The sequence below is a fragment of the Artibeus jamaicensis genome, unplaced genomic scaffold, assembly GCF_021234435.1.
Source record: "Artibeus jamaicensis isolate MK-2021 breed Jamaican fruit bat unplaced genomic scaffold, CSHL_Jam_final scaffold_537, whole genome shotgun sequence".
Taxonomy (NCBI): domain Eukaryota; kingdom Metazoa; phylum Chordata; class Mammalia; order Chiroptera; family Phyllostomidae; genus Artibeus; species Artibeus jamaicensis.
Window position 1 is genome coordinate 23,240,531 of NW_026522047.1, and position 60,948 is coordinate 23,301,478.

Consider the following 60,948-nt stretch of genomic DNA (forward strand, 5'->3'; position numbering starts at 1 on the left):
CAGATTTTCATATAAAACAACACACTCACTTAAACATATAATATAGACACTTGAAGTCACTGAGGCCGCCCGATGGCATTAACCTGACCCTCTACACGAACTCATTCTTTGTGCAGACCCAGAATAAAGCTGCGTGGTCCCTCTGTGTGTTCAGATTTAGAATTTTTAGAAAAGTACTGCTGAGAGATTGTTGTTTTTCAATGGTTTTTTCTGAATTTAGGTCTGCTAGAATCAGCAAACTGTAGACCTATACTAGTGATTTGCAACCTTTTTCATCTCATGGCACATATAAAATAATTACTAAAATTCTACAGCCCACCAAAGAATATATTTTTGCCAATCTGACAAAAAAATGTGTATAATTTTGATTCATTATACCATATGGCTATTGTTGTGTTGGCTATTGTCATTTTTTAAATTTGACCATCTCAGGGAAAAGAGGTCAATGTCCCTGACTAGTCGGGTATTGCAAGTTTGAAAAATTATGTTGGCACCCTGGTAGAAAATCACGGGTCTATACTGTGCATGCAAACCCAAGCTACAGAAATATAACTCAACCATTATCCACAACTCTTTAAGTATATATGTATGTATGTAACAAAACAGAGCAGTTGCCACATTTAAGGACTTCATAATAGGTATCTACTATTCTGTTAGCTTTAGTCTGTTAAAGTATTGGGTTTCCATTGAAGACATAATGTAGAAAGAAATCTGTGTTTAGAAAAATTTGAAAGCTACTTGTTTAGAACACATTAAGTTTGAAATTTTGGTGGACCACAGATGGCGGTAACATAGAAAACTGGGAATGTGGGACTAAACTAATCAGCTGATAATTTTGCGACTGGTGGTAGATATGAAAATAACTCAGACAGTAGAAACTATGGGGAAAAATGAGGTCTCCTAGTGCAGAGAGTGTCTTAGGGGATTTCCAAGGCTCTGGAGTGTGAGAAAGAGCAGGATCCAAAGCTGAAAGAGAGGGGAAAACGGGTTGGAAGGAGACCCGTTCTTAAACACATTAATCTCCTAATGCTGATGGGAATTATGACCAAAACAAGCAGCATTCATTTTTTGATTTTACATTCAGTTCTACAGATTTATGATTCAGGATCATTAGAATGGGGCTGGCCTAATCTTTAATATCTAATCTTTAGATTATAGGGTCTTACTCTAAGAAAACAACCAAGAGTGTCTCAGTGGCAACAGAAGGCTGCAAGAAAACTGTCTGGACAACGAGAGTTAAACTCCATCAAAGCTGGTGAAGAGGAAACACGAGCTTTGGTGGTGTGTCCACCACCAAAAACGTCCGATAGGAGTGGAAACCTGCTCAAAGAGAAGTGAATGCATCACATTGCTTCTATGACAAAATGCTGGTCCAAAAGAAAGTGTATAGCATATTTTAAAACTGATGAGAGAGAGGAAGGCAGGGAGGGAGGGAGGGTGGGAGGGAGGGAGAGATCCCCATTAACTGGTAGAGGTTCAAACAAATCCTCATGACATAGGTCAAGTATGTATAGTATCCAGTTTGGAGAGAAATAAGAAATGATTAATAGAGTGGTGTTCTGCTGCATAACAAGTCAAAAACAATAGAACTGAGGGACAGGAAACTGCAGATATGATTGGATAAAACTAAAGAGAATAAATGAAAGAAAAGTCAAAGGGTAGTAGAGCACCTGAGAGATTTTTAACAACGAGTGTTTCTTCTGTAGAGCAGGATGGAAACGAGAAGGTGAACCAGAGGGAAGTAAGAGTGGGTGTTCAGGTCCCACGGTGAGGCATGCAGAAGGGAAGGGGAAATTCAGTGAAGCAAGTCTGTTTTCCTTTTCCATGCTGAGAAATTACTTTGATTTCTTCCCCTGATGTTGGGAACACTTATGCTCCATTAAGGATGCCGGGCAGCTCTTGTTTGTCTTTTTTCACTCTCAATTTTTCTTTGTGATTGGGGGAAGTATTTTATCTTCTACTTTAGTAACCGTATAGAAAACTTGCTATAAAATTCGGGCCTCTTTTCTGTAAAATTCGAAGAAATGATTGAACTGGGCTTCGGACAAAATAAATGCTTCTCTTTCTGTTTATATAATTTTAGGAACTTGTTGCTTTATCCATATTGTATAAAGAGTAAGTTTTCCTGGTACCTAGATTCTATTTAAATGCACATAATGTTTATGTGCAAAGAGAGAAAGAAGGAGTGCTCTTGCATAGAGTGTGTCTGTCTTGGTGTGTTTACGTGCGCGTGGGTATACAATAGGGGCGGGGCTCTGTGATGATAAGAACAGGTTCTTTCATTCAGTAAAACCGAATGTGACACTTTCTAAGGATGGCGCATTTTGCAGTAGCACATATGCGTATAAGCCGCCTCCAGTTAAGCCTTGTCTAAATCAAGCTTTGACTTTGAGACTTTCCAATCTAGAAAATAAATGCAAAGCATTTGCCCCTAAAGAACATACACAAAAATAATCTCATCTTGGAGCTCAAAAATTGATCCAGAATGATGAATACTTCTTTCAAGGATATAACATAAGTCTAAAAGCTCACTCCAAAACCCCTACTAAATTCCTGCTCTCCTGAGCCCACAGGCAGGGTCAGAGTAACTCCAAGTGCTAGAACTTTCTCACTTTAGGCCAGAGAGACTTGCCTAGGGCTGTGATCTGGGACTCTGCTGCTCACTTAGTGTGCTAGCTCTGATAACATCTCTGGGTCTGAACCTCGCAGAAGCTTTATGACCCTGTCTGCCATTTTCAGGCTCCCTCGAAGCCTAGAGTGCTTGCCTCTCACCTCAGCCCGGTGTATGTGTGCCCTGCTTCCTGCTGTCAGACCTCCCGCCACTGTCTGGCAGCTCCTGTCACTCTGTTCCTGTCACTTGGAGAGGCATGCTCCTGTGTCCTTTTGGGCCCGATGATTGCTGCCTGGTCTGAAGCCTTGGTGGATCGCCCTAGCCCAACTGTCACCACAGTTTCAGAGCTGTGGGCCCAGTGCCCAGGGCGCCTCCCACCCAGTTGTGCTGTGCGGTTCTCCCGGGCGCTCCTCCATCCAGCACAGTGTTTGCAGTTGACTCAGTATCTCCTTAATGCTGATGGGAATTATGACCAAAACAAGCAGCATTCATTTTTTGATTTTACATTCAATTCTACAGATTTATGATTCAGGATCATTAGAATAGGACTAGCTTAATCTTTAATATCATAGTAATGAAGGACAAAAATCTGCTAAATAAAATGCTGAAGTGTCAGACAGAGTATTTCATTTTCACCAGAGAATCAACTTTTCAAACACATTGAAGCACTTTTCACCTATTTATGTACAATACGTATTATATGTATTCCTTGGGAATTTCATATTCTCGACAAAGCACTTCCTCTAAGGAATACTTTTTGTAAAAATTCCACTTCATAGATGAATGAAACTGTGTGTCTTTTAAACTGTTTACTTCTTAGGTCTATCTTTCGATGCTCTTCAAAGAGCCTGCTGTTTCTGTTCACGTGGTTAAAATTAGCAAGAGTTTGGAATAGTCAAAACTGTTAGTCATGCTAACAGTTACACATTTGTGAGTTTATAGAAGCACATATAATAGGATAGGAATGAAAGCCTCAATTTGATATAACTGCCAAAGGTAAAGGTTTTTTCTGTGTCATTGAAAACTTGCAATACTTGAGCAGTTAAAACATGTTTGACCTAATTGTGTGGGGCTCAGAGCATGGACATTTCAAAACTCAGCTCTTTCTTTTATATCTTTTATATTCTTTCTGCACGTTATTTCCCAGTTTTGGAGACTTTGTATTAAGTAGGGACATTGGGGATTAAAGGATCCCAAGGAACTGGAAAGTGCATGAACGAGGCAACCTTTGAATCCCTGATCTCACTTATATGTCACGGCACTGAGGCTGGTGAAGGGCCCAGAACTAGTCAGAGGGAGAAAATGCGGGCATGCAGAGCAAGCGTATCTTGAACTCACACCACAGGACAGATGCTTTGCAGATAGAACTGTTCATTGGGTTGGCTACTCAGTATTTTATTGCACAAGGAGGAAGTAGCTTTATAACTGTTCTCACTGCTGCCCTTAGAACTAGCTCAGTTAGTTTTCTCACTTCTGAAGGGTAATCCTGCTGAAATACCAGAGCTTTGGGGCCACTAAGCTCCCATTTTCAAATATTAAATATCTGCTGGATAGTGAGGCTTTAGTCTATCATCAGATTCAAGTGTTCTCCCCTCCTTACTCTTAGAACTTCCAGATTATCTTTCTTTAGCCCGTGAAGTCTTTGCGAGGGCTGGCATGGAAGCGTCTTGCTGCCTGCCATCCTAAATATGTGGGAAATAATATTAATCAAAACATAAGCTAAAATTGTTCTAAGACAGAATTTTGGGTAACTAAATGTGTGTTTTTAAAATGAAAATATTGAAAGGAAATATCCTGAAATGTTAGTGGTAATAAAATTACCTTTGGTATTGGGATTGCAGATAATGTTTTCTATTTCTTATTACTTTTCCATTTTTTATAATACACATGTTGTTTGCTAAATAGAAACAGAGTGTACTCCAAAGAAAATTGTGAGTGCCCCCTAAAAATAAATTCCCCATATTTAATTCCTTCCCAAAGCCTAGTCACAAGTAACCAATCACATTATTGAAACTCCTGCTCCCAATTGCTGGACCACTAATTCCATGTGACCTGACATTAAGCAAGTTAATGTTAAATGAATAAAATGAAGAATTTTTAGATGCCCTTTTCATTGTGATCAGAGCTTAATTTGCTAATTAAGGAAACAAGTAACAACGATAAGAAAGAAAAAGAGTGTAATAGGTCTCACTTGCAAATAAAAGCCCATGTAGTTTTCAAGTTGTTATTCACCAGGATTATTTCCAAAGAAAAAAATTCTACCTGTTTTTTTATTTCCCTATTTTTCAATCAGTAAACTTATTTTCCTTTCACCTAATTCCAAAAGGCTCTTTTCTTCAAAGGAGGAGTCTGCTATGTTTTTGCTCATGAAAACATTATCTCCATGGTGCCCAGGCCCAAGACCTGGAGGTTATGAGACTGGCTGTTTCCTTGGAGGTGACCTATTCTTATCATGGTCTTCTAAAAGGAGATATTAGATTGTGTTTTCTCCAACAGAATATAAATTAGTTTCTCTGGAAATCAAGCTGTCTGAAAATAAACCAGAATTCCTATTTGGTGCCCTGAGCTCAGATCAGTCCAGTTGGATTGGTGATTTTTCATGAAAGTAAGTAACAGTGCATAGTGTGTGTGCACAACACACACATACAGTGTGACACTGTGACTAAAGGCTCACAGCACTGCCACAAAGGTTCTGGTTACAGTTCAAGAGTCAGAAAGTTCCTCTGTAAGGGCTACTACTTCGAGGTTATAATCTATGTTCTTAATGCACTTCATTTTCTAATTCCCCAATTCCTGCTCTTCTGTGGCCCTATATCTCTATACGTGCTATTTTCTGGAACTGGAGGGAGAGGGTAAATGGGGTAAGCGTGCACTGTGGGGTCATACAGATGCTGGTTCTAACCATTTGCTATAACTTATCAATGAAATTATGCTCCTCGAGCCTCCATTTCTTCATCCTGAACATAGGTCAGCAACAGGGATTATCTCATAGAATTCTGAAGCAATACTTGTGAAGGACTTGGTAAGTACTCACCAAGCATTTCAACACTCTCTTTCTCACCCTGTCTTAGTCCATTTGGGCTGCTATAGCAAAAGCACCATAGACCGAGGGCTTGTAAACAACAGAAATTCATTTCTCACAGTTCTGAAGGCAGGGAAGTCTACGATCAAGGTGCTGGCAGATTCAGTGTCTGGGTGTCCAGTAAAAGCCGACTTCTTACTCCGTAGACCTTACTCACATGGCAGAAGGGATGCGGGAGGGCTCTGGAGTGGCTTTCATAAGTGCACTAACCCCACTCACAAGGGCTCCACCCTCATGACCTAATCACCTCCCAAAGGCCTCACTGCCAAATGCCATCCATTTCAGTGTTAAGATTTAACACGTGGATTTGGGGGCATGAAAACATTCAGTCTATAAAACATTTCTCCAGCTCCTGTATTTTTATAAGCACAGAAGCTTTAGATAATAAGAGGTGAGGGCATTGTCTCAGGGATTCAGAGAGGAGGGGATGGTATGGAAGAGCGGGTCCTGTCCTCGTCCAGTGTTGACGGGAAGGTCAGCAGACGGCCCGGCCCCTTGCACAGGTGCTTCCTACTTTCACCCGCCTGCTTTTGAACCTCAGAGGTGGGGACCTTCGCTCAATGAACCAGCTTTTGGCCCAGGCCCAGGCTCAAAAATAGACACTTCCAGACTGGTCAGCTTTTCCACCATCATTTATTAGTCATCTTCTCTCAATTTTATTATTTTATTTAGTGAATCCCCTTCCTTTAAGCTTGATCAGCCTCTCCTGTTAAATTTCTTTCATCTTCTCTCATACATGTTTTCTTCCAGAGTGACTTAATTCAAAAAAAGGCATTTTAGATAAATAAGAAACAGGATCCATTTCACGTTTCTTGCATCCCACTACACACCGACTTTAATAAACACTGAAAACATCTCAACCTGAGCGTGAGAAAAACTCACACATATAAGCTCTGGGGTGAAAGTCCTAAGTTGCTTCCTGGGCCTTCTTACTACCTAGAGCTCGATCTTTCCTTAATTTGACTCCAAATAATTTCTCTGGGGGTGATGATATATTAGTGGGAAAACAGGAATCATTTAAGCTACCTAATGAAGAATCTGAATAAAGATGTTGTAAACAACTTGTGAAGTTCCTCCCAAGAAAAAAAGCAGCATTCATCACAAAGCATGTCATCATTAAGATGATTATGGGGGGGGGAGATTACCAATATTAATATTGCTGTGACAGATTTGTAAGTATTTTTGGTACTGCAACTTACAATATGTTCCCATGGATACCTCTTGCTCATCTCAAAAAAAAACCAACAGTGCTAATAGTGTACTCTTCATATTGTTGTAATTATCTAAATGCTAAATGTTAAATTACAGATAGTTAAGTGATCTGAACTTCAGGAGTTGGAAGTAGACTCAAAATTCAACTAACCCCTAATTATTTACTTCACTAATTACCTAAATAAAATGTATTCTTTACAAATGAACTCACTAATTGGCGGAAATGATTGTCAACAATTTTGTTTTGATTTAGCCATCACTTTTCATGGAAATAGGTTTGTGCTTTTAAACAATGTGAAAAATGAGCAAATGGAAAGATCACTTCATTTTTAAAAGCCCATGACTGCAAACTGCCCCACAGTAGCCATGGACACACATGTTGATACTGAGGCTACATTTGGTTCCAATCCCAACCTGAACTGCAGCTTGTTTAAAGGGCAAATCAAATACATCTCTTGTTTTCTTGCCTTTTTATTTGTTGCTTCTTCATTCCATTGTTCATGATACTGGAAGGCAAGAAAGGAGAGGGACTCCGGTGATTTTTTTAAAGCATTTCTGGCTCAAGTTAAGTGTAGGAAGCCATTGAAAGTACCGTAGAGATCAGAACAAGTGTAAAAGCATGGTGGGCGGGGCACACTGAGGAGGAGATGCTGGGTTATACTTTCCCACGGGCTGTTTGTGGAAGGCAGGCATTGTGTCAGGAGGGGAACTTTCAGAAGGCAGGAGGGTGTAATCAGGTACGAGTGGGGGAGAGAAAAATGAGATGCAGCTGTCAGGCACCAAGTTGCACCTTCCTCCCCACCTCTCTGAGATTCCTACGTTGAAATTCTAACCCTCAGTGCTTCTCGTTGGGCTGTATTCGGAGATGAGATTTTTAAGGAGGTCATTCAGTTAAATGAGGTTACTGGGGCGGGCCCGAATCTGATCCACGGCGTCCATTCCAGCCGAGGCGATTCGGACACAGACATGGAGGAATGACCCTGTGAAGACAGGTAGAAGGCAGCCACCTGTAAACCAAGGAGAGCAGCCTCAGAAGACACCAACACTGCTAACACCTTGATCTTGGGCTTTTAGCATGCAGAACCATGGGGGAATGAAATTCTGTTTCAAGTGTCCAATCTGTGGTGCTTTGTAACGCAGGGCCCAATTAGGTCAGCAAATTGGTACATATTCTGTGATAGTAACTCCTTCCATAACCCTCTCCCTAAAACTGACTCTACACATTTTAGCAAATGTACTAAAGTCATTAAATGTTTGGAAGCTGGTGGAGCAAAGGAATGAAGATGAACCCAGCATGAGAATTGAAATTACATGTATTATTACTTAGTCACAGGATGATTTTAAAAATTCTCAAGGTGGACATTTGAGCTTTTGAGGAGATAAACTGAGACTGTATGTTTCTATCAGAAAGTCAAGTGGGAAAGTCTGCTGAATGCTTTGTGAAACCACAGGCTTGAGATCAATATTTAAATTATGCTTCACTGATGAGCAATTTCTTAAGGATTAGAGTCCTACACACAGGATTTGCCTGAAGAATAGTGCTCTTTTCAAGGAAAAGGTTACATTAACCTGAACTGAGGTACAACTTTTGGAGCAGTGAGAGAGAAGGGGACAGGTACCTAACCAGCCACATCAAAGAAGCAGACCTTTGACCTCAAAGGCAGCTGAGTTGTCCTGGCCTGGTGTTCTCAACCTTATTGAAAGTGACGCTTTGGGGCTTGGTATTTGAAAGCAAGGTGTCTGAATAAAGCATTATTTCTTAAACTCTGGAATAGAATCATGGAAACATTCACTGTTATTAAGCTCAGTTTTTGGCCTGAAATAATATTTTCTTGGCTGTCATCAGCATTAGAAGGTGAGACATCAGAAGAATCAGCCCTTCACACCTCACCTTTCGGTAATGAATGCACAGACTGGATCTTCAATGACGAAATACCCACCCCGAGTCCTAGGCCAGCTCTGTCTTAAACACACTGAAGTGCAGTTGTTTTAAACTGTGTCTGTGGCCCAAACAGTCGTAAGGAGCACAGGCTGCACAATGAAATTCCTTTGACCTGGCGAGAAACTTGGGGGAGGCATATTAAATACTGCTTTACCCTATTTGTCTAAGGCCCTGAGCTCCTTAGCTCATCCAGGACAAGCAATCTGACTTCTAACAGAGACATAAAGTGGAACTGACACTAAAGTCACTAGATCACTGGGCTGTCACTAGGCATACCGAATTGTCAACTGTGGCACCAGGTGTAGTAGGCTCAGGCTGTAAGGTGACTTCATAAACTCTGTCCGGGAAAGCCGTACCAATCTGAGACTGCTTCTTCTCTTAGCTCACACCGCTCGCCAAACTGCCCAAACTAGAGGGATTTCATCCCCCTGCATGGACCTGAGTGTAGCTGGGGCATAGTGCTTGTTTCCTAATTTATTTTTTTGCTGCATAATCTGGGGGTTAAACAGGATGGAAGACTCCAGAATCCAGTGTAGTTGACAAGAGTTGTGGCATGAGGGTTAATGGTTCCTACTTCCGAGATTCATAATTAATTAGTGTTATTCCTGTCCCTTACTATATGCCACGGTCTGTAATAGATGCTGGATGATACTGAGCATCTCTTCCTTGTCTTCCTTTCCTTCACCTTTCAACATTTTTGTCAGTACTTTCTTCCACATTCCTCTGGGGTCTTGCCTTCTCTTAAGCTGGCTATAATAAAATAATCATTTTCATTTATATTCATTTTTTATTCAATAAAAATTAAGATGTGATCAAAGTAAAATACTGGGAAGTCATTGCTTTTCTTAGAATTTTGAAAATACATGTATTACTTACGCATGTTAGGCTCTTGTATTTAATTATTTGACAATTACTTCATTCACATCCCAGGCTCTTTCCTCAGCAGAGGACTGCAGTGCTCTCTTATGCTCTTCCTTCCTTATCACCAAACTCATCACTGAGCGTAGTTCAGTAAGGGTTTCTCAATACATACTTGGATGGATACGCTCAAAATTGATTCTCATGGTCTATGTATAGACAGTTGGATACAGGTAAAAGCAGTGGGGTGTAGGTTGATGCTTATACATGTCCTGATAGAAATTTCCTTGGAGTCAGCGAGGGCTGAATCACGCTTTGGCACATTTGACATCAGAGCTTGATAGCACAAGGTTACCAGAAGAATCTCACTGAAAAGGAGGGAAGGATCCTGTATCTGTAGGCTTCTGGAGAGGAGAAAACCCCTGAAATCAGAGGTGTTTAGGATTCTAAGTTGCCATAAGAAAGACTGATAAACTATCTCAAAAAGGTCACCCATCGGAATAAACACTGCTACATGCAGGATACACTGGTGACAAGATTCAGGATGTGTGACACAGAAGAGGACCTGGGTGGGGAGCTGCTTTCTGAGCTGTGTGTCTGCATCTGGTGTCAGTACGTGGTGCATGGGAGCTGCGGTTTGTGGCCAGTTAGAGTATTTTCAACCCACACTGACTTTGGACTACGTTCTATAACCTCTCTGTCTTGCATGTGCACACTTTCTCCCCCACCCATCTCTCTCTCTCTCTCTCTCTCTCTCTCTCCATCTATCTCTCTATCCCCATCTCTCTCTCATCTCCATCTCTATCAGGATTTGTGCTCTGAAAATCTGTGGCTTGCATTTGGCCTTACTCTAATAGCTAGTCAATTTCTCTGTTCTCTTCCATTTGCCATCTTCTCATAGTTTATGGTAGGTTTTTATAAAAATAGTGACTACAATCTGTTATCCTGTATCTATACCATTTCCTAGTATATTCCCATACTGACTGGGCTTGCCCCTGTGACTTAATTTACTACCGATGGGATGTTAGCAAATTTAAAGGAAGCATGTGTTTAAAGTGCTTGTGCATGGGTTTTAGTGAATTTCTTTAAATTGTTGTTTTGAGTGACTAAGTTTGGGGTGATTTCTTTTTTTTTTTGGGCAGCAAAAGCTAACTGATAGAGAAAGTGATGCCTAGACTTGGGGAGTTTCCATAACAACAAAATGAAACAAAACATGCAACAGGAGCTTTGGAACCATTCGGTGGGCAAAGGCTATCAGACATCTTGTGAAGCCTGGAAATTGGCAATGCAACTGCTGCTGGAGGATGGGAAGACCGTGACACGCGTTATGTAATTTCATGAGATAATTTGTGACTCTCCTGCCTGCAGGAATTTGGAAAACAAAAAATGTGACTTCTTTGGCCAGATAATTTTCAGAAAAACCATTTCAAATAAAATTTTCTTCCCTTATTTGTTTATGATGCTATAGGAAAATAGAGATGAGCTAAAAAAGAACTAATCCATCTGTAAGAAGAATTTATACAGAATATAGAGGAGCCAGGATATGCTGGATTAAGTGTTTCTCACTTGCAGTCTCTCCAACCAGTAGAACAGTCTGAAGATAAATTGAAACCTAAGGGCGTTCTTAAAATCCAGGCATGTCAACAAAACATGATGGACTCTGTGTCAAGATCAAATCAGGGGCTTGACTGTAAGGCCCTTTGTTAGAAATTAGAAAAGGTGACGTCTGGTGGACAGTCTCAGCTAAAACAAAAGGGCTTTGAATGCTCTAAAGAGCATCGCCTCACAGCAGCTCAACAAGCTGCCCAAGTAGTCTCGGAAATAATGCGGGCACGACCTGTGGTAAAAGGTGGATAGAGAGCTCACCTGTTTTTGAAGGGAGTTGTATCAGCAAAAGGGCTGCTACCTGAGCCACGTCAGATGAAAACAAGGCCTCTGGACTCCCAAACTTCTACTGGGAGCAGACTTACAAAGCGACTTAGTTACCCACTTGGGCCATTATTATTATTTTTTTATTTTTAATGAAAAAATGAGGATGCCTTAGAGGGAGGAGCCAAAAGCCCAGAGGGAAGAGCTAAGGGTCCTGGAGAAGAGAGTGCTTGAAAAACAGCTGCTGAAATTCCTGCCCCACTGTTTGTGCCTCCGGGTGGGGTCTTCCCACACAGCCTGGAAGCTTATCCTGTGACCAGCTTAGCGCACAGCACCTTCGCAAACTCCACCCGTGTGCTGGGGCTTGTCTTTCTACTGATCGCGGATTTCTCCTTCCTCTGTGCAAGGCAGTTGTGATGCCCTCGGCACTCGGAGAGGCCAAGGGAGTCCTCAGCCCGATCCAGGTTCTTATCACGGAACGCGAAGGAATTCGAGAACCGAGAACAAGACAGAAACATTTAACAAAGCACAGTGAATTTATGAAAGCAATAGGACATCCTCGAGAAGTGAGAGCAGGTGACCACAAAGTAGGAGACTCCCAATGGGGTCTGGGTGGGAGGTGATTATTAAATGTGGGTGGGGAGGGATGGCGGAGGTGTCAGGAGAGGGAAGGGATAAGGTGGTCTTGACTTCTGACGCTGGTGGGGGGACTGCCCACATAGTCAGTCCTTGTCCCTCCTCTCCAGATTGTGATTTCTTTTTGGTCCTCTCAATTATAGGAAATTCGGGAGGTGGAAGCAGGGGAACGGGTAGTCAGTGAAGGTCATGTCTGCAGTGATGCAGCCAAAACGAAAAGGGGACGGGAGAGCTCCAGGATTTTGCTCCCTGTTTGGAGTTTCCTGCCTCGGTTGTGTCCAGCCTATTTGATGAATGAAGCTTGGACTAGTGTCCCCTGTCACTCTCCAGTCCCCAGGCAACCAGCAGGTCTCTGAGTGAGGCTCTGCTGCACATTCAGTCACAAAGTCAGCCACCCTCCTAAGTAAATACACGGGAGACACTTCTGAAGAGGTTAGCTACAACCAACCAGGCGATCCACCACACTGTGAGCTGATAAATGGTTATTGTTGAACCACTAAATTTTGGGGTGACTCATTATACATAATAAAGTAAGTGATACACACCTTGTCAAAAGCATTTAGGTTATTATATGTCAATCGACTGCTTAAAGGTCTGTATTTATTACTATACTATTGTCACCATGACGTAACAAATTACTGCATAGTCACCTCTTTATCCCTCGTGCCTGGGGTAGTGTCTCAGAGGTGATTAGGAAGGGAAATGTGGTGGCCCTCTGAAAATATGAAACTGATGTGTCACTCCCTAATTAACACTCTACGCTGTCTGAGCGTGTAGAGGAGGTCTTCAATAAACATTGTTTAAATACAAGTTAGGCTTTTAACATGCTTTTCTGTTGACAGATCGATAATTCTCCTTCATCTCTGATTCTCCCAGCACTAACTTATTCAATTAATGAAAAGTTTATTAACACCCGATATATGCCTGGCATTTGATGTGCTAGCATTCTAGCAAGGAAAACAGGATTTAAACAAATGCATGATTCTGTCTCTGTTCTTGTTGGATGCGGAGAAGATTTTGATAGTTTCCAGGCAGGAGGGGGTGTGGGAGAATGAGAGACAAGGTGAGGGGATTAAGAAGTACAAATAGGTAGCTACAGAATAGTCATGAGGATGTCAAGTACAGTATAAGAAATGGAGCAGCCAAAGAACTTACATGCATGACCCATGGATGTGCACAATGGAGGGGGACTGCCTGAGGGAGTGGGGGTACTGGGAGGGGGGCAAAGGGGGAAAATTGGGACAACTGTAATACCATAATCAATAAAAATATAACTTAAAAAATGAATGCAAACACAAATGTAACAATGAATGTGTATACTGAGCACAGCTGCAGTGGGGAGCACATCTCACCCAGGAGGGAGAGGGCTTTGGCAGTGCTAAGGTTGGGCTGTGAAGCTGTGATTGAGGGATAGAAAAAGCGAGAGGCGAAGCAGTCCTGGCAAAAGGAGCAGCGGGAGAGATTTAGAGTGATAGGAAACTGCAAGGCACATGGGGTGGAAGGTACTTTGCATGGTTGGACCATAGAGGGGAGAGGGTCAAGTACAACACTTGCCTAGAGAGAAGAAGCAAGACCAGGTTATGCCCAACTCTGCTGCCCACTCCAAGGGGCCCAGGGATTCCTCCATCAAGGGCTTACTCGGAGGGCGGCATGCAGATATGAGCCACGATAATATGTTTGTGTTGGACCATATCGGTCCAAAGCAGTAGAATGTGGCTGTGATCATACTGTTTTCCATCCATTCCCATCCATTCCCCCAGATGTAAATGCTGGAATACATGGGGAAAGTGTTATGGGTTTCATTTTCTTTCTGAATAAGAAACAAAGACTAAGCTTTTCATGCATGCACATCGATTCATCGTTGTTTTCTTGGCATCTAAGTTCCTTAGGAGAAGGGAAGGTAGTTTTGCTGATGAATTGCCCTTGTCAATTGCTTAATGCCATGGTATGCACCCAGTGACTTCCTAATATAATTAGTTGATGCTCATGAAGTAATGGTCAGCAAATGTATATTTTAAATGCAACATGTTTATCTGCTCACTCTCCAGGCATGGAGGGTGTTTAGACTGCACAGATTTTTACAAGTTCAGGTGGGGATAGAAAATTCTTTCTCAATTTTAAGTTGCATCTAAAGGGCACATAATCCATGAGTCTCTGAAAGGTTATTTCAGAACTCACTCTTGAGGGAATTTATTATGCCTTCTGTTTGTTTAAACACGGTCACCACTTCTTCCACTTTGCATTTCTTTTTCTCCTGGAAAATTCAATCTTGAATGTGCTGAGTTTGATAAATCAATCGTTTAGTAAAACTGAGATGTGGATGAGCCAGCAGAAGGTCTCTTGCTGTGGCCAGGTAAAGAGAGCACTTGCCTGCTCACGTGGGACTGAGGATTTGCTCCACATGGAGAGCTGACTGCAGGCCTCATCTTTAGGAGTGAGAATCCAGAGTCATGAGTAATGTTTTGGAATAGGTGCCCCTGCTAAACAGACCCTTAAATATCACTTTTATCGGGAAAGCTTTTTATTTTTCCCTTCAACTTCATAAAGCCAAGTTCACATGTGCAGAATCACTTTGTCCGACATGTTGTTATAGGTGCCAGATGACAGCACAGAAGTGGTGAATTTTAGGTGGAATGTCACCATCTTGGATTCATTCCTATACTTACTAACTGTCCATGTATCTACTTCCGGTATTCAGGAAACTGGGAGGTGAAAATAGAGAGAAATTGCCAGGTAACCAGGAAGCAAATATCTGTGGGACCGGAGCCGGGGGCCTACCAGTAAAATGGTGAAGTTCTGGTGACAGAAAAACAACAGTGACTGCAGACCGTGGATCGGAGATCCTGGGACTGAAGCTCAGAGGCAGGCTGAAGGAAATGTACTTTCTTTTCTGATTTAGGCAAACATCCGCGCAATATAAGCAGGAAATGTTTCTATGTCTTGTGACTAGTATCCTGAGAATGATACTGGAATAATTAGGTGAAGAAACACATTTATGAAGTCAATGCTGTTGACTTCAATTGGAGTGTTCAGACCCTCTACATCTTTGCTGATTGCTTTCAGCACAGTTCTACCAATTTTTGGCAAGGCCATTAAAATCTATAATCATTGGCTCCGGCTGGTGTAGCTCAGTAGATTGAGCATGGGCCTGAAAACCAAAGGGTCACTGGTTCGATTCCCAGTCAGGGCACATGCCTGGGTCGTGGGCCAGGTCCCCAGTAGGGGACACATGAGAGTCAACCACACATTGACGTTTCTCTCCCTCTGTTTCTCCTTCCCTTCCTCTTTCTTTACATACACACACACATACACACAAAATCTACAATCATTAATATAGATTTGCCATTTCTTTCTTTACTTGCTGTCAGTTTTAGGTTCATGAACTTTGAATTTCTCTTATTAGCTATATACCCATTTATAATTACTTCTTATAAATTAACTCTTCCATGGTTATGAATTATTTATTTTTATCTCTGTTAATCTTTGTTTTGATATTTTGCACTTAACTGACATTACTGTACACACTTGGACCTCCTAAAACTTACTGTTTGCATGATATAACTTTTCCTGTCCATTTATTCTAATATATGTCTTTACACAGAGCAACTATGTGCTAGAGACAAACAAAATAATGGCTTTTTTATACAAAAATATCCTTTTTTGATTTCTCATTTTTGAAGGTTATTTTCACAAGAGTGTACAACCCTGGGGTGATTACTTTTCTTTCAACACTTCAAAGATGGTTGTCCACTCTTTTGGTCCCCATTGTTTTTCATCAAAGTTCTACAGTTACTTGGATAATTCTTTCTGTATATTTAACATGTGATTTTTCTCTGATGGCTTTCAAGATGTTCTCTTTATCATTGATTTTCAGATGTTTATCATGTAACTAGCCATGGTATTCTCTGTATGTATTCTGTTTAACATTTACTGAAATTTTCAGATATGCAAATTCCTATCACTCACCCTAGCAATCTGCAGGTTGGAGTATAGATTACATAGTTATCCTCTGTATGAAGAACAGTTGGAAGGAATAGAGTTTTTAAAGATATGCGAATGAGAATTGCGGAGATTGGGAAAAGAGTGAAGTATCAGGTGGCAGACTGCAAACAATAAGGACCACTACACAGAAGAGGAATTAAACTTCCCTGCGTGAGAGTGGCTAGAACTAACATATAAAACTTATAAGGGGAGGGATTTTGACTTTGAAAAGAGAAGTTTTCATACATTAGTGCTCCTTGAAGATAGAGTAGACATCCCAGATTGAAGCGAGTTCCTCGTCACTAGGAGGTTAGTAAAGGCACATTATGAATCTCAATGAGGATGTTGTAGAGAGAATTCAAACATCAGATGCATGGTGGAATCAAGCAGCTTTTTTTCTTTCCTAAACCTTATAGCCTTGATATTTAGTTTTTGAACCACATGGGGAATCAGAAAAGGGTTTAAGGAAAGGAGAGAAAGTGTTTGTCAGAAATTATACAAAGGTGGTCTCTGGAATAAATATTTGAAACAATTATTTTCATGTTCTCATTTGTTAGGAACCAAAATGTATTATTTGCATTTATTTCCCATACTGCTCCTTTTATTGAATAAGGTAAAAATTTTGCCATATACATTTTGCATAAAATGAACACTCTGAAATGCAGAGAGACTCTTGATTTATGCACTTCAACTGACGTCCTCCAGAAGAAAACACCGCCGGACTGTGTTCGTCACCGGGCATTTGCTATGTACGTACCATCATCACAGCCAGGGAGAGTAACCCAGACTTAAGCGGTTAGTTAGAGGGTAGATTCGGTGGCCAATGCTGTTAGGTATCCAGTTCTTTGGGATTCTTTTTGGCTTTTCTTTCATAGCTGCCACCTGGCCGAACAGCACAAATAACCATGCAAACTGGCTGAGGCAGTTGCGGATTCTAGATATTGTTCTCACAAGATAAGGTCTAAAGGCAAAAAAAGCATAAATGCCTATCTAGTGTTACTTATTGAGATGGAGTAAAACTTTCCTAGGAGCCCCACAGCAGATTTATGCAGCAAGAGACAGCTCAGTGGACACTACCCTGATACACTGGCTTGTTTCTTTTCAGCGTAGCATCGTCCCTTCAGGCAGGAAAGGGGCTAATGAAGCTGTGCCTTCTCTAAGGAGGGCATGGGTATCTGCTTTAGATGTGGTGTGGAGGATAAAGGACAGAGAACAAAGTGCCAGGGGTGTGAGCTTAATGCCACAGAAAACAAAGGATAAGGACGTCCTCCCAGGGAGTGGAGTCAGCTCTACTCAGATACAGTCATTTCTGCCTTAACACGCACATCTCTCAAATCCACTGTGCCATGCGAAATCCTGCAAAAAAAAAAAAAATTCAGGGCTTATGGGAAAAACGGGGCCAGGGCACAGAACTCAAAGTGTGACAGTGACATATTAAAAATAAAAAGATAAGAACCTGATAAAAATGGCAAACCACTTGTACACATAAATGCTCTAATGAATTCAGCAGTTTACTTGGAATGAGACCACAAGTGTGCTTATGTAAGTGTACCTTGGAAGGGTTGCAGCTTGTGAGGTTTTTTGTGTTTTAATTAAGGGAAAAATTATTAGCAGTCAAGATCATAGCTAAGTTTGGGGGTACTAAGAAGACTCTCGGGATTCTAGACAATGTTGTTTGTGGAGACATAGGTGGTGGTTACAGGAGCATGTTCACTCTGTGTTAATTCATTGAGCTTATCCTTATAATTGGGGCCATCTTTTAATGCATCTTTTGCTTGAATTAAAAATTATGTTTTTAAAAAGAGAAGCTTTACCTCCAAAGTTCTCTTTCTCCTACTGAAACATTAGTACACAAATATAAATATACTTGTTTTCTTTCATCTTATACAGGACTCAACTTCCATTGAGTGTCTGTCGTTTGCATAGCTGGAGGCATGAGCTGGGTCTTATTTTCCTCTGGCCCAAGGTATTTAAATTCCAAACATAAAATATGAAAGGGAAGAAAATCCTTACCTTCAATCATCTCCTCCCCATAGTTGAGTTGTAAAAAATAATTTAGAAGAAAAGGATTCAGTGAGAAATAGCATCCTTTTTTCATGGACAAATAGCAAATTCAGAATGGAGAAATTGCTATTCAAAATCTGTGGTAAGAATAGCAAATGTAGTCTTCATGCATCTGTAGAAAAATCAAAACTAAATATTGTTAATTCAGATTTCAATGATCTGCAGTAACAGTGACCATAATAGCTACTATTTTTGAACATTGATCATATATCATGTTCTGTGTAAATTATCTGTAGCTGTATGACACTATTAACATGGACTTAGCAAGTTAAAACAGCACACGTGTGTAATCTCAGTTTCTGAGGGGGCAGAGGCCGGGCATGGTTTGATGAGGGTTTTGGCTTTTGGGTCTTTAAGAGCTATTCAAACAAGTAGCATGTCCCTGCTCATGGTTAAAAATTTAAATTTAGCCTGAAATAATCTTTTGTTGGATTATTTGTACTGTATTCATGAAAAATACAGATTTCCAGTATTTTATTTCTAGGATCAGGCTATAAAAGGGTATATTATAGTGATAGGGTTTTATATATATATATAAACCCAAAGATATAGATAAACCCAAAGATTGAACTGAATTGAATTTTCATTGACCTTATCTTAGTACACTTTTGAGTTATTTTTAATCATATTTATGAAAGGAAAATAAAAGACAGAGAGAGAAGGAGAAAGAGAAAACCTGATCCTATGCATTTCACCCTCATCAGCTGTGGGCCAGCTGGAAGGGGTGTGACTATGCCCACGGCGATTGCTGGCATAGGAAGCTCATTCGTGCACGTTGTCCACTAGGAGCTGTGAAATACAAAACAGGTAACTGGCAGTGAGGTCTTGGAAACTAAATAACACTCAGTTACTGAGGCACAACACTCATCGGTGAACACTTTGCAGCATTTTGCCCAAAGAACCGTTAAGAGGAAGTGAGGACGTTCTATGCTAACACTGGGTCTCCCTGATGGAGAGTATGGGGAACGAATATATTGTCCGGATACAGTGAAGGATTTCTATTTAAATTAGGGAACTATTTTATATATAAATAACATTACAAATATTTATATTATGTAGAGCATTACAAAATATCCCCCTCTGTTTTGTTAATATTCTTTGTTCCGAAGTCTGCTTTGTCTGATACTGGTTTTCATTCAATTTTGAAACTTCCAGATATCATTTTTTCAAATATTTTTGCAGTCCCCCTTGCTTCTCCTTCTGGGGCTCCAATTGCACAAGTGTCAGATGACTCCAGACAGGGCCACAGGTCGCTGTGCCTCTGCAGTCTTGTTGTCGTTACTCCTCCTTCTGGCTGGTTTTGGTTGCCTTCCCTTCAAATTCACTATATTTTTTTTTCCTGCAGAGTCTAATATGCTGGTTATTTCTCCTAGTGAAATTTTTATTTCAGCTACTGTATGTTTCAAATCCAGAAGTTGTCTTTTTCCTATGTTCCATTTTCCTCTTAATTATGGCAATAAAGATGTTTCCATTTACATCCCAGAGAATACTTAAACATACTTAAAACATACTTAACTCCCTTATCTGCCAATTCTATCATATTTGCCATTTCTGTGTTTTGTTTCTATTCATTGATTTTTCTCCTGGGCCACATCTTCCTCCCTCTTTGTCTGTTTTTGCCTGGATGCCAGATATCATGATTTTTACCTTTTGAGGGCCTCATGTTATGGCATGCCTTTGAATGCTGTCGGAATTTGTTCTGGGGAGTAGCCGAGTAAACTGTGGGACAGTTTGATCAATTAAAAACTTGCTTTTCAGCTTTTTAAAGCTTTTATAGCTTGTCTAGAGTATCCTCTATCCTTGGGATCTTTCAGCCCCACTTCTAAGACATGACCATTCTGGAATCCCTGTGGATTGCTCCAGCGAGTCCTCTCACCTCTGGCTGGTTGGACCTCAGATGATTCTCAGCTCCTGCAACGTGCACTCTGGAGAGTTTACACTTCATATTTCTCTGGTAATTGTTCCCTCCAAGGAAGTGGTTCTTTCTCTAATCTCATGAGGTCTCACTCTGCGCACACACAGATTGGTGTTTAAGCAAAAACTCAAGAGAGCCCTCTGCAGATTTCGTAACTCCTTCACTGCTAACTTCCCCTTTTCCTGATATTTTGTCCTATAAATTCTTGATCTCCCCAAACTCTGATTACTGTTCCCTCACCTCACTGAGGCCAATGGGCTATGTGTAAAATTTCTCTCTCTCTCTGCTACACTCATAAAATTTTCTTCGGGAAGAAAGTGGGCAGAACCCTAGCACTCACCTCATTTGTGGACTTGTTACCGGGGACCACAGTTCAGCACTGTTTATTTTCTAATCTGTAAGTACAGTTGTTTCTTATATTTTGCTCAATTTTCTAGTCGTTTACAGGAGGAAGGTAATTCCAAACTCTGTTTCTTCTGCAGAGACGTAGAAATGTTGCTATCAGTAATTTTGAAAGGAACATTTTCTCTCTGGTTTTCTTTTATTCCTTATAAGCCCTACATATGAAATTAGGGGTCTTTTTCTTCCCTTTGAACACAAAGGGTGCTCACATCTACTTGTCATAAAAACATGCTTGAATGCAATTCATTATGCATATGATGATGATTTTCTACATTTTTTCTCATCTTGAAACAATATAATTGCTCAGTGGAGTAGATGAAATTATTTTATTTGGATTTTTTCATCATTGTACTTCTCATGCAGCTGACAAGTTTCATTTTTCACCAATTTGTGTAGGATTCTTTTTATTGTTGTGTAAGAAACAATGAAATCTTTATCCTTTCAGTATGCCAAGGTTGTGGGTTTGGTCCATGGTCAGGACACATACAATAATCAAGAAATAAGTGGAACCATGTCAATGTTTCTCTCTCTACCTCCCACCTTCCCACTCCTCTTTCTCTCTAATATAACTTTTACAAATGTCCTTAAAAAGGAGAAATGTAGAGCATAACAAAAAACAACTATTTCTAGATCCCTCCTTTTATAATGTGATTGAATAAATCTTTTTTATTTTCTATTGTTCTTTTTAAATAATCAAGGGCATGATACAGTCAACTTGGGGCACAGAAAATTATTCCAGATTACCTACAATCTGGGCACACTTCATAGAAGGTAAAATAAGCAAGCAAACAAATGATTTGCTAAACTTTGTTAAAGGCAGTCTAAATGCTCTAAACCATGTTATCCCACTAGAAATAAAATCATGTTCTAAATGCATTAATGTAATATTTGGGAACAAAAAAATTATAAACTCCTAATACCAAACACCTTCTGAATAAGCCCATCAACCTGAGTCAACTCTGCCAAGATTTTAACACACAATAATTCTTTCACATCTCAGGTAATGTAAACTAAAGCATATAAATTTCACTTCTCTCAAAACTTCTTCAGTTTGCTATTTAAATCAAGCTTTGCTCTTCGTTATGTTCTTTCATATTTTGAGTGAATACCACCTTTTATTTTAGGAGAAAACTTTTCTTTCTTTGAAAACAACATAAAACCTCCTATTCATAAACAAGTCTATTTCATACATATATACACTCCCACTGGTGGTTCAATTACCCATAAAAATTATAACATTTAACCAAATTATTTAACTAAGAAGTACATAATTGATAATTATTTATCATGTATAAGCTGTTCATTAGATAAGCAACTCATCCACTAGAGCTATGCATGTCACTTTTATACCTTTGAAAAGTAACAAGAATAACAGTAGACATTCATTACCAGGACACAAAAGTATAGCCACTTTATAATGTACTAAACTAAGAATCAAAATGACATATTAAAAACAATGCTACAGGGAACAAGGTGTCACTATTATTCTTCACTTATAAAATTATTCAGGGGTCAAAGATTATTTATTAACTAGGTTTAATAATCCAACGTTGTAAAGTTAATTAAGAATCTTGGATATCTGATTTTAAGCTGACACATTAGAAAACATTACTGTTGATATAAAAGAATTTGTCAAACTAGTTATTTAATTTAGACTGGTACAATTTTATATTATCCACAATCAAAAAACATTATTAGTTTATTTGATCAGTAAAGTAGTATAAGAAATCTAAGAAGTTCAGATGAACTAATATTTATTAGTCTCAAAACAAACAGAGAACTGCTAATCACATTAAGGATAAGCCATATAGCTGTAATTTTAAATGAAACTTATGTAAGTAATATGTATCTCAGGATTTACCTTGATTTCATGAACTTGGATTCTTAAATAAAAATATTCCTTGGCTATCAGTGAAAAGAAAAGTTTTTCTTAGAAGTCCAGCACATGGAAATATAAAAAGTTCAGCATCTTTATTTTCTACAAACATGGGGGAATTTGAGATTTATATGAGTCTCATTGTTCTCTATAAATCAATTACAACAGGGTTCCTTTAATTAGAGCAACTTCAAAATCTCATGAGTACCTAAGAAAACATAGGAAATATTTTATACTCATACAAAATATAAAGGCTTTTTCAATTTAGATCTGCAGATAAAGAGCTGGCAGCTTCAGTTGTGGGTAAAAGGGAACACGGAGGCACTAAAACTTACTACTCCAGGTGTCAAAAAGATGTCCACTTTTCCAGAATGCACAGAACATTTCCTTAACTGACTTGTGTGCACAAACAGATAAATAATCACAAAAGAATAAAAAAAAAGTGACTTTCCTATCATCACACAATAGAATGGATCCTCACCCTTTGGTGGGGACCATCAGACGGTTAAATCCTAAAACCAGTTTTCTGGCCTCTGAGGCCATTATGGAGAAACAACATTTGCTGTGTGCCAACTGGAAGTAGAATAAAAAGCAGACAAGGGCCAGAAACAAGAACAAAGAAAGAAATCAGTAGAAATAAAACCTGAAGAATCAGAGAGTCAGCAAAGGTAAAGTTGGATTGCCACTTAAAATTTCTTCGGAAGCAAACAAGAGATGCCAGTGAGAGAGGAGGGCAGAGAGAGAGAACAAGAACCTTCTGGGTCAGCGCAGTGTAACTGGCTCCATGAAGTGCATTGGCTGGGGCATCTTGGTTGTACGTCCACAACCACTGAAGCATAATTTTCAAAGAGCAGAAGTAAAATAAAATGTGACACAAGAATATAAACAACGTGTGCCAGATATTTTATTTAAGTTATTAAATCACTACAGAAATAGTGAGGTGGTAAGTTTGGTTCAGAGAGCGTTTGAGGATCTAGTTATCTGTAGCCAATTTGATGAAAGAATATTAACTTAAGATTGCTAATGTATTTACAAAGATGCTCGATGGCCACAGCAAAATAAGGCGCAGCCTCTGGGTTATCTTTCATACTGGAAAAGAGATACTTGCAGCTCTACTGGACAAAAATATACAGGATAATGTGCAACCTCATTAAGTCTGGGAACTTTAATTAGTTGTAAACACTGAGTTGAGCAAAAAAAATTCTCCTAGATAATAAAATAAACCTTCTGTGGGCCTGGTAAGCAATGCCTCTGTGTGTCATTGTAAAGACATACCAGCCACTTTTTTTGTTGTATTTCAAAGTTGTAAATACTTTTTCATAATATACCCCATAGGCACATCAACACCAACAAATTAACACTAAATACACTATTGTTCTTTCAAAACAGAACTCTCATTTTGGTTAATAACATCCTTATCTACTCAATGGCTAAGTTGAATGCTTGATAATCAAGCTCTCCTTTTTCTAACAGCCTCTACATGCAAATAATCACTGCTTATAGATATCCTTTTCCAAAGTTCTTGAGATCTGTACTCTGAGTTTCATCCTTGTCATTTTTTTTTGTGTCTGTACCCTATCAGAATCACATGAAGTGTGTCATAGACAGATACTAAGGTGGTCCCCAATATTCCCTGTACTCTGGCATTTGAACCCTTGGGTAACGCCCTACTCGTGACCTACTCTTGAGTGCAGACATCAATTCGGCTTTCATCCAGTAAAAGAAAGCAAAGGTGATGGGAGGGCTCTTTCATGATTGTGTTACATGTGATCATTCTTTCCCTTTTGTTTGCACGCTCTCTCCCTTGTTGGCTTTGATGGAGGTAGAGAGGCCCACGTGACAAGAGTCTTGTACTTCTCTCCACTAAATCTGTGGATTCTGAGGTAACACATAGCACATTGAAAGCTCTTCACACCTCAGCTCTTTAACCAGAATGTGTCCCTGAGTCAGAAAAATACTGACTTTTCTTAGCAGTTCAGGCATACCTACTTTCTTGGCATTTTAGAGATACCCACTTCCTTAGCAGTGGAGAAGGGTGACTGTGCTTAAAGAGGTGAAGGAGGAAGGAAAGACCTGTTCAGTAGTCTCTATAAAAGAAGTAAGAACGAACTGGCTACAGCGATGATGAATTAGGAAGTAGGCAATTGACAGAGATTAATAAGAAGGGAGAAGGGAGTGTCAAATAGGTTATGCAATGATACGTTAACAAGCTAAAAGGAGGAGTATTTGATACACTACCTTTTCATAGTCCCCCAGTATGTACGAATGTGCAAGATGCATTTATCTACATCTGTTTAGAGGCGCTCTGTGAAATGTTGATGATACAATATGATAAAAATAAACACAGAGCTGCCCTCAGAGTCTCCAAGTATAGTTGGGATGACAGGTTTTCATCAGGTAGTAAACTAATCACAGAAACATGTAAAATTGAAAGTGCTGCAAGTGTTGAAGACAGACACTAGGGGCTAACAGTTTTTCTGACAGGAAAACTTGACCTTCTTAGCACAGTGCAGGACTGTTTGCCTGAAAGAGCGAGTCTCTGACTTCTAACTAGAAAGTTAATTAAGCAAAAGTCCCCTGGAATTTACGTGATAATTTACATCTACAAATAATTTTCTCTATGGGAACAAAAGGTGTTATTCCATTAAATCTGTATGAACATGTATGGAAAGGGAAGAATTGCCCAGCAATTTCTGAAAAACATCAAAATTCTGAAAATTCTGAATAATTCAGGTGAAATTCTTTCTTTCTGTCATTCTCATTTATTCCTTTTAAAATTTTTATTTTATTTTAATTTTTATTGAATATATTGGGTTTACATTGGTTCATAAAATTGTATAGGGTTCAGAAGTACAATTTTATAACACACCATCTGTATATTGTATTGTGCGTTCACCACCCAAAGTCGTCTCCTTCCATCACCATTTATCTCCCCTTTGCCCTCTTCTATGTCCCTTCACCCCCCCTTCCCCTCTGGTAATCACCATACTGTGTCTGTGTTTATGAATTTTTGTCGTTGTTTGTTTGTTTTGCTTAATCTCTTCACCTTTTTCACCCAGGCCCTCCAACCTGCCTCCCCTCTAACAGCGTATTCTATGTTCTGTGCATCTATGAATCTATTTCTATTTATTGGTTTATGAGTGGGATGTCCCCCCAGCTTAGTGCTTGTCAAAAGTAGATACATATTTGAATTATCTGGGAGCTTGATGATTGTAGAATGCATCTCTTACCCCAAAGGATTCTTTGGCGGCAATGTCTTGAATGGAGCCCTAGAACCTGCATTGTTATGAGGGAGCCCAGGTGATGATGTTAATGGAAGGGCCCATAGGACTACAGTTTGACAAACATGGCCCTAGTCTCTGTAACTGTATTTTGCACTCGTATTTTCTCCACTATGCTTACCTCCGTATAATCTTAGTATGTACCCATGTTACAATGTATAATCCTTAAGAGAAGGTGTAGTATTTACATTTCTGTATGCATTTCCTGTTACAGATAAACTTAATTAAACAGCTGGCATCTCCATACATAGAGATTTCATTATCAGACTCCATCGTGCTAAGAAACAGAGAGCAAGATGAATGAGTCCGTCAAAAGCCTTATTGGAGCCATTTTTTATACTGCCACAGAAAAGAAGAAATGAAAAAGGTGTCAGAGGACAGGATTGCCAGAAGATTATGCAATTCTATAATATTTCCTCTTAGTAGTCTCGAGAGAATAACTCTGTGATGATGAAGAAAACGTAGAAGAAATTCCAGGAAATGAAATTTTTATTCAAGTGTTACCTCGATGTTAAATGCTTAAATTGAATGTCTTAGCAATTATTTCCAAGAATTCAACAAAAGAAAGCCTGAATACACCACCCATGCATGATAATATGATTTTCAGAAGTTTAGGAGGTAAAATCCCCAAAGGGAAACAAAAATAAAGTACAGCTCTTTTATAGACTGTCTGGTGCATAACATTTCAGAGTTAGAGCGCCTCTCTCTCAGCTCCACATTTTTACTAAAATTTTTCCCCTTGTAGGCTACTGACACGTCAAGATGAATTACTCCTGAAGCCTTCCTGAGAGTGGGTTATGATGAAAGGTAAGAAAGAAAAAAACACCAAAGAAAAAATTCACATCCTTTACCTTTTAAACTCTTAAGGGTCATGGGGAAAAGAAAGATGGCAAAGAGATTGGACAAATGCTAATATAATTATCTTGAACAGTAGTGGCATAATCATGGCTTCAAAGGGACTGAAATTGAGAGAGATAATAGAATTGTAGTAGGTAGTTAGGCATGAGCCGAGTTGGAAGGATAGGCCCAGTGCAGAGGATCACCAGCAGGGAGAGCTCTCGGAGCCTAACAGCAGGCAAAACTACAAACGCCTGCACGACCACCCCCTTAAGCATTAACCCTTGGAGATGACATCTAGGCTGTAGCTGTGTATCAGCTCCAGGCCCAGAGAAGCAGCAACATCGGAAAAAGCAACACCATGGCTGACATCAGGACCAGCTGCATTGACTACTGACCCCCTGCCCTGATGCTGACCAGTCAGTGGAGACCAGGAGATACATCTGGAAAGCTGATGAATGTGTTATTGGGATTCTCCCCTAAGGCTGCCAGATAAAACCCCTTGGTACAGGGACCCCTGCACAGCTCTCTCCACGGACGCCTGTGCCTTTCCCAACTCCTTATCCCCAGGTGTGTTTTCCTTGTCTCTCTCTTTCTCCTAAGCTCCAAGGGCCCTTCTTTTGCCTCCCTAACTTGTTTCTGAGCCCAGTTCTTTCATGGCTCACTTCTTTTACCTCTGTGGCTTTCTAAATAAAGTTTCTCTTAGAGTTTGAGCCTTGGCTCTGAATTCTTTCTTAGCCAGAACTCAAGTTCCCAGGTGGCTGAACCCACTTCGGGCCTAACTCATCGCTAACACCTGGTGCTGTGTTTCCACAGATTGAATTCAGGGGAATTTGAAATGGCTGGAGTGACTAAAAGTGAATAGGGTTTAGAGAGAAAGATATCTATGTCCTTTTGAGTATATGATTTTAGTTGTGCCTACGTTTAAGTTTTGAGTAGTAGTTTGAATTAGGGAGAAGACAAAAGTAACCCAACAGCATTCCAAAACGGGCAGAGTGCAGGGGTACGGGTGCTTAAAGAAAGAAGAGAGTCTGAGTTGAGACAGGCAAGAGTAGAGCTCAGAGTCACATGTGGGCACTGGAGTCGCAGCCAGAGCTACCTAGTCACAATATAAAATGCCACATGTGATTCTAAGGTGCACCCCCAGTTTAGAAGGGCTCCTCTGAGCTGTAGAGTTTGAGGGAGGAATTATGTGGACAGGACAGTAAATTTTCCACTCATTTTAAGGAGATATGATGAATTATCTGGATAATGAACTTAGTTCTGTGCTTTACTTTGCCAAATCACCTCTGTTAAAGAAATTTTATGTGACATTTTATTTTCATTACTCAAAATAATCAGGTTAATTTACGGAAATTCATGAAAAATGTTGAAGGAACAAAACCACATGTAGTTAGTATGACACAAATATGGTTACCTTGTGGATATACTTTCCTCCAGCCATTTTTATTGTCATGTTTAAAAATACATGGCTATACTATATAAACAGCTTCATATCTTACATTTAAAATGAATATTATTTTCCATGTTATTCTAGTTTGTCTAGTAGTGATTTTGGTGTAATAAAATATTTGAATTATTATTATATTATGTATAGGTATCACATCTCTGGATAAACCAAAGGTTACCTATAAGAATTTAAATACTAACAATTTACTAATCAACACCATAAAGTTTCAATCAAACAAGTTGAACAAGCTCTAGGTATCTACTGTACGTTGTACCTACAGTTAACAATGTACACTTAAAAATTTAAGAGAACAGATCTCATGTTAACTGTTCTTGTCCTGGCCAGTGTAGTTCGAAAGGTTGTGGATTTAGTTCCTGGTCAGGGCCCCTGCCTAGGTTGCAGGTTCACCTCCAGTCTGGGCACAGGCAAGTATGACCCCAGTTGGGACATGTATGGTCCTGGCACAGACCCCAGGTCTGGGCAACCAATTGATGCTTCTCTTGCATTGATGTTGCTCTCATTTCTCTCTCTCCCTTCCTTTCTCTCTTAAAAAAAGCAAATAAAAAATGCCCTTGAGTGTGGACAAAAAAAGTGTTCTTACCACAATAAAATATAATAAATAAATAAATTTATATGATTGATGATTTGTGCATTAAGTGCACCCTCACCACTTTCCTTTATGTGCTTATATGTCTCTTCCTTCTTTCCAGACCAGGAGGCTCTCTGTTGTCCATGCTAGAGTAGGATAAAGCAGACCTCAAAGAACTCTGCAAAATGCAGGCATGCATACCTGTTCATACATACACAGTTTTATTAAGCCCTCTCTCTTTAAGTGAACAAATAGATTTCTAGTAGTGACTGTCCCTGAAGCACACCTTTCTAGGGTAGCCAAATATTAAAGACTAACAGAACTACATTAAATGGTCTCTTTCTACAAGAAGAAAGTGTTACACCCATGCAGGCATGGCCTGAGGGCAGAAATGTCACGGTGCCTTCTAGGCCAAAAGACACACCTAACAGTGCCATTTAGTAAGTAGTTAGGTCCAAACAACTTTATAAGCATTAATGCCCTAGAAGCTTTATAGCCATTTAAAAACACAATACACACAAATTGAAAAAATGTAGTATAATTTCATTCTTAAATAAACACAGTACCACTAGTGGGACATATGTGTGTGCCTTGGGCTCTGCAAAACTTCTCACACCTTGAAATCGGTTTAGAAACTGCCACTCCCATTTCCCATTATCCATTGACTCTTTATATGATAATTGCTTTTTATCACAGCAGCCACTACAAACCCCCTTCCCAAAGCTATGACATCATTGAAAGCCATATAGTGTCATTTATGTTGAAACTGTGGACTAAACTAGGCCGCAGTTTGTGCAGTGTCTAACAAGCATTGACACCGACAGACATCAAGCATGGCTGTGCTTTTCTCTCAAATTTACAATGTCCCATAAGCACTAGTGAATTTGCCGTGGTGACTGTGGGTGCCTCGGTGTGCAGTGCAGGGCTCAGAGTCATCTGAAGATTTTCATTTGTCCTCTGTGTTTCATGGGATGTACCCAACAATTTGTTAAAGGGTTTGTGAGTAATAAAGTGTTTATATGGATTTTATATAATTCTTTTTTACAACAAAGGGTAATAAATATTGAATTAAATTCTACTTGCATTATTCTTCTAATGTTTTGAAATTTTTACTTTAAATGAGCAATTTCAGCAATTCAAAAATGATATATGAAAATGCTATATAAATTGTTGACTTCTCATCTCTCAAGAGACACTAGTAGTAATGTAGTATGAGAGAGAGCTTTGATTTGGCTTGTTCAAAATGAAAACTATTAAAAATTAATTTTGTTTTGAGTGCCTAATTCAAAAAGTATGCATCAAATTATGTCTCTACATGCTATAAGGAAAAACACCTATTAAATAAAATTTAAATTTCCAAAACGTTGTATGTTTCCTCTCTAGCCATGGACATTCTGAGCACATTTCAGATAAACAAATGAAAATTTGCATGGATTAAATTCTGAATTCCACCTTAAAATGTCCCTTCCTTTTTTCTACCTTAAATTTGAACGGTGAATCATTTGCATTAAAATACTTTTAGGTACCCATTTGTATGATCATTGAGAGATGAAAATTTCAGGAAAATGTTGCATTTGTGGCTTACAATCCTGCTTAATTTCTTTGAATATGTAATTAAAAGTTCAAGACAGAAATAAAATTCTTCAAATCCATAGAAGTGAAAATCATAGCAGATGATATTTATGCCCAGTTTGATTCAGCATTCATTCCACTTGCTGTTCTTGAATGAGACACCTGTCTTCATCCCATACCGCACACAAAATTTGAGAAAATCCAGCCTATCAGTTTGTGAAATTCAGTATTTGGTGGCCATTTCTGACCATTCACACATTTTTTGGTCCACTGGTTACAAAAGAACCAAGTTTGTAATGAAGGAAGTAGTTTTACCTTTTCATCAGAACAAGCATGATTAGACTGGCTATTTTTTTTTTAAATTAAGTTTTCTAAAAAGAGAGGCCTCTAAAAAGTTTTAACACTTTCAGGTCCATTCATATAAACTGGCCTCTTTTTTCTATGTCTACTTGATGCAACTTCCATGTATCCAGATCTTAACTTACGTCCCATTGTGCCTTCTCCAAGCTGAAAAGAAAGGTAGGCACAAATCTGATCAGAAATATATGTACAACCGTTTGAGAACCAATATAGCCAAATGGTCATTAGGATAGCTAGGTTCCATAACTTTTACTATAGGGGAGTGTTACTGAAACTTTAAGAAGAATTTATGTAAGTTGGACTTAATAAGCCTAAGGATAAGTAATAACTAAATTTATGGAATACAGGAGTGGAACCATAGAAATGAAGATCACACGGAGGGTTAGCAACAGGGGAGTGGGAGGAGGAGAAGGGGGGAGAAGGTACAGAGAATAAATAGCATAGATGGTAGGTAGGAAATAGACAGGGAGGAGGGCAAGAATAGTATGGGAAATATAGAATCTAAAGAACTTGTGACACATGGACATAAACTAAAGGGGGAACTGGTGGGGGAGGGGCGTGCAGGGTAGAGGGGAATGAAGGGGGGAATAGGACAACTGTAATGGTTTAATCAATAAAATATATTTAAAAAAATAAGATGCAGGCAAAAAAATCATTTGCATCTCTGTTATATTAATGGCAGTGAAGGTATAATTCTTTCCGCTTTGAAAGCTTGATAGCATTTTGTTCCCAGATAAACATTTGTAAAAGCAAAACTAAAAAAAAATGAATATTTGAATAAAATAAGACAAAATCCATATCAAATTTACTAAACCATATGACTACCTGTTAAGCTAATTTGATTATTAATATTTCCTAACTAAGGACTTGTTAGTAGGCTTAGTTTGTTTACTCTAAGTTATTTTATTAGCTTCACAGAGCTTTCCTTGGGTTACTGGGGTTTAGAGAATTCCTCTGCTTGGGCCGGGTCCCATGCTCTTCCGCCTGCCCTCAGATGTCTTCCGCAGGCCTGTATCCAGACTTAGGGAGCGTCTTTCTTTCTTCTGCTGGAATCAGTTCCCACATTCCAGCTGCACCAACCATTTCCTTCTGTCTGTGATTGAAGTCAGGTTGGTCTGCCTTGCAAGTTATTAACCTTTCTCAGGAAATCTTGACATTAATATGAGATAAAAACTAGCTTCTGGCAGAAGGCAACCAGGAGGATGTTCCCCCAAGAATCAAAACATACTTATTCCTTTCAGTGCGTTTTTAAAATAATTAAAATTTAAGTCATTCTCTCAGTTGTGCCACATTTCGAGTGCTCAAAGGCCACCTTACTGGACAGTGCATGCGGCCACAGAAAATTTCTGTCACCACAGAAAGTGCCACTGGTACCATTGTTTCAGAGAATGTCTATTTCTTTGCTTTTTTATTGGTTTTCTCTAACTTTTACAATAGTTATAAATGACTTTTATAATCAGAATAACAATGAGATGATTTACACTTTGAGGGAAGCTTCCTTGCTCTCAAAAATACATTTAGAATGAAAGAAATCTATATCATGATTTATTTTATCTAAAAATATATCATCAATGGTGTACTTCACTGATATATCCAATATAAAAAAAAGTTTATACCCTGATACAAACTTTTTCTTCTTAAACAAAGAACCTGTCTGAATTTTTTCCTTCTAGCTAAAATACTGAATCATTCAATTATTCACCAGGTCCTTTACTTCAGAGTCGCACTGAAAATGTGTATTCAACAAGCAGCAGAAAAGAAAATTACTTATTTGGCCATTAATCTTTTTTAAATTCTCACTCAGGGACATTTTCTCACCGCTTTTTTAGAGATAAAAGGAAAGAAGAAAAAAGGGGAGAAGATAGAGAAACATCAATTGGTTGTCCCCCACACAGGGCCCCTCACTCATGACTGGGGATTGAACCTGCTACCGGGGTATGTGCCCTGACTGGGAATCAAACCCATGACCTTTAGGTCTGTGGGACAATACTCCAACCAACTAAGCCATACCAGCCAGGGGTAACCATTAATGTTTGGCTGTATTCCTATTATATTTATGTGCATGAAACTATGGCATATGGGGTAGGGGAAATGAATGGTAGTAGATGTTTGAGACATTTTAGAAGGTTATTCAAATATCATATACTAACATCAGAGAAGACGCACTAGCCAAGTTGTGTATATTCATCTCTCTTTCTGTCCATTCATCCATCACCTCTCCATTTATGCCCTTATTTATTTTGATCTTCATAGATATGGCCCACTGGGGGGATTGACTTATTAAAAATTAATTGCCTTCATTTAAAATTTGAAAAAGCTTAAGAACATGGATTTTGCTTCTCTGAAAATATCAGATCTGACGATGCGGGATCTGGGGTTGTGCAGGGCAGCAGAGTGGAATCTGAGAAGCAGCTTCCTCCTCCAGAAAAGCGCGCTTTTGTGCTGCGCCAGGTGCGGACGCCCCACCACTCCCTGTGTCGCCCACAGCCTAGCCTGCTGGCCTGTGTGTGTCACTGGCCCCAGCCACATAGGCATCTGAGTTTACTTTGTCCCCTATCTGGAGAGCAGTCAGTAGGCAGCCTGGTGAGGTGTGGAAGTACCCGAGGAACCAAATGATTTGACACAAGAGAAATCGGGCAGAAATATTCCTGCCCTACCTCCATTTGGATTCATCAATATTTCGCCACCTGTTCCACAAATGTCTTTTAGTGTCTTGATAGGCTGTATAGATGGTTCATTGTTACTACGTCACACAGTATAAGCACATTAAAATATATGGACAAAAATATCATGAGTGTGTTGTCAAAACTATTCATGATAATGTGAAACACAATAAAGCAACTTTAATTTCAATGGATTTAATTACTTATCCCATTCTGTTCTTTCTTGGGAGACATTAGTCAAAGAGGTCACTTACTCTTATTAGGGCTGCTGACCAGGATGTCCGTGGACTATTCGAATCTTCTGAGACCCATAGATGTCCATAAGGGAGTGAGGCAAATATTGGTGTGTGATTGCTTGGATACTTTTGAAAGGCTGTTCTAAAGGAGGCAGAAAATGTTTTGTGCAGTCGTGTCAGTGAAATTGCTTTGCAGTTGAGTCCTGCAAAGCATACTCTGCAGGACAGCACCCCTCTGCTTTCCTATGTGTTCTTTCAAACCCTCCTACTTTCTACCATTACGACTCCTTGGAACCTACTTCATTCTTCACTGGAGCAAATATATTAAGAAGCATGGAGCCTGTTGCATGAAACACATGTGTGAGCAGGGAATATTCCAAGGCAAAAGAACATCTACAAAAGTATTTTAAGTGGAGCTGTGTAGGGCATGTTGGGTGTGTCCTGTTCTGTCTACTTTTGTTTCTTGGTAATGGAAAAGCCCAAGCTGCTTTGTTTTATAAGTAATTCCTATGCTCCTATGGGCACAATTCTACATCAACCAAAGATTATTTAGGAATAAACTGTGTTAAGATGTCTTGCAAATGCAGTATTATTGGGGCAGGTAAATAAATGCACCAAGGTTTGAAAACCCAATCTATTTGAGGTCAGGCCTTAACTAATATTTGGAAAGAGTATTTTTAGTAGTTTAATGCCTCCTCCTTTTTGACTGTTTCAGAGAATTTCCAGGCAAACCAGTATGACCATCCTCATTTCAGAAATGAAGAGACTGCCCCAACCCACGTGGCTCAGTTGGTTGCATCATCCTCCTCGAAGCACCAGGTCAGTTAGATTCTGGTCAGAGCACTTGCCTGGCTTGAGGGTCGTCCTGGTCTGAACACATTTGAGAGGCAGCGAATTGATGTTTCTCTCTTACATCGAGTTTCTCTCCCTTTCTTTCTCCCTCCCTTCCTTCCCTTCCTCTAAAATAAATAAATAAATATCTTTAAAAAATAAATGCAGTGACTGATGCATAGAAAGAAAGTAGTGTGTGCAAAAAAAAAAAAAAAACCCAGCAGAGGTCAGTTAAGAAAAAAAAGTCATTTTCCAGTTTGAGGCTTTTGTTTTCCTAACTTGATAGAGTCTGTTGTCCCCACTAAAAATGAACATGGGAAAGAGAGTGGCTGTGAACTTCTAGAAGACATAGCTCTGAATAAGAGTTTGGGGAAGGAATACCCAAGACATAGACCCCATAGCTGTGTGAACTAGCTCCACGATTCTGCCTGCCTTTCTCTGAACCACTAACTCAGCCCGCCAGGCTGCAGGCGGTTAGTTAGCAGAGAGCTTCGCCAGGAGGGGACAGGCGCTTGTTGTGGGAAATGACCAAAGAGCGAAGGATTGCGAAGTCAGCTGCCTGGAGAAAGCGCCATTTGGTTTTATTGGTGGCCTGTAGTTTTCCTCTTCCTATTCCAGCTTTTGCCTGGACCCACCACCCTAACTGCTTTAGAATCTGAAGTCGCTGCGCTACACAACTTGAACTGTCAGCAGACACCTGTTAAAGGCGGTTGCTGATCGTGGGCTACAAGAATCTGAACTCTCTTTCCCTTCCTGTGGGAGCGCAGCCACCGCCCACTTTGAGTCGCATTAGCGCCCTGCGTTCCAGCCTGGGACCCAGGTACCTGGAGTTAACACCCGCGCAATTGTGCCGGAGCTTTGCCCAGGTTCTGCACAGGTCTAGCGTGCCACTTTTGCTCCTACAAGCGAAGAAAAGGAAGAACTTCTGCCTCCCAAGTCTGCCTCCCGCCAGCTGGAGACCTCCTGCCTGCCGCGCCAGGGACCACAGCCCCTCTCCCGCAGCTGGGTCTGTCCTCCAGCCTTCGCCCTTTTCCGGAGGGGATTGGGTGAATACACACCCGCATCCGGGGGTCCATTCTTACCAGGTCATCGCTCACAGAACTGAGGAGCAGAGAGCAAGGCGAGGGGTTCGCGGAAGGGAGAGGGGGTAGACACGCTGCAAACGTTTCTGAAGAGTATCAAATTTGGGAGTTGCCCGGGGGCAGTGACAGTGGCAGTTGGCAGGCGGTAGTAGGGACCCGCGAGGGGCGCGGCGCTGGGTAGGGTCTTGCTGCAAAGACTTCCAAGCCCAGGAGGCAGCGGAGAGGCTGTGGTTGCTTGTCCCTTGCTCCCTCGCCACGGAAACTTCCCATCTACTCCTCTTCCCTGCGGACCGTCGGCCTCCATCTCAGCACCGGTTTCTTTGTCTCCGAGGAGGGGATTCACATCTTCTCCGTCCTTGCCACCGCCTTCTCTGCGGCCTCCCACCCCCACCCGCTCACCCCGGCTGCTCAGTGCAGGGCCGTACCCCCGAAGCGCGCTTGGCCACAGGCGTTGCGCCGGCCCGGCGGCGACCTCCACCGCTAGGGCGACGCTGCGTGTCGGGCTGCCCTGCGCCATCGGAGCAGACGGAACTGGACTTGCCTTCGGGGACCTTCCAGTGCCTTCTCCGGGTCAGCGGCTAGATAATCATCATTCCGACGGACTGCACACGTCTTGCGCGCCTAAGCTAAAACACGAGGGCTGAGTCAGTAAGTGTAAGTCGTAACTATGATTCACCTTCTGGGAACTAAAATACAGCCCACTGCCCCCCCCGTCCCCCCCCACCCCAAAAAAGCGCTCAGGTCCCTGAAGAGGGCATGGGGGAGGGGAGGTCCTCAGGAATGTAGCAACTTTCCCTCCTTATTTAGGTCAAAGGTGAGGGTTGGGAGCGATACCATCCCCATTTTCTACTTTTGCTAGAATGTTGCTTTTCTACTGAAGATGCTTGCCTATGTTCTTGACCTTTCCTTCCAGAACAGCAAGTAGTTACAATTCCTACCTCTGCTCTTAAAAATCACACCTCTGTCTAAAGGGGAAGGACATGCTGTATTCTTCCAGGCTCTTCGCAGATAAACACGTTTATTTAAGCGTCCACTGGTTTTCCACCAGAAGGGTTCACCCACTGGTTGGAGCATATATGGTGGATGAAAAGGAGTCAAAAGTAAAAGCCTTAAGACTTCTTTTGGCAATAGGGACACACTGTTTAAACTCAGTAACAGGAAACAGACAATGCTGTTTTCAAAGAAAACCCACAAACTCAGATATACTGAAGAGAGACATTCAAACCCTTTGGTAAATATTTTCAACTTCCTGCTTATTAGGCAAATAGCCATCTCTTGTATGTAGCATTCTTGGATGTCCAATCCTCTCTCTCCCAGAACAAAGGAGTGTAAGGTGAGTAGCATGATTTTGGGGGGTTTTCTTTGGGAAAAAGTCCTGGAAGGTTGTGTGGTTGATGAGATGTTAAGTTTTACTAAAGCCAATCTGTGACGATAAGAGCACCTACTGTGGTGAAAAGTCCTGCAAATTTAAACATATAGTTAAAGCATCAACTGCTGTCCCTCTGAAACTACTTAAAGTTCTTTGAATCCAAACAACTCGAAGTCATTTTCCTGTTCTACAAAGAAATATTTCTGTAACAGAATCTCTAAAGAGTCACTTATTCAAGAAAACTTTACCATGTATAGTTTTCCTTAAATGTCTTGAACAACGTGAGTGCCTCCTTTGCTTTATTTCAAGGGCTTTCCCCTTCTCAACTTCTCCTTTAGGTTCTGTGCTCTTGAGTTTATAATGTGGCAACTCCCCCTATATACTCTCTTTTCCCCTTCCAGTTTTCCAGAAGTGTAGTTATGAAATATGGAGTCTGGGTGAGCTCTGACCTGGCTGAAGTCCAGAAGTGTGCTTGAGAACAGCTGTTAGCACCCATATGCTAATAGCTTGTAGATCAATAACTATTTCTGCAGAGGCTTTCAATAAAGGGGCTTTGAAATGAAGAAAATGGGGCTGAAAAGAAGAAAAAGTTAATACGGAAAATGTAGTCCTAATAGTCTTCTATCTCAGGCTGTCTCTCAATTAGGTTTGCTGCAAACCTCTAACTCAGACCTCTTGGAGTCTTGTTAATGCTATTAAGGAATTGTTAGGGCTGACTAATTATGCTCTGTAAAGTCTCTCTCTTAGTTTAAGGGAAATGGCACAGCCTATCAAATATACACCCCAAGAACTGAAGAGATAGTTTCCATTTTCTCTAATTACTAAAGAGAGGAAGCAAATACAAAAGAGGATCTGGGCTTCTTGGAATACTCTATTTCAATTTTATAGAGACAGACCTTGAGTATGTTAGTAAATGAAATACATGAGTACATGGAGATCTCTGTAATAAAGGATCCTATTAAGGTGTGTTTGTGGTGTGTGCACACAGGAAGCCCTTGAGACAGAAAGTTGCCTTATGGATATACTGACTATTTTCAATGTTCTAATCAGAGATTGATTTAAGAGGGATCTTGGGACAACTTTTTTGTAGAAGTGGTTACCTGACTAAGACCAAGAAAATAATGACAAGAATGGCATATCAGAACAAGAAATTCTGTACAGGCAATTATATTCGGTAAAGAAGAGAATTCATTGGCATTTTGCTGATCTCAAGTATTCAGCAAAATTCTGTTTTCCTTTAGCTTCATATTTGTTTTGCCAAATTACTGAGTACCTTTAATTTGCTGATGGTGTGCTAAGGATTAAACAATGGGTGGAAAAGATCCAGTTTCTGCCCTCACAGAGGTTGCTGCATGGCTTGTTGGAAAGAATGCAACTGCAATGTGGCATGTGAAGCTTCAGCACTAGACGTGAGCACAGGTTGTTGGGGGAACTGGGAGGCTTCCCCCCTCAGGGCAGGGATGGCAGAGAGGCAACAGAAAGGCTGATTGATGTATTGCTGGAATTGGGATTAGTTTAGTAGACAGAAGCACAAGTATATATTGGAACATCAGGAGAAATGAAGCTGAGGAGTAGGCAGGAGTGAGTTCAAGAAAAACTTTCAACATCGTACAATGGAGTTGGAATTTCTTCATAGGTCTGTGTTGTCAGCCTGTGCAGGCACAGCCTTTCCTGAAAGAGCACACCCATGAGAGCAGCAGATCCTGCAAAACAGAAGCTGCTCAAGAATGTAAAAGAGAAGGAATTACTTGCAGAGAATTGGCTATACAGGCAATGAAAGCCAAATGGGGGATGTTGAGGTCACCCAGGGATTAGCAAGAGCAAGGAGACATTGCTGCTCCCAGCTAGAAGGACACAAAGAGGAGACAGTGTGACTGAAGCCTGGGGACCAGGGCTATCCACTGGAAACAGAACCACTATGGGCCAGCCCTGTGGGAACCAAAACTGAATGGGCCGCTGACGCTCTGCTCAGAGGACAGAAGGAAGGGGAAGAATACATTGGCTTCTTCCTTCCCCCTGTCCTGTAATTAATTGCCTCCCAGGGCTTCCCACTGGCCAGATCCCACCAGCATTCTGATGAATCAGGAGCCTGCAAGAGCCAGTCCTCCAGGGGAAGGGTGAGCAATCAGCTGGAGGCATGAAGTCCCAGCCAGGCATGGTCTGTAGGCTGAACAAATATGACTCACCAATGTAGGTAGATGACATTATGATTAATAAAAAAAACAAAGTCATTTAAAGGAGGTTCTTAATTAATGGCAGAGGCCTTTTGTCATTCATTACGATTATATTCAACAGGTGCTACCATTGTGAGGTTGGGTTCTGAGTGTTTTTAGAGACTTGAAAAGGAAACTATGTGTTAAAAACTGACATATGATAGTATTTTAAGCAATCTGGGGACATTGGGGAAATAATATGATCACATTTAGATATCATAAAATCCATTTTCATGTCAGAACAGGCTCTGTCCAGTAAAATGTAACAGCTTTGGAGTAGAGTCCCTCTCTTGTTGCCTTGTCCCCCAGCACAAATTCTAGTTCTTGACATAAGTTTTTAAATGCTTGCTGGATGCAAGGATGGACTGTGCCTGGCATTTAGAAGATGCTCAATTATTTTTATTCAATGAATGAATAAAGAAGGAAGAAAAGAAAAGAAAGAGATAAATTAGAAGGCTATTAGAATAATATGTTAAGAGATCAAGGGCAAACTAACGTGGTAGAAAGAATAAGAGGACCACTGGGAGAATATGTCAGAGATCAGTCTGAGGATTTTGTTAAATACGTGGAGTAAAGGAGATGAAAAAGCCTAGAATGGTTACCTGCTCTTGAAGTGACCTTGGCCTGATGAAAGGAGACAGCACTGACTGAAGTAGGGCATGTGGAAGGAAGAGTCTGGGGTTGGGGACGAAAAGGGTTCAAACTTTAGTATTTAGGGGTTAGAAAGAGATGTAGTTCAGATTTGGACATATTTTTTGCATGGTTCCTGTGTAGGATACTGCTGTATGTCAGGTAGAAAGTTTATTTTAGATAATACAAAAAAAAAGCAACTGTTTTTGCACAGGGCACTTAACACTCTTCCCTACACCAGGAACAATGGCTGGAAACAGAATCTGCTGCCAAATTCAGGCACCAGGCAGAAGGTTTCAATATTTATCTTCTCCTGTGCAATTTGCTCATATATCTATACATTTAGAACAGTCAAGATATTGAAGGAAATTTTCTTTTTCTAACTTAAAATTAATTTAATAACTTATAGAAGTTATAAAATTAATAAAGTTTCTAATATTCATTTCTCATAGCATGGGTTGAGTCAGGTGGGTGGCATTCACATAGGAATTACATTTATACTGCAAGTATTATGTTTCACCATTATAATATACATGTCAAGGACTGGATTTAATTCATCCATATTTAGACTTAGACATAGAACCGACACATTAAGGGGCCCTTTTTGTAAAATATTATTCTGTGTACAATTTGAAGCATCAGAGGACAGGTATTTTGAGCCCCAACCAAAATTAAACCAATCCTTTTGTGATATTATTTTGTCTCGCCCTTGCTTTTTCCTTGTTTTATAGGTGTTCTTTCTTTCTTTCTTTCTTTCTTTCTTTCTTTCTTTTCTTTTTTCTTCCTCTATTTCCTTTTTTTTCTTCCTTTCTTTTTAATTGTAGATTCTTGTGCTAGATGCTGAAAATGGGCCCACTAGGTGCAGAGGCCGATGGGAACCAGACAGTGGAAGAAATGAACATGGAGCAGTATGGCCCAGAGCAGACCACCCCCAGAGGAGAGACGGCCCCTGACTCTGAGCCCGAGCTTATAGATAGCACCAAGCTGATTGAGGTACAGATTATCCTCATATTGGCCTATTGCTCCATCATCTTGCTTGGGGTGATTGGCAACTCCTTGGTGATCCATGTGGTGATCAAATTCAAGAGCATGCACACAGTAACCAACTTTTTCATTGCCAATCTGGCTGTGGCGGATCTTCTGGTGAACACCCTGTGCTTGCCATTCACTCTTACTTACACTTTAATGGGAGAGTGGAAAATGGGTCCTGTCCTCTGCCACCTGGTACCTTATGCCCAGGCCTTGGCAGTACAAGTGTCTACAATCACCTTGACAGTAATTGCCCTGAACCGACATCGTTGCATCGTCTATCACCTGGAAAGCAAGATCTCCAAGCGAATCAGCTTCCTCATTATTGGCTTGGCCTGGGGCATCAGCGCCCTGCTAGCAAGCCCCCTGGCCATCTTCCGCGAGTATTCGCTGATTGAGATTATTCCTGACTTTGCGATTGTGGCCTGTACTGAGAAGTGGCCTGGTGAGGGGAAGAGCGTGTATGGCACCGTCTACAGTCTGTCCTCCTTATTAATCCTGTACGTTTTGCCTCTGGGCATCATATCTTTTTCCTATACTCGTATCTGGAGTAAACTCAAGAACCACGTCAGCCCTGGAACTGCTAATGATCACTACCATCAGCGAAGGCAAAAAACCACCAAGATGCTGGTATGTGTGGTGGTGGTGTTTGCGGTCAGCTGGCTGCCTCTCCATGCTTTCCAGCTTGCTGTTGACATTGACAACCAAGTCCTGAACCTGAGGGAGTACAAACTCCTCTTCACCGTGTTCCACATCATTGCCATGTGCTCCACCTTTGCCAACCCCCTTCTCTATGGCTGGATGAACAGCAACTACAGGAAAGCTTTCCTCTCTGCCTTCCGCTGTGAGCAGAGGTTGGACACCATTCACTCTGAGGTGCCTGTGACTTTCCAGGCCAAAAAGAACCTGGAAGTCAAAAAGCATCATGGCTCTTTTACAGGGGCAACCAACGTCTAAGGAAACTCTGGTGTGAAAATGGCTGGGTGAATTTTGACCAGAGCTACAAATCTGGTTGCAGAGAGCTTCCAGGTGCATCCTGATTTCCTATTTGAAGGAAGAAAATGAGCATCTGAGTGGAAGTACCTGTGGTGTCATTCATGGGAACCTCCTCAGCAGAGGCGAGGTAGAAGCGCTAATATTTGAAGATAGGACAACAAAACAGTCGTGCACAGTTTCTTGGCTGGTAGGTTGGATTATGAGTGAAAAGAGAGAGCAATGCTTATGACTGTTGCCCATAGTAAAGGAAACCTGAACAAGGAATTAGAGTAACATCATCACTAAGAGGTGATGGCTAAATAATTTGGCTTTCAGATCACATCGGGGAGTAGCATGGCGATGATATATGATTCACTGCTCCCCCTCATCTGATGAAACAGCAGATTTTTAGGGAGCCACAGGTTCTTCTTTATTATACTTTGGTTTTTTATGAATCTTTCTATAAATTAAAAATCCACCAGGAAATACTGCAGGTAAATGTTACCATCCATTTGCATGACTTCAAGTAAATAAACTGAAATTTGCCATACAATTAGTATTTTGGCAAACGATGGGGGAAATCCTTCATAGTCAGCTGATCATTCTTTTTTTAAAAAAGATTTTTATTAATTATTTTTTAGAGAAGGGAATGAGAGAGAGAGAGAGAGAGAAACATCAGTGTGTGGCTGCCTCTTGCACACCCCTACTAGGGACCTGGCCTGCAACCCAGGCATGTGCCCTGACTGGGAATTGAACTGGCGACCCTTTGGTTCACAGGCCAGCTCTCAGTCCACTGAATCATACCAGCCAGGGCTCAGCTGATTGTCCTTAAAACCAAGTGCATGTTTAGTGAAAAGTTGCTTCAACTCAGAATCAAAGGTTGAAATTCTCAGAAAATGTCAACCATCATTAACTTCTCATTTCAAGTTGTCCCAGCTTTCTATAGATACTACTTCAATAACAAATAAGCATACAATGTAATCTATTGTAGTCATTTAATTAATTAATATTAATTATTGTCACTTTGAGCAAGTACTATTCCTATGTTGGAACTGAGTTTGTCTTTACTAGAAATTAAACCTATTAGAAAATAATTTTGTGGCCTTTTGAACATTTTGTGGTTATTTGTAAATGATTTTTACCCAGGTACATAGCTCTAATGTGTTTACAGAACACTGCAGTGTTATTTTTTTTAATTCATCCTTAGTTGGCTCATTCATGACCAAGAAAACAGCATGATTTCATCAAAATAGAACCCATCTGGTAAAAAAAAATCTTCAAAACATTGGATTCATTCCACTTTGCAAATATTCTGTTTGGATCAACATAAATTATGCTCGTCTTAAAGTTATTAGCTAAATTATTTGGATAACATGAATATATACATAATAAAATTATACACAGTGGGACACAGATACTATAGTATTTTTCATTTAATGATTTTAGGAATATAATTTTTATTTTAATAGTGCCCAACCAAAGATGCCTAAAATCCTATTATGTTCATGACAAATAATCAACATGTTAAGATAATTGTACTTCTTTGGATGCTGTTAAAGAAATTTTATTGCAGTCATATTTTGTAAACACAGTCCAAATAAAATACAAATATTTACATATTTGTAAATATGTAAATACATATTTTTGTAAATTTTAAATAAGTCCCATGTGAGTATTACATTTAATTACAAGCATTAACTTTGTGAACTGGAGAGTTTTATTTTATGGGTATATTTAACATTTGTACTATGGCTCTCACTGAGTTACTTCTATGCTAGAAATGAAAGATTGGTCTTGAAGAGGACTGCACTTTGAAATACAGAAAAAGAATAAAAACAATAGAATTTAGATCATGTGGAAGACTGATTAAGAAATAAACAAAAAATGCTGTATATCTGTAATATATCATATAATTAAAGATTTCATTTTTCTGTTGCTCTTGACATAAATGTCTAAGGAGAAGGTTTTTGTTCTTTAAATAGCAGTTGCTTTGAATAAGATACCAATAGAAAATTGTGGTTAAAAGTTTTTTGAGAATTCTTACACTATAGGAAATGTGTATGCTGCTGTATTACTTGTTTTAGTAGTAAATTATTGGAATTTAATTAATGATCCAATTAATATATGATCTAATTCACTCTGTTAACTCAATAAAATATCTTTTGCATAGTACATTCATCTGTTGAAATAAAAAGAATTTGGGAAACTAGAGAAATTGAGTGATATTTTGTATCACTTCCTGTTCAAGCCAAGATAGTAAACCTTTCACACAATTAAAAATGGGAAACTCATGGTGACTCCTCATCAGTTAATTCATCTCTCTTTCCATTCCACACATGAACCTGCACCAGAGGGTCCACTGACAATGCCTGAGTCTTTTTTTTTTTCAGACCAGAACTTTCACCTGAATTTGGATTTCTATAAGCAGTCTTGACATGAGCATGCCGGTGTCTCACCAGCAGAGCAAAGCCAGCATGTATAAGATATCACCTGTCACTGTGATGCACGCCCATCCCCACCTCCATTTGGTTTTCCTGTATTTCCTGCCCCAATCACGACGCTGCTCTCTACTCAGTTCCCCAAAGCCTTACACTTTGGCATTACCCTCGACTCTTCTGTCCCTTTATTACACATACCCAATTAATTCCCACATTTTGTTCTGAATCCCTAGATGTTTCTTGAGTCAATTCACTGTTCTTTGTCCTTGTGGTCCCTTCAGTAGTTCAGTAGTTCAGGCTGTGATTATCTTCCCAGACCTTTATAATCTCTCATCTGGTTTAATGTAGTAACTTCCTAATTGGTCTCTATGTCATCATGTTCCCATCCAATCCAACTTTTGCCCACCAGCCAGGATGATTTTTCAAAAACTCAAATTTCATGCAAAGGACATTGTGCTGCTTTATTGCCATCTGACAATTCTGGAAATCTTGAGAACTGCCTGAATAATAATTTCTGGTTTCAACCTCAACCTCTCCTCTCGATACCTCTCTGGGTTCTTCAGAATTGCAGTGATGCAGGTCGACTCTCTCTCTTTTTCTTTTTCTATTATGAAGGTCATTGTGTTAAGATATTCTTTAAAACTGCCCCATTAGCACAGGTGATCCAAGGAGTCAAGAATAAGTAGAGAACATTTTCCTCTGTGATAGGTTGATTGGAATGGAGGAGAGAAAAATTATATTACGCCTTCAACCACAATCTGAAAACCACAGAAGCATATAAATTCTGGTTATCTTCTTAAGAATAGCAAAGGAAGTGATGCCTGGGGAGAAAATAGTCTTTACTTTTTTTCAGGTTGATAAGAGATGAAATATCAATATGTATGGCAGCACAAAACAGGTTACTTTTCCTGAACAAAACAGAGAAGGTGAAGAAACGACACAAAGATTAATGAAGAATGCAAATGTCTTCACACTTATGTCTCATGACATTAAAGGTAGGAATTTCATTAAACAAAGGGTCACTAAACCCTTTGATCCATGAGGATTTGATCCAAAGGACACCTATCTGTTAGGCCATTGACCTTTTTCTGTCCTGGTGCACTGGTCAGATGGCCACAAACTTCACAAGTGCCCCTGGTATGGAAGAGGTTGCAGGAAAGACAGCTGGCGGGTTATGACCATTCACATGCAGTCTGTAACCCCAGTACTTTTCTGGGAGTTCATGAATGTGGAATGAAATGGAAGTGAATGAAAATGACTAACCCTGAATCTACTGTCCTTCATAAACAACTTGATGCCAAGTTTCAACACTTCGACAAATTCCTTGCAAAGCACCACATAGTTCATCACAACACAGGCATGTGTCATCACATTAGAATTTAAATGCACTGCATTGTCTTTGTGAGATATAAAAGGAAACATTACAGGTGGATATTTTTAATTTAATGTTTGCCCTCCTCATAGGAAAGCAACATGCATTGTCAAAAAGAATAAGACAGTACATGTGTGTGTACACACATATTTAATTACCAACAAAGTGCTCTGTGATGTAGACTATTATCCAAAATGGCCTGATTTGTGAATTGCTGAATGAAGTAAATAATACCTTTAAATTTACTCAGTTGAATTGTCTTCTTTAACAATAGCTTCTAAAATTTGATTTGGATTACACCACCCACTGTCTTGTGGACAGAGTCTCTCTGCTGCTGTTGTTGTTTGAAGCTTGTTTGCCTGTTGGTGGTAGGTGTTCTCTGTTTGGATTAGGCCTCAGCCTCAGGCAGGAACCATGCCCTATGCATCAAGGTGTGGCCTTCTCAGTCCTTCAGTCCTTCTGGGCTTTTCCTGAGTGTGTGGTGGGCTCAGCATGCATTACTGCTCCTTCTTAGGAGTTTGTCCTTTCCCCTCCCCTCCCCTCCCCTCCCCTCCCCTCCCCTCCCCTCCCCTCCCCTCCCCTCCCCTCCCCCCCCTCCCCTCCCCTCCCCCCCCTCCCCCCCTTCCCCCCCCTCCCCTCCCCCTCTCCTCCCCATCCCCCTCCCCTCCCCTCCCCATCCCCCTCCCCTCCCCTCCCCTCCCTGACACTCTAAACCCTGGAAGTGTTTCTCTTCCTCCCCGGGCACAGGAATTTCTTAGCCTTCCTGCAAAGCTCCCTACCCCCAACACTTCACCAAGTCCAACACTCTCTCTCGGCTCTGTGATCTTTTCTGTGAATACATAGTGGGACTTGTGGGGACAAAAATCTTGCAGGAGGGTGTGGACTTCTTCAATTTCTCTAGTCCCCAGGAGTGCTGCTCACTGTCCTGCTAGTATGCCCCAGGTCTTCACCCATTTTTCAACTGTTCTAGCTGAATTCTTCCTATTAGTGTCCAGTGGATCTGATAAGTAAATGCCCATGTCTCCTCTGTCCCCAAAGGTGCCTGTCTCTTCTTAGTGTTTGGACATTTAGTTGCTTTGCAATCTCAGTCCTCTAATAGGTTGTAAAGATTCATGAATTTAAAGTTATTCCAGCCATTTTTTAAAATAAAGGCAAGAGCAATGTTCTTCTCTCCTCTCTCCATTCTTGGGAGGATCCTGGAAGTCTTTAATGAGATACTTTACATTCTTTAAAAAGTAACACATTCAAAATCTGTTGTGAATTTTCCACTTAGACCCCTTCTGATTCGGAGTAGCCATAGTTCAAGTGTACAACAGCCACAGGTGGTTAGTGGTTTCTGTACTGGACCATGCAGCCCTAAACTTACAGCTACTGAATTTCTCACACATAATAGTCATGCTGATATGTATATTTCAAAATTAATGTTACTGATTTTATCCTCTAAGCAGTGAAAAGTTGAACCTTTCAAATTTTTCATGATCATTATTATCAGTAGTATTTTCTAAATACCCATTTTACCTAAGCATAGAAAAAAACCAAATGCCATATTGTCCTAAATGTATATTTTACCTTAATTTATTTTTTAAACCTGAAGATATTTACAGTATTAATGGTACCTAAGTAAGATGAAAATGTGTTAAGTTTGATCAGTAGAACATTTCTTCCATATATTTTACTACCTATCTTTAAGCCTCAGTTGCTACTTTATCTTTTGAATGACATAAATATCTTTAGCTTCTTCATGCTGAGATCCTCATTTTTATTCACATCAAAATTACAATATTGCCTTTAATCCACTAGAAGCAGGTTATAAAATGTTACGAATCAACTCATTTGTTTGAATAACAATACCAGCAAAAAGTCCTTTAACAAATTCATCAGTTTTTATTTATGCCAGATGTATAATGAGAATTTGAATGCTTAATACAGAAATTAAATGGAAGTGCATTATAGATGGAGTCTATAATGACAGAAATATAAGCTGCAATAGCTTATTTTATTAAATTCATCACAAAGTATATTCTTCCAGGCCACGTATTTATGTGGTATTGTAACTCTGATCTCAAACCCTAAGCAGTTGTTATAGGCCTTTGTTCATTTCATTTCACATACTGTACTGTTTTCTGCCTCCATCTGGTTCAGTCCGATGCACACTCTAATTGAGATAAATAGTCTCAGGAAATCGTTTGTTCTAATATTCAATCCCCACCTCCCACCCACCCCCAGTCTTTCTTTCCCTGAATATGTGCTAAATTCTGCTGCTCTAGTGGTCAGTAATGACACCTTTACTTTTTATGTGCAATGACCTTATAAGAACAAGACATGAACATCAGTTCTTTCACAGCCTCCCTTCCTGGGGGCCTGCCCTGCACTCTCTCCTGCCTCACGCCCAGAAGGCCAGAATGGCCTTCTCGGCTTCCTGATGAGCAGTGGGTCCTCTTCCTACAGGGCTTCCTAAATGCTGCTGCAAAAGTCTTCTCTTCTCTCTTTGCTAATCTTTCTCCTACTTTTCCTTCATATTTTAGTCGAATCATCACTTTCTTAAGGATATTGTTTTGTTCTTTAACTAATGTGTCTTTCCTGTCACATGCTCTTATAGTGTCATGTATTTTTCATAACTTTAAACTTCTATGCGAGATAGTTTGACTATGGCCCCCAGTAAACTGGGGATCTCCAAGAGGGTTAGCACCATGCTTCCTTTTTTAAAAAACAGTATACAGGCCATGTTTGCTTCTCTACTTACCGTCTTTTTTTCCAAATATTGAGCAAATAGTGTCTGGCATATAATAGACCTCAATAAATATTTGTTAAGTTAATTTTGAGAAAATTTACTGAGTCCTGGTTTTTAAAAATATACTGCCTGTAAAATTCTGAGCTACATTCCTTATAACATTCATTTAACCCTTATAAAAAGGCACAGAGTAAGGGTTATCACCTAACGTTAAGGATGCAGACATTGAGACTGGGACGTGTTACATCAATTCACTGAAGTGGTACAGCTGGTGTGAGGCCTGGACAGATCTGACTCCGAAGCACTTGCCCTTGACCAGACTGAAGTGCGATTTTACCTGAAGTTGCTCTTCCCTGCCTGGCTTTGTTTTCCCCTGTCAGTCTAGATTGATCGATGTCTTTATTTTTAAAAGACTTCAACTTGTGAAATATACTGGATTAACCCAAAACAATTTGCTTTATAGGTGCATGTTTCAGAAACATGTTATTTTCAAAAGACATGTACAGCTTTGGCAAGAATAAGTGGTGTTTTGGGTTCTATGTGCATTAGAATATATATTTATATCTGTCTATCTAGTTCTGTGATGGAATATTTAGACTATAAATGCTAGAAAATCATTAGTGTTAATAGATTTTATGCATTATCCCAATATAAAATAAAAAAGTAGAAAAGAATTTTAGTTTTTACATTATAGATAAATCAATAACAATGCTAAAAGTTTAGAGTTATATAACCTATAGAAAATCTGTATTTCATGTCCAATATAATTTTACAGTACTGGTTCATTCCCAAGCAATGAGATTTTCAGCCCTTAATCTGCCTGTCAACTATTTAAAGCAAGAGAATATTAAAGTTTAGGCTTACTGATTTATACTCTTAGTTTTAAATTAACCAAAACAGTAGGATTCTTCCAGAACACTTTACTTGGGAAATACCAAACTTAATGCATTTTTAAAGACTCAAAAGTTAACGCTAATTCACTCAGAGAACAGTGTGTTACCCACAAGCATACTGTTAGGAGCTGAGCCTTCTTTTCTTGTCCTCGGGAACATAACAGCCACCTGTTGCAAAGGACTGGAATCACCAGTAATTACCTCCGTCGGCAGCAGTCGGAATATTTGTGACTGAACCTGGTTTCGCCAGCGGGCTTTATGGTAGCACATGTTCAATGTGGTGAGTAGTAATTAAGCTGCGTGAAGTCCCACTTCTCAGAACTGAAAGGTACAGAAGCTGCAAGTCATTTTAAATTCATTAGTAGGGGAAGCAGCAGTAAGTAAACACTTGACCACATTGGGCTGTATTGGATGTATTTTGGAGTGAATAAAGCCACAGGGGTATCGCATTAGCTGTAACGGTAGCTCTTGGCTAAGTAACCTCAGTCTGCATTTTCCAAATGGTCAACAGCTCTTACAGTCATTTCAGAAATGCTTTTTGACTTCTCTCCCACTGACAAGGGGCACACGGAGTCCCCTCCTTCTCACTCTCTCGTGTGCACTCATACATTTATGAGGTTTTGCGGATAAGCCACTGCTTCAGATTTGAAAAGGAGGCATCATGATTTGACTTGGAGCAAAATATTATAAAAATCCTAAGAGTTTCTTCAAAATTCAGTGGGAAAAATGTCTTTTTCACCCAAATTCCTTGAGATCAGGGAATATAGTTTGAATGTGACTTCAAAAAACTGCCTTACCCACTTTCCTATATCTATAAAAATATTTTATTTTTATTATTTGTTGATAAGGATTTATGTAATTCATACCTGAAAATGTCAAACATCCATCAAATATGTATCAATTGATGAATTACTGAGAACATTTAACATCTAATCCTTCCATTATTCTCAAGACACTTGGCGTAGACTATGCTATGCTCTTAGTACTTAAGATCTTAGAGTTTAATTATGGGATTATATATGATATAAAAAATAGAATAGGCCAGCTGTTGAAAACAACTTAAATATTATGATCTATAAAAACAGCTATATTCACCTTTGTTCTCCAAGAAAAACACTAGACAATTTTGTTATTTTATACTAAGCCTTCTTCTACAAAAGACTTAAAATGTCTCATAGAAATGCATGAATTTTACAAGGAAGGAGTGACACATGAAGGGAATTTCTAGTGTGAGAAATGCAAGTGAGAGATAAAGTTTTCACTTAAATATTTATGACATAAGATCCTATAAAACTGCTAGAAGTGGGGCTCGAAAACCTTTCTTAACTCTAGTTAGAGGGGTTAAATGGTATGTATTATAACACCAAAATCCATCCAAAATATTCTTTCCCAACAAAATATTGGGAAGATGGGACTATACGTAAAATTTTAAACAATCACTAGTATTCTAATCAGTTTCTACAAGAATAATGAAGAGACTCACACTATTTGCTAATCCACTTATAAAAGTTGGTATGGAAATGACATTATGAAAATCTAGAGAGAGAAAATGTTCTTTCTACTAAGTCTATCTAGCTTTGTAGCTTTAGTGCCTAACACTGTTTAGCATCTTTCAGTAACTTGAATATTCATTAAATGAGTGAATGAGTAAAGTAATCAATGAATTAAGAGAGGAATGAAAAAAATAAATATATGGCATTGGGAATCCTGATGACTTAATTTGGGGATCACCATGAAAAAATTTCTAAACCTATTTTACAAAGTATGTCTAGCTGTTTCATTTTTTTGTATCCGGAGATCTTAAAATCAGATGGTAAACTCTTAAGATGAATGACTGTGGTTTACTCATCATTTCTTTTTCTTCCTCCCCTTGCCTACAGAAAAATAACAGCTGTCATTATTTAAAAGAAAAAAAACCTCCTACTCTGTCAGGTGTTTTTTATTTATCTTCGTGTTTCAGTCAGCTCAGGTTGCCATAACAAAATGCCACAGACTGGCTGGTTTGAAACAACAGAAGTTCATTTTCTCAGTTCAGAGATGAGCCTGCAGCATTGGCCACATCCGGGAGAGAGAAGCCCCAATGGTTCCGCAGGGTCGCTTGTTTCCACATAAAGTGGAATCGTATTTTACATGACATATCATAATCGACTATTTGTAGTGTAAAAGAGTATTAACATTTTCATCCATAAATGTAATAGTACATAGTACCTTTATCGTTTTGTATTATTTGCTGATTTTCTTTTTTAAATGTAAATGTCTATATTTACATTTAAATATTTTACCTCTTTACCTCTAGTTCTCCTGAGCCATTAATTAGGAGACTACCTGAACAGTTCTATTGAATAGTAGTGATAATGGGTATCACTACCTTATTTCTCACCTTAGAATGAATTTATTTAAATGTGTCAATTTGTAAAACTGTATCCATAGATTTTTTTAAAGATACATTTTATGAACAAATGAACATTCTTATCTATTCCTAGTTTTCTAATTTTTAGATCATTTTATCAGTCTTGGTTTGGCCAATAAAATGAAATTACTCTTAATATTATTGTGATAAAGTATTTTTAAGGAAATAGGACAAACAGGAATGTAAAAATAGCGGGGCATGTGAAAGTCAGGAATTGCTGCAGTGGGAGGTCAAAGAGTCACTGATGACTTCAACCTGAATCATTAAGACTAGTGAGTTTCCCAGTCTCCCAAGTTTAGTTGTTGTCAGGTGTCAGGTAAGGCCTTGATCTTGGCCTTGCGCTTGGTCTGCCGAAGCCAAGTGGGAGCCTGTGAAGCAGTCTGTGAAGCCACAGCGCTGCTGCCACAGCTTCGCTGGAATGAAAGCCTCTCCTCTCGTTCACTTTCCAAATATTGTGCAAGCTCTTCTCATTGGCAAATTCTAGCCCCAAACTACGCAGGGAAGGAGATTCAGGAAATGAGTTTCCTAGTACCTGCAATGCAAAATTGACCTTAGAAGAGGGTATATTAAGGCAAAGCTGAAGCCAAAATCTGCAACTGTAAACATATATAGACGTAGATAGGTGGCAATAAGCACAAATTGAGATGATTGTGTAGATTTTTCCCCTTTTACTTAGTCTGATGAATCACACTGCCATTTCTGAGATACAGTTTCTCTAATATAAGCCCTGTTAGGTCATAGTGTATATTATTTTACAATAGACTTTGGGATCCAATTAGCTGAAAACTCTAATCAAACTTTTAAGTGTGTATATCACACCTAAATGCTTTTTGTAAAAAATTGCAGAGGAAATAGATTCAGGAGAAAGACAGCTATGTGATATGGAAGTGAGGACAAATAAAGGACAGTAATCATTACCACTCTCAAAACTAGCCATGACTGAATGTTATTAACAAAGACACTGAACTATTTAGCTATAGCAATTTTATTTAAAATTTAAGATAATTTTTACTTAGTAATAAATACTAGTATTTATTTATTTAATAAAATACTACAAGCATAGTATTTTATTACTTACTAGACTCTAGCTGAGATACCTATATTAATTTACTGAATTCTTACGACAATGCTGTGAGGTAGTTAATACTATCACTCTCATTTTCAGATGAGAAAATGGAGACGATTGATATGTCCTATGTCACAAATCTATCAGCTGCAGAGCTGGCAGTTAATTCCATGTTGTGTTATTATTATTTACTAAATTATGCTACTTCATTGCCAGAATTTGGTAGTGGGAGATGGTAAGACTAGAGGAAGGTAGAGGTTCTCGCCTTGTTCAAGGGGAAAGCAGGTCACAAGCACAGCGCTTTCACCCTTTAGACCAGACGCTTATATTCATGATGTGGTTTCATTTGACTACCCCAAGCTGCTGAATTTACTGAGTATATTTCTGACCACCCCTACACACTAATTTGCTATCGCTGTGATTTCAGATCTGGTGTTTGTACAAACTTGAAGGCCCATCATGGGCTAAATGGTTCCTCCTGGTTTAGAGAACCATGGTGAGAAAGGGTCATGAATATAAACGTGTCTCATAGTAATCAGCCCTCATTGCACTGGAGAGCAGCTCCCAAAAGGTTCACAAAAATGGTCAAAATCTAGTTATCTATGTGGCTCGCCCATCTCCACTCGGATTCTGAAACCTGTAAGACTAGAACTGTGTCTTGTCCACTTTCCCTACTCCCTCCACTTCTCGGATGGCACCCAGCGAGGGGCAAACAAACAAGTGAGAACTGTGATGAGTGGTACTGCTTTCTAAAGTTCAAAGAATCTTTAAAAGAAAGGTGAAAAGAATTTTTCTATTTCTAATTTAATTACAAGCAAAAAAGGAAAAAGTTATGATTTATAGTAAAAGATACTTCATTTGAGCAGAAGACAAATTTACTGGCCATTAGAATTATTAATCTGTGATAGAAAGTCCTTCTATTATTATTGCATTCTACCTTACACTGTCACTTGTAGTAAATGAAGTACCCATGAACCCACCTGAAAGCATGGAGCCATGACGAGGATTTTTTTTTACTTACGTGTAGTCATTACCATTACTCCAATTGTGTCACGTGAAAAGGGGGATGACCTACTCTAGAAAGAGAAGCACCCACACTCTATTCAATAACAGTTTGTGTTAAACACTCATGTGCTACAGAGTTATCTGGTATGTGAAATAGACTGTTTCCAGGGGCTCAGACCCACAAATTTTGGTTCAGTCTATGTGGATGGGCCTCCATTTTAAGGGATTCTGATATAGATGCATCAGACACATCACTTAAATGCTATCATCTAAGAAATTGTATTACTTTCAATTATTACTTGGTGGGAGGTTGTTCTCTTGTCCCCAAGTCCATAGAGTTATGCAAAATACCTCCCTGCCCTGAAAAGCCCGGTTGCTTTGTTAAAAGTTCTCCTGGAGAATACCCAGTGGTGTATTGACAGTTATTTACATTAAGCTGCATATTCACTATTTTTGTTGCTGTTATTTTTTATTGTAATTGTTTCCCTCTAGTATCTTGCAATTTTTCCCTAAGTTTATGATATCATTTTTTTTGGCTATTCTCCAATTTTTGCCTCTTGAATACCTTCTTATTATTTGTTTGAATGCTAGACATTGTGTTTTTAACATTGTAGTTAATTTGAGACTCTGGGTATTATTGTCTTCTAGATAAGACTTGCCTTTTGGCAGGAACAGAAGAGTTTAATATCATACAAAGTTCATCTGTTTCGAATCTGAGCTTCAGTCTTTTTGAGTGTCTAATTTCATTCCACTCTCACGCTCACCAGTTAGCCTTTTGTTGTCTCTGCTGAAAGTCTGCAGTGAGGACCTGAGCTCTTCTTCCTCCGCCTGAACATAGGAGAAAGTCCAAAGGTTAATTCAGCTTGTACTGTTTTCTCCCTTCAGCGGGAAAGCAGCACCATATGTTGGGACGCCCACTGTGAGTGTCCCTTCTCCCTGGAACCTTGGCCACTGAAGTCTTCACCGCCATAGTAGTGTTGGTGCTTCCTTTGCAACAAGGTTGATGGTCCTTAGAATTCTCTCTGAATTCATTTGAGGTCTACAATGGAAGTACCTTCCTACAATACATAGAATTATTATACATATAAATATACATATATAATATTATATAATATATATCATATTCCTCTCAGTTGCTTGGGAGTGCTACTAATTCTAAAATCACTTAATTAGAGTTATTTGATTGAGTTTTCTTCCTGCCACACATAAGGCCTGAAATCAGTCTGTAAACCTACAGGAGGACTATCTAACTGTGCAAGTTGAGTAATGTTTTCCTCCCATTGCCTAGTGGAATTGATACTGGCTAGTTTCTTACTATCTCTTTCTGCAGCATGGGCGTATTTCTCATTGGATTTCAAATACTGAAGTGCCATCTTTAAGAATGGGCACCCTCCGGTCTCCCTTCCTTATGCAGAACTTAACCTTCATTTCCTGTGGGCTGCCACAATGAAAGGTGGCCACCCTGTGCTTCAGGAACCGCCCTCAGCACAGCAGCAGGCTCGCGAAACCCCCTCATGACGTCGGCTTCTACTCGGTTGTTTTTCTTGGGTTCAGTGTCAGGTCTGTGGGTTTGTTGATCTGCCTTCATGTACATCTCTCTGGACAGGCAGCAATACTGTTTTAAAACCCCGGCCTGAGAAATATTTGTTTTTAGTATTTCAATTGATTTCCAGTGGAAGAGGACACAAAAAAATACCATCACTGTTTAATGAAAATTTATCTTCCATGTAAAAGAGATTTTAAGAAAATTCCTTCTAGAAATATTCTAAAAGTACTATAATTGTAGAACATATTTTCTGGAAGGGTATATGCCCTACATCTTATGAGGGCTCTTTAATCTCTTTCTCTGAGACATTTCTAAACCAACATATTTTTTTACTAACAACATTTTTCCTATTTTTAATAGAGCCTCTCTTAATTGACACCTGTCACTCCACAACATGCACATACAAAAGATAGAAAATTTATTAGGGAATTAGAGAGTGAGATGCTTGCAGTTACCTTTTTTCCCTCAGAAAAACATTGAATTCAGCTGTGTCCTGGTCATTTTGTTCTTCAGTTCTCTGAAAATGTGGCTCGAACGTAGAGTCACACTATGACATTTACCCTGCAGGACACTCTGTGAGCACTAAGAGAAGAACACAGAAGAGGTGGGAAGCACAGCCACCACATACAGCAAATCTCTAAAGAACACTTTTTACTAGCAAAACCCATCAAAAGACCAAGAGGTGGTAATATTTCTACGATTGGGAGAAAATCATGGAAACATTTCAAAGATGCTTACTAGACAAAAGCTATTTCTACTTGTAGCTGTGTAATTGTCCCAGTGATAATTTAAGAGATAGACCTCTGCCTGCTTGTCCTGTCTTCCTCACTTTTTTCTCCTAGTCTCAGGGTTTGCTTCCACCTTTAGAAATTCACCTGATGTCATCATATCAATACATCTATCATATAAATAAATGACTTGAAAGCAAATTGTAGCTTCTGGAGAGGTAAGGAGCACAGTGGGACAGCGTACATGCAGAACTGTGGCAGCATTGTGAGGTGCTGGGAGGGAAGGGGGTTTAAAGAATAAACGGCTGACATTTGGTGACAACCCTTACCTGTAATAAAGCCAACCAATGTGAGTAGAAGAACATAGAACCATGGCCCAGTCAGAAGCGGCTGATATGCTCGTATTTTCCACTTTGCTTCATGGTGTAGCAACACAGTCTAACAAAAAGACCAAACAATGTGGAAAGTGATTCTAGATATTCACCCCAGAATAAAATGATTTGTTGCCCTAGAACTAAATGAGATTAAAAAGAAATGAAATGATTGGAACCTTAATTCCTGCTACTGAAAGGTCTCGGCTAAGTCAAAGCTGTACTTTGGAATTTGTTTATATTTCCCCCACATTCCTGTTTTTGAGTTTTGGATCACTTAGGAATAGGCTCAGCAGCATACATAACATCATACTTACAGTGACTTAACAAAATAGAAGGGTTTTTTTTCTCACACACAATTGGGAGTCCAAAAGTTGGTCACCTAGGGTGAGCACATTAGTATCACAACTTCATTCGTGTCTCAGGCTTACTCTTATCCTCAGGTTTGCAAGAGTCTCTTTCCCCAGTTCCTCTGGCATCACACCTGATTTCTAGAAGGAAGGAAAAAAGGCATAAACTGGTTAAACCTGTGCCTGTTTTACAAAGTGTCCTAGAAGCCTTCCAGGTATTGTTAGCCAGGACTGTGTCAAAGCTACCTCAATGGACAAAGGAAAATGGAGTATGTCGTTTTTAAGTGTTAAAATTTCCCATTCAAGAAAGAGACTATTTGTTGATAGAGAATAAAAGAAAATTGAATCCTGGGTAGTCAATTAAACACAGTATTCTATGTGGTATATACTTCATATATGGTAGGAGTGGTAATAGTATTATTTATTGTTGTCCAAATATTTATGACTCTCCTATAAACATATTGTCAGGATAGTACTTCTTCATGCCCTTGAAATGAGGTGGGGCCATGTTTTTTGTTTCAGCCAATAGCATTGAGATAAATGATAATGTGTCTCTTCTTGGGAAAGCTAAGAGCTGGTGTGCATTTGCTGTTCTGGCACAGAACGGGCAGGGTTCTGGATGGGAGCTGCAGCAGCGGCCTGAGTGTGAGTACAATGAGCAGAGCTCCTCTGCTGATCACGATGGGCCTGGAGTGGGTAGCTTGTGTATGACTAAGACCCAGAGATTCAAGGGTGACTTTTCACACCACATTATCTCCACTGCCATGACAATTGCCTTCTAGCACTGGATTCGAGAAAGTAACTGGTCATGTCTACATTTTCATCATTTTTAATATTATTTTCTCCTTTAATGTCTCTTTTCCTTCTCCCTTCCTTTTTGTTTTTTTGCCAACTCCACCCCACGCCCCTCTCTGAAAACATCTAGCTCTATTATTAGCACTGAGGTTAAAAGAGCTACTTCCTCTGAGCTATGAAACCAAATAGCACAACTTACGATGGCTCTACGTGGCTCTCCTTAGCACATCGTAAACGTAAGCATGGACCAGCCAAGTACTCTGTCCCGTCATCTCAAAATTAAGTTTTTTCAGTTTTCTTTCCAATTTGTGAATGATTGAAGATGAATAAAAAAAGAAGCCTGTACTAGACATTTGGTTACTCGATTAAACCTGATGATAGCTCAGAAAGTAAATGATGGTTTTAATTTAAATTTTTATAATACCAGCCAAGAATGCAAAGGATAAAGCAAAGCAGATGCCAGATCACAAGAGGAAAGTCCTGGGATGTAACTGAACAGGCGTAAAGAACATACTCCTCAAAGCTTCACACATTCTTCTTAGAGTAGGCTTAATTGGTTATGCATTGCTATGTTTAGATGTCATGATTTTGGTATGTTTTTAATGTAAAGACAAGTAAGAGCTTCCATTTTGGAGAGAGTTTTTATGGTGATCACATTCCACAGGGATGATAATAAGCATCTAAATGTGTCTCCCTTTAGAAGCAGGATACCGGGTAGTATTTGGGTGACAATGACCGCACTTGTAACCAGTAAACTAAGTGCACATTGATAGGAGAGGGTGAGTAGGACTGTTGGAACTTAAAATTCATTTTTGAGACTTTGATTATGTTAACTGAGGGAGTTTCATGGAGTGAAGATTAGGAATTAAGGACCTTATTCCCATTGCTCCTTAATGGTTCAGAAGCCTTTTTAATGAAACAGCCTTCTCTCTGTCTTACATACTTCTCTACTGATACTCAAGGTACATTCATTTACTGAAAATAAAGTAATGCCTCTAAAATCCAGGTTAATTACCCACAGCAAAAACATATACATAATTACATTAGAAATAATCAGAAACTGCAGCATTTTTAGTAGGCACTAATCATTTCTGTTTGTTTATTGTTTTTTTCCAAACACTTCCTCCCATATCCCTTAATGTTTTTCTGCGGTGGTCAACTTCTGTGGTGGTCAACTTCTGTGCTAAAGGGGCGATTCTTCTGGATTATGTATTGCTGGACTTGATTTTCTAGTGTTTTAAAGGTGCTGTTTCCATTTATTTACATGAGGCATATGGTTCGGCAATATTCTCCTGTTTTTTTTAAATTAATGTCTATCAAATTTTAGTACTAGTTTACATTGGGCTCATTCAATGAGGTGGGCAGTTATTCTACTTCCTCTAAATAATTTGTGCAAAATTAGTGCTATTTCCTCCCTGAATTTTGTGATATAATTCACTAGCAAAACCATCTAGGCTTGGAGTTTTCAGAGGCTTTCTGGAAAAAAATTATAATAGATATATATCTGTATCTTCCTGTGATGATTTGCTAACTTTGCATATTTTTAAAAATTCATTAATTCTCCTAAGTTGTCAACTTTGTGAATATAAAATTGCTCATGGTATTATTTTATTACCTTTTAATGGTTTTGTTGATAAGCACACCATCATAGGACTTTGTTTAAAAGGCTCGTTATTTTGACATTTTTTTAACCTTTTCAATATTAAGATCCTCCAGGCTATGATGATTTTTATTCCTCTTCTTTTATCACTGCAGTAGCTATCTGAAAGAGTTCTTATCTACTTCCATAATTTCAATAACCCTTTATATTAATGGTCTCTAAGCTTGACTACACATGAAAATAACTGGCTGCTTTTAAAAAATTGTTACATTCTGCACTTCTCTCCAAATCAATTAAATCAGAATTTCAGGGGTGGGGCCCGGATATCAGCATACTCATCTTCCTTAATGGCTCTCACATGCAACTATGGTTGAGCGTCATTGCTTCAAATGCTCAAGATCCTAAACTCAAATCTCTGCTAAACATGCTTTGAAGAACCTGAAGAAATTTTTTTCCAACTACCTACTGAGAAACCTGAGTTCCTTATCCTCATCTCTGAAGCTTGCTCTTCCTTCTGTATTTTTTTCTCTATAAACCAACAGAATTGAGTCAAATTTATATTAAGAACTTACATAGGACTAAAGAATTTTGGAAAACACATTCACACATGTAACTACTACCTAATGAAGGTTGCACTGCTACCATCTCAAAGGCATCCGGCTGCTCCTTTGCATTTATCTGCTCCATCCCCAGCTACAGTGACCACCTATCTGGCTTCTGCCAACTATAGGTTAGCCCTACTGATTCTAGCATTTCGCACAGATGAAGTCATGCAATGTGTTTAATTTTGTTTCTAGATATTTTCTTCTCACTATAATAATTTTTGAGACACCCATGTTATTATGTATATTAACTGGTTTTTCCCCTTTCAGTTGATACATAGAATTTTACAGTATGAAAATAACCTATCTTATCTATTCTCTAGTCAAAAACATTTTAGTTGTTCAGGGTGATAGGCTATTATATTTTAAAATGCTTATCTTACAGCAATAATGAAGCTCTTGTTAACTTTGATTCTGAAAGTCAGACTGGTATGTCTAAACAAATTACAAATACTAAATTCTTTGTATAATGTGAAATTAGCAAAAACAATGGCCAGGAATTAGAAAACAAGTACAACTGGACTTGGGCCTTGGAAAGAGTCCAAGAAATAGCCCTCTTCACATACTTCTTAGTACGCCTGCTTTTCTTCCTACAATAATCAACTGGAATGTTCTCCAGAAGCAGAGGGCATTTTCTGCCTTATCACCCAAACCCTAGGTCCTGAGGAAACAGGATGCCTTACGTGGCTACTCAATGCTCAGCTGAGTTTTCAACCTGCCCAGGGTGGAGACCACCATTGAGCCTTCTCCCTAGCCCCCCCTTTTCAGGGAACCAGCCAACCAGTTGGTGGTGGATGGATTATAGAGGCTCCAGTGAAGATCTGTTTGCAGACACTTACTCTATGAATTGGGGTATGAATCTGCATTCCTTACCTGCTTCTTTCAGCATCACCATCTGTTACTGAGTGCTTTATTTGCCAGATGGTGTCCCACACAATGTTCTCAGCAAAGAATTTGTTTTCTAGTAAAATAGGTGAGGAAGAAGCCAATGTGCATGAGATTCTCAGGTATTGTCACACACCCCAGAGACTGGCAGGATGAGATGGTGGAATAGCCTAATAATGACTGAGTCACATCTCTATCTGGATGACAAATCCTGCAAGGATGCTAAGCTGCCCTCTGAAGTTTTGCTGTGTGTTTTGTGACAACAGCAGCACATAGAGGTTCATGAAACAAGGAGTGGAAGGGGGATGGCTTTTATTATCCTACAGTCTTCTGAAAAGGGCATGACTTCTGCCTGCCCCAGACATCTGGCAATGCCTGGAGACATTTATTTATATGATTCCAGAAGTGCTGCTGGCATCTAGAAGTAGGTGGCAGGATGCTGCTAAGTATCCTGAAATACACGGAATAGCTCCCTATAACTGAGAATAATCCAGTTCAAAATGTCAATAGTGTTTAAGAGTGATAAACTGCCTTCTACACCTAATGACACATCCCCAAAATGTGTGATTGCTGTCAATGCAACCCTGAGCT

General features: G+C 39.5%; 1 protein-coding gene across 2 annotated transcripts; it reads left to right on the forward strand.

Annotated features, from left to right (window-relative positions):
- The first annotated feature begins 34,796 nt into the window (after nt 1–34,796).
- Nucleotides 34,797–42,850, forward strand: NPY2R (neuropeptide Y receptor Y2). 2 transcript variants are annotated; one of them, XM_037168082.2, is made up of 2 exons: nt 34,797–36,003; nt 40,386–42,850. In XM_037168082.2, exon 2 carries the CDS (start codon nt 40,399–40,401, stop codon nt 41,545–41,547), a length of 1,149 nt encoding a protein of 382 aa, XP_037023977.1. In that variant the 5' UTR covers nt 34,797–36,003; nt 40,386–40,398; the 3' UTR covers nt 41,548–42,850. The 2 variants fall into 2 exon arrangements, with proteins under 2 accessions (XP_037023977.1, XP_037023978.1); XM_037168083.2 differs by having other exon boundaries at nt 40,399–42,850.
- Nucleotides 42,851–60,948: the final 18,098 nt, after the last annotated feature.

Coding starts and splice junctions, on each gene's coding strand:
- NPY2R (XM_037168082.2), top strand. CDS start 40,399: ATGCTGAAAATGGGCCCACTAGGTGCAGAGGCCGATGGGAACCAGACA.